We start from the raw sequence: 66,914 nt of genomic DNA, 5'->3' as shown, positions 1-66,914 counted from the left end.
GTTTTTTTTTTTTAGCCATTAGCCTTGCAGCTGCTGCACATTAAGCATTCTGACAATAAAATCACACTACAGCATATGACAATCAGGACATTCTATTCCCCCCCCACCCCCCACCCCCCCATCAGATCTGGGCTGCCAAAACCAACAGGACCAGCAGATAGCAGCAAAGTTTATAAACCATGTTACTCTGCTCCCACCTAGCGGGCTTCTAGATGTTTGCAGCCCAGATCTCATTTAGCTTCAAGGTGCCCAACATCTGTAAAAAAAAATATAGATGTTTTACACCAAATAACCATTTGACAGTGGTAACAGAAACACTGAAACTTAGCCTTGTTTCTACATATCGCAATAGCAGGAGTCATCCAGGCAGTGTCCGAATGCAGCAGTGTTGCTGTCAGTTGCTTGGTGTTCATATACCCAAGCGGCGTGTCATGATTTATCCTTTCTTCTGAAATGAATAAACAGCTGAGGCTGAAATTCTTTTTAAAGGAGCCTAATGCGAATTAGAATATTACTGCAGAAGAACCAGTGCTGTCAACAAGTGATGCTTATTAAAATATATTACATGCAAAGGAAAATAAAGTATTAAAATGTATTTTATTTAATATTTCTGTTTTCCTAAAAACAGAACAGCCATGTGTTCTGCATGACCAAATTGCTTGAATGTCCTGTTCCTTGCACTTTTCATGAAAAAAAAAATCCTAATTCAAATGTTTGCAAACAACACATATCAACAATCCCCGCCAAGATCAGGTGAGGATTTTTCCATTCAGTGTCATACAATAATTCTTTTGGCAGCTCCCATGATGAAAATGTCTACAATTCTTGATGAGCTGATATATTTTAGAAAGTGTGAAAAGGAATATAGCCAAGAGGAATACATGTATCTCTAATATACAACAGATTAAATCCATATTAATTATCCTGTTGATTTCAAATCCAGCCCAAAAGGTAGCATTAATAAGGCAAATCCAAACCATATGAATTAATATTCAACTTCCTGAATTGTGTCTCCATCAGGAAGGCAATTGCAACTAAACCTTATTCAATATTCGCTGAGACATGAAATATGCAAAGCACATTAACTTCATTTAGGATTTTAAAAAAATTAAGATCACGTTCTTCAAGCAACCATCCATTGTTTGACCAGGACAGGACACTGAAACTCATTATTCCAAATTTTGCAAAAAATAATTGATGTACCTAGCTTTCATCAACTTTCTTCAGCTTTTTAAAAAAATAGGATGCTGACTTGGGTGGTTCAATGGATTTTTCCACAATGTTGTCTACTGTTAGATAAGAAACTGGCAACAGGATTAAACAGTCCAAATAAGAAGTGTCTGGGTTGAATTAAACCGTGTGAAACAACACATTGAAGTAAGTGCAACTTGCTTTTTAGTTTTATAAAAGTTTCATCAGAACTGTGTAAATCCAAGTAATCATATTATGAGAGGCCAGTTTACATAGAAAATGGGTATTCAATATTTTTAAAGCTTTTCATAGGTAACAACTCAACATCATATCTGCAATCCAGTATTTTCCATATCTATCTATCTATCTATCTATCCATCCATCCATCCATCCATCCATCCATCCATCCATCGGCATTAAGTGCAGATGTTCAAGCAGATCATCACGCAAACAGGAACCCCAGTACTTGCCAGGATTTCTATGTGGGTCAGATAATATTTATCGAACTGAGTCCAAAGAGGAGCTGAATTTGGAAGTTCATCACTGCAGCCAATAATGAAAGCTACAAATAAATGCCCAATAAGTCTGAAAGTGTGGAAAATTAAAATAATATCTCCTAACAGGTGACTGTAATTTACATAATAAAAATCACACAGGATATTCTTACCAAACAAAATAATTTAATATCATAAAAATTCACTTAAAATACAGTAGTGTGATAAATACTGCAATGACAGGAAGATTTCTCAAAATGTAAATCAACCTAGCAGTTAAATGATCTTAATTACATCTATCTTATCTTACATACTGCAAAGAATTTCCAAACCATCTGCCTAGCTCTTCTTTCATTTATATCAAAATAGGAAATAAATTCTAATTTATCACTTGAGAAAACTTCCTAGGGATATTTATATCAAGATAAACAAAGAATATGACCTAAAACTTCAATCCCTATACTTGTGAAAATTATTGCTACAATCCACTCCCATTAGGTCTAATTTACTTCACTTAATACAACAATTAGAGAGAATAACAATTTCTTTTACCAATGGAACAGTTTAGGAACAGAAATTATTAGTCTGTCCATAAAATCATCAGCATACAGCATAAAATATCAGCATAAAATATTTCATATTTTCAGAATTTCTAATAATCTTAGCAAGAGATTGCAAAGCCAGATATAAGAAAAGGAGAAAGAAAATATCCTTGGCGTGGACCATGATATTAATGCAGTGTTGTCCAAACTTGGTCACTTTAAGATGAGTGGACTTCAACTCCCAGAATTCCCCAGCCAGCCATGCTGGCTAGGGAATTCTGGGAGTTGAAGTCCACTCATCTTAAAGTGGCTAAGTTTGGACAATACTGTATTAATGTAACAAACAGCAAACTCATCATTTGTAATGATTCATGACTGAAGGGTGAAATGAACCACCTCATTCCAAAATATACCACTTTGGGGAAATCCAAAATAAATCAAACTTTTTGCATCAAAGGCATTCTCAATAAGCATAGAAACTATCATTTATAGCTGGTACTGTTTATTTTGAATTAAGAACATTAATTAAAAAACTATTTTTGTCAAAATCTTGAGAACTCATACCAAGAAGCCCAGGAGAGGATGCATATAGTATACATCACACATCTTACAGACCAAAGTAGTTGTTACAATCTTTGTATCACTGTTCGTCAAAGAATTAGATCTCTAATTAGAACTTTGCCCAGCTTGAAAAAAATCTCAAAACTTGCCTTATTAAAACTAAAGGGTAGAAGTTCATCTGAAAAGGTTTCACTAAATGCTTCCAATAACATAGGAGGCTGATATGCCAAGAGGCTTTCCCAGTTTCAGAGATTTGTAGTGACAATTTATTGACGCAAAAGAGGTAAAATTAGTAATCTGGATCTGTGATATATCCAGAAACTGTACAGACTTTCCCATATGTATCCAAAACAGAAGATATAATATAATGTTGCTTCATTTGCTTAAATATAAAGACTGCCTAGATTTCTCTCACCTTTTCCAATATTGTTGCTTGGTGCAACATAATAAAATTCTATTAGAAAACTTGTTAAATTTCCTATTTGTTAGGGAACAAGGATCTATATCATTCAGGAGATAGATGGGATTAGTAAAGTTTTTTTAAAAAATTTTCTTCTCCAGAAACATAACTAATTATTTCTTTTAATAAGAAATATATGAAATAATTTGACCTTGAATACTTTGACAGTATCCCATAACCACAATGTAACCAGGTTATTGCCTATACCATCCAAAAAGGTAGAAACCTTCTCCTGTTAGAACTGCCTAATAAATGCTTTATCATTCAACAAAAATATATTCAACATCCATTTAAATAGAGGTATTTTAAATGTTGCTGAATAAGGTTATACATTTCAAAATGCTATGATCTGAAATGGTAACAGCATATGTGTCACGAGTTCTAACTTTACATAGCAAGAAACAAGGTAACAGGAAATAATTTAAATGAAAATAATTTCTGTTTATTCAAGAAAGGAAATACATCCACATTGGGAAAAGGTTTAACAGAATGACCAACAAATACTAAATTAGATTCATGTGAAATCTTGTAAACTAATACAAATCTGAGAATATAACTGGGTACAGGGTTCTTTCACTTCAAAACAAGATCTAAAATATAATTCAGATTGCATCATAGTAATTGTAGTAGTTTCAGTCCCCCAAAAAGTATTTTAAAAAATCAGTAAAGTGATAAAATGAAAAGAACTGTAATCCCTGATCTGAAGCAGTTCAAAATTACATAAAATACCCTATCAACCCTTACATAATTTCATAAGATAATAATAATAGTTACTGTTACTATTGTACAGAGCAATGAGGAAAGAAGGAAAAAAAGGTTCTGTTAATGAACTATTATAATATATGGCTCTTAAATGAAGACTACTGTAAATAGGAAGAGCGAGGGAAGGAAAAATAGGCAAAGCACACCTGCAAAAGGAACCATAGTTTGTCACCTCTCCTTCCAGTGAAGGACAGATTTGGCATTAAAAAGGACAGAGTTGGCATTTTTAAAAACTCCCCTCACCCCTATAGATGGTAGGTGTCTTCCTCAGTCTCGGGTCTGCTACCAGAGGCCTGGGAGTTTGAGGGTTCTTGCACAGTATCTTAGCTGTTCCTAGCACTGCACTCTTCTGGACAGAGAGCTCTGATGTTGCTCCTGGGATCTGTTGGATCCACTCTCCCAGCTTGGGAGTCACAGCCCCGAGTGCTCCTACCACCACTGGGACCACTTTGGCCTTTATTTTCCACATCCTCTCTAGCTCCTCCTTCAGGCCCTGGTACTTCTCAGCTTCTCATACTCCTTCTTCCTGATGTTGCTGTCACTTGGCAAACTATATCTATCACCAATGCTGTCTTTTGATCTTTGTCTACTACCACAATATCTGGTTGACTGGCCAGTACCTGCCTGTCCATCTGGATCTGGAAGTCCCACAGGATCTTATCCCTGTTATTCTCCACAACCTTCTGTGGAATCTTCCACCTGGACTTGGGAGGGTCTAGCCCATATACTGTGCAGATAATCCTGTACACGATGCCAGTTACTTGGTTGTGCTGTTCAGTGTATGCTGTTCCTGCCTGCATCTTCCACCCTGCCACTATGTGTTAGACTGTCTCTGAAGCCTCTCTGCACAGCCTGCACCTTGGTCCTGTCTAGTGTGGTAGATCCCTACTTCCGTGGATCTGGTGCTTAGAGCCTGTTCTCGTGCTGCTATGATCAGTGCCTCCATGCTGTCTTTTAGTCCAACCCTTTCCAGCTACTGGTAGGATTTCCCAATGTCAGCCACCTCATCTATCTGTCAATGGTACATCCCATGCAGAGGCTTATCTTGCCATGGCACTTCCTCTGCTTTAACTTCCTCCCATGCTTTCTGCTGCCTCAAGCATTCTCTCAACAGCTCATCTTTGGGTACCATCTTACTGAAATACTCCTGGATGCTCTGGGTTTCATCCAGAACAGTTGCTTTGACACTCACCAGACCCCACCCGCCCTTTTTCCAGCTGGTGTACAGTCTCTGGGTGTTGGACTTGGGGTGACAGCCTCTGCACTTTGTGAGGTGCTTCCAGGTCTTCGCATTGGCAGCCTCCATGTCTTCCTTTGGCCAGCTCATTATACTGGCAGGGTATCTGATGACAAGCAGGGCATATATGTTGATGGCATGGATCTTATTCTTCCCATCAAGCTGGCATATTGGTATATGCCACAGTTGTACAAGCTGTCTTAAATTGACTTCCAGTGTTGTCTTCCACAATCTCACTGAGTTCTTGAGGAAGGTCCTTAGCGTCCTGTTGACTTTGTATACTGCCAGGCATTCACAGATCCATGGGTCTGGCATTGAGTCATAAGCTTTCTTGTAGTCAGTCCAGGCTGTGCTCAGATTGGTCTTTCTAGACCTTGAGTCTTGGGCGACTGCTCTATTTATGAGCAACTGGTATTTTGAGCCTCTGTTGTTGTTCCCAATGCCCTTCTGAGCTGTGCTCATATACTGGCCCATATGGTCCTGTAGCTTGGTGGCTATGATGCCTGTTAGGACTTTCCATGTTGTGGCGAGGCAAGTTATTGGCTGATGCTGTTCCCTTTTGGGGGTCTTTCATGATCAGCACTGTCTTTTCTTGTGTTAGCCAGCCTGGGTGGGAGCCTGCTGGTAGCAGCTGGTTCATCTGTGCTGCTAGGCATTCATGCACTGCTGTTAGTTTCTTTAGCCAATAGGTGTGGATCATGTCCCGGCCATATGTAACTAGCTGTTTCTCAATTAGTGTGGATGTAGGTCTTCTACCTATCCATAGTTCCCTCATACATTTCATATATCCCCTCTCATTAGGTCTACTGTTGTAGTAGCATTCCATCAATTTCAGATTCCCTTGTCTTGTCCATGTATGGCTTGTATGTATGTATGTGTATGTACACATACATACACACACACACACACAATTTGTACACTGCCCAACTGCCAACAACTCTGGGTGGTTAATGCTTAATTAGGAACTAGATATTTAAAAAAAGAAGCTTCATAGCCTGGATTTTAAGATGCACTGTCTTGGAAGATATCTCTAGTTAGTTGTAATTATTCTGTCCTTCTATTTGCTCCTGAGTGGGCTTCAAAATCTTGATGTTGACTTAAGGTCCCTAAATGGCTGGAAGCCTCACTTGATCCTCCCTAAGGGCAGAACCTGGAATAGAGTAATGCAGAGCAATAAGCCCATTATTATGGAATTGTTTGCTTTAGATGTGAGATCTTTGATTAGGGTTCATTAGGGCTTAAATACTATTGCGGACAATAATTTTGATACTGCCATCACGTTAAATAATATTCATATTATTATTATTATTATCCAGGACCGCTTCAATGGAATTTCTATAATTAAAACTCGGATCACTCTGAAAGAAAGCTGGTTTGGTCTAGTGGTTAAGAGACTGGACTAGGATTAGGGAAATTTAAATTCGAATCCTGCTTTAGGCACAGGAGCCAACTGGATGATTTCAGGCTGGTCACTTTCTCTCAGCTCTAAGAAGGAGGCAGTGACAAACTACTTCTGAAATTGTTGCCTGGATAACTGCATAGACTGGCCCCTGTACTCACCAGGAGTCAAGTCTGACTCAAAGGCAGAAAAGAAAACAAACCAACCAACCTCTTAATAGTAAATGCTGTAGACTAGCTATAACTTTCACATGTAGTCTCATTTGGCTGACCACTTCTCATCTTCCTTGTTTAATGATGGATGACAATGTAGTACCAGCCCTATCAGTCCCAGCCCAGTCTGATTATTTCTAAACTCATTTCACAATCTTTGTTCTAAGGTTTCAAGCCCTAAACTGACTATTCTGAAAACAGCCTTTTTCAAAATGACCCTTGTTAATTATCAGAATCAGACAGTATAATTCCTAGTTAACTGCTTCCAAGGCACACATTAGAAAGGGCTTTCTATTCTGTAGGCTATTTCAATGGAAGCATGTATACGGCTTTTAGTAAAAATATGAAGATGTGTCTTTCTAATTTAGCTTTTCCCTGACTCTCTTTTCTTTTTAAAGTGGTTTAAGATAATATTTTTAATATTATTTGTTACACATTCGCCCAGATGGCATTTCAGTGGAAATGCTATGTAAAAGTATAAACATCACAAAACTAGGATTTTTTTTTAAAGGTGATAGCCAGATGCCTTCATAAGTGGAAAAATGTCCTTGGGTTCCAACATCTAACTAATAAACCATATTGCTGTTTCCATAGCTTGTGCATTTCTTTCATTTTTTGGAATGTGCATATATAACGGGTTACCTGAGGGACCATCTCACCCCCGTCACATCAACCCATTCCACCCAGTCAACCACAGAGGTATGCTCTGGACCCCGTCAATGAAAGAAGGTTGACTGGTGGGGCCCAGAAGGAGAGCCTTCTCTGCCATGGCCCCCACCCTATGGAATACTCTCCCCCGAGAGGTGAGGCAGTCCCCTACTCTCTCAACCTTCCGGAAAGCAGTTAAGACCTGGCTCTGCCAACTTGCATGGGGCAAGAAAAGGGGCAACCAACCCTGGGAGTGACTAGCACCTTGAAGATGCTCCCATATGTTAACATCCTTTCTACCAGCAGCACCTTGGAAGATATTATTATTTATGTATGAATATGGTTTTTACTGTATTTTTATTGTATTTTAATTTAATTTTTTTGTTTTTACTGAAAACTGCCCAGAGTCACTTCCTAGTGACCAAATTTGAAATATAAATAAATAAATAACTTATCTACTGTATGTAAACTAATTGATAAAATTCATCAGTTCTCTCTCTTTGTAGCTGTATCCAGCATTATGTCAAGTTCATCATTTCTGGTAAAAGGAATAGCCCAATTATTCCAAGATCTATAATAAGTACATGTTTTTAATGGTTGGCATTTTGGAATTTCCATTTGGTACACAGATGAGTAACCATTATATATTCTACTATCTGACAATATCAGTCAACAGGTGATGAGTAATTACAAATCACTGCCTCCTTGCCCTTCCAAAGCATGGCTCCACCAGGGACCCTCCAAAAATCCTTAAGGAATCACAGGGAGTAACCCATGATGATTCAGTGCAGGATGACTAACTATATCCTTTTTATATTTGTATGCTACAAAAGCTGGCTGGGAGCCTTCTTGCCACCCGTGATAAGAAAAATACATTAAGAACAATTCTTGGGGACTGCTTCAACAGGGGCAACTTTCTCCCAGCAGAAAACTTCACCAATTGTAGCTTTCACTAGCAGCTCTCAAAGATATAGGCACATTGCCAAATGCTTCCACCCTAACCAGCTACTCGATTTAAGGTTGCTATCTATCATCCTCCTGATGAAATAAAGGAAGTAGCCCACCAGATGCTGACTTATAATGCCCAGCTGCTCTACCCATTTCAGCCAAGGGTGAGGGATGCGATATTCAGGATTATCTGGCATGGGTTTGATTACGTGCCATGAAGTCAGTATTGATGCTTAGTGACCATACTGATAGATAGTGAGCCAGTTTGGTGTAGTGGTGAAGGTGCTGGGCTAGAAACCAGGAGACTGTGAGTTCTAGGCCTTCCTTAGGCATGAAAGCTGGCTGGGTGACTTTAGGCCAGTCACTCTCTCAGAGTTGTTGTTGCGGGGAAAAGAGGAGGCAGGAGTATTAGGTATGTTTGCTGCCTTGAGTTATATATATAAAAAGGCAGAATAAAAAAACCTACTCATGGTCACTCATGCCCTAGTCACCTCCTGCTTAGACTACTGCAATGCGCTCTACATGGGGCTGCCCTTGAAGAGTATCCGGAAACTTCAGCTGGTGCAAAATGCAGTGGCGCGAGCAGTTATGCATGTTTGTAGTAGAATACACGTTACACCTCTGCTTCACGAGCTGCATTGGTTATCAGTTTGTTTCTGGGTCCAACTCAAGGTGCTGGTGTTGACCTTTAAACCTTCATGGCATGGGGCCAGGCTATCTGAGGGAACGCCTCTCCCCGATTTCATCTGCCCGTCCTACCAGATCCAGCAGAGAGGGCATGTTATGGGTTCCATTGCCTAGGAAGCTACATTTGGCAGGCCCCAGGCAGTGGGCCTTTTCTGCTATGGTCCTTGCGCTGTGGAATCTTCTCCCCTCTGAGATGAGACTGGCCACGTCATTGTTGAGCTTCCGGAGGTCCCTTAAGTCATGCCAGCAGGCCTGGGGACCCCAAGGGACGGGGGAATTAGTGAGATGGCTCCATTATTTTTAACTTCCTTTTATTCTCTGTTTTATTTTGGTTTATATATTTTTAATGTATTTTACTGTTTTTAGCTTTGTTGTACGCTGCCCAGAGTCACCTGAGGTGAGATGGGTGGCTGAATAAATTGATTTAATAATAATAATAATAATAATACTCTAATAATAATAATAATAATAATAATAATCTTCTTCTTCTTCTTCTTCTTCTTCTTTCTTCTTCTCTAGGATGGGTTTGCACATCCTAATTCAAGACCAAGAAACCACATTCTAAGTTGGCCTGTTCTGTAACTGTAGCTTTTGGGATCTATAAATCCTGACTTATGGCATAGCACACCATGCTATTCCCTATAGACTGTGGCTTACTCAACACACCATAGTTAGGCAAACCAAGACTTATTACAGTGTGTGGGTCAGATTTTTCCACCCCCTGGTTCCCCATTTCGCCACCTTTCCCTCTCTCCCCACCCGCACCTCTCAAAACACCGCGCTTGCGTCAGTGGCAGACGCATGCGCCTTGGAAGCCGATCGGTGCTTATGATTGGATTTCCCACCCCCGCGCGCTCTCTCTCTCGCCCTTCCCCCTTCTTCCCAACGGCTGTTCCTGGGTCTGCATCCGGGGTCGCCTCTTTTCGCTTCCTGTTTGGAGGGGGAGGGGCGTAGGTGGGTGTTTTTGTTTGTTTGTAGGGTGGAGCGAAGGCGGAAGGAAGAAAAGAAGGAAAGGGGAGGGGAGGCGGGAGGAGGTGGAAAGAAAGGGGGGAAGAAAAGAAAGAAAGAAAAAGAAAGAAAGAAAGAAAAACCCCAATGGGAAACCCAACCACCTGCGCTGGTGCGCGCGCGGGGCCGCAGGGCTCAGTCCGCTGAAAAAAGAGAGGGAGCGCGAGCGGCGCGCCCGCGGGGCTGTCAAACGCCGAGGGCAGCGTGCGCGCGCGCGCGCGCCCACCGGCCCGCCTCCCCGCCGGCCCGCTGGAACCTTCGGAGGAGCGGGCGACCCCGGGCGGCGGCGGTGTCTGAGGGAAGCGGGGTGAGGAGCCCCGCCGCCCCCTCCGCGTTCTCGTCCCCGGACGCCTCAGCTGCGGTCCACCGAGGCTAGCCAAGGTGAGCGAGCCGGCGGGGTGGTGGTCCGCAGCCGGGAACCGAGAGGGGCGGGGGGAGACGTCCGCAGTCGCGGAAGGGGGCTTTGGGGCCAACCCACTTCCTGGAAAGGCTGCCGGATCCCCTCCGCCTTCGGCTTGGAGGACCTCGCCGGGAAACCAGCGCTTCTGTGGAGGAAGCAGCGGCGCTCATACCCCGGCGCTTTGGGCGACGAATGGCGGGGAAGGGGCGAGGGGAAGCCCACGCGGGGGTGGGAGGCCGAGAGCTCCGTTGGGCTCCCCAGGCAGGCATCCTTCGCCCGGTGGGTGCTGTCTCGCCGCCTCGGCCTTTCTAAGCTGCTATGATCTTCAACCTCCCTGGCTTATTCATCATGTGCGGGCTTAGGGCTTCGCCTGCCGGTTTTCCCTCTCCTTGCTTCATCTTATTGTCCTCCTTTCGCACCTGCTGAAATAGGAAAGCTATTTTCAGCCTTAAAAATCCACCTCCGGGCCCAAGGAGTTATTTAGCTGTGGTTGGGAAATCTCATTCCCACCCACCACAGACACACACAACCGCTGTCACCAGCTGATCCTTCGCTTATTTATTTCGTTTTCATTCCATCCTGATTTCAAGAGGCTTAAGGGTCTTGCTGGCATTCTCTGAAATAGGGGTCTCCCATGGTCTTACTTGGGGCTCGGGGAAGCCTGCAAAATGAATCTAGACTAAGGCTTTCCAAACTTTGTGATACACTACTGTGTCCCCTGAAAATGGCAAATAAGTTTGTGTGATATTCCTATGAATATTAATAATGATTTTATTGGCTTGCCGTTCAGCAAGAAATAAACATGCCATTTACTTTTAGGAATTATGTTTTATTTATTGCGTTTATTTATTTCAGTCAATTTATATGGCTGCCCATCGCACAACAGCAACTCTGGCTGGCTGACATAAATTTAAAATTCAATAGAAAAAGAATAATAAATATGCATAGAATAGTGGCTGAGGGCAACAACAGTCACTACAATAGCATCCATCTCACAGATCCCTATACTTCAATAAAAGTAGATACAGCAGCGCAGAGTTCTAAAATAAAAAGAATAAAAATATTGAACTTCATTACAGCCACTCCAGAGAATACAGCACTACTATGCTGTACTGAAAGAGCTGTCAAATATTTGTTAGAGTAGTTGATTCTGCTGTCGATGGCCAGTGACTATAGATCACCAAAATGTGAAAATTTGTAACCATATTACGTTGAAATTAGAGTTTTGGCCATTTCATTTACATTAATAATCCCTATCTGTGAAATACATTAAAACTCTTGTAACCCACAATTTGAGGACTCTTGAGTTATCTGGGTTTCCTTTTGGCAGTCTAGTGGTTGCCTGGTTTTTGCAGCCCCCATCTGATAACTCTGCATTTCTAGTAATAGTATCTATTTATCTCTCATCAACAGAAATTCATGCAGTCTTATTTTTTTCTTCTTCAGCTTTCTTTCCATCTCACTGTTTCCCTCCTTGCACAATATTAGAGATAACTCTGTTACAGGAAAGCCAAAAGGGCGTGGGAACTTTAAGGGGAATACATTTATAATGCAGTAAGTATTTTTCAGCCTTCCCTAAACTGATCCCTTCCAGAAGTGTTAAGCTTTCAACTCCCATAATTCCTGGGTAGTATGGCTGTAGACTGAAAATTATGGGAGTTGATCCAGCCGCATCCAGAGAGTATCACATTGGAGAAGACTGTCCTACTTGGCATTACAAGATGTCAGTAGAAGATTGTGGTCCAGTAAACATATTGAGGTCACATCTTAGACATACTATCTCAGGAGTACAACTTAGTTTTCTACAAGGCTGCTGCATATTGTGGATGTGCCTTCCTTTTGTTTATTCATCCAAGCTTTCTCATAAGGTTTCTGATATCCAATATGAATGTGTTTTCCTCCTCTCTAAATGAGGGCAGGGGTAGCGGGGTCGTCAGGTCCCTATTTCTTTATTTCCACTCTGCCATGTGATGACCTCCTTGTTTTCCTGTTTCCTGGATCTTCTATTTCTGTGGGCTGTCCTTCCCCAATCCTGTTTTTGCACGTTTACCCCTTCTCTCTTGATTCTCATATATCCTTTTACACTGTCTGTTCTTTTTACAAGAGCAGTTGTAGATGAATGAAAAAAAGGATACTATTCTCTTTCCAATTTTTTAGTTGTGTGGAATGTTTACCTGGCTGCCTAGGTAATGTGGTTGGGAAAAACAGTAAAAACTGGAGGGTTGCAAATATTGTTTATTTACCAGTATAATTTTCAACAACAAGAACCTGTCCCTTGCCATTTAGAGTGTTTCCATTTGCGTAAACAAACCTGAGTAATTTCAGTCAGACTAGTAGGACAAAAATGTAGTTGATTACACCTTGCTCCATTTATTATTGCAGCAGTCTGGAATTCGCTCTTGTGATTAACATAAGATGAGAGGAACATGGTTTCTATAAACACTGGAAGCTGCTTCTTATGTAAACATTGACTTGAAAAAACACATTTAGAAAGGCTTTAGAAACAGGATCATGATATCAAAGGCAAATCTTATCAATGAGGGTATTTATATATAGCTCAGAACCACATTCCTTCCCATTCTTAAATTATATCATCAAATATATCCATGATACCTGAAAAACAAATTGTACCTTTTTATTGTATTCTTGTGAACATTGATGCATAACTCAAAAACTGGCACTGTGGCACTACAATAGGAAAATCTCTTTAAAGTTGTTTTATAGACCTCCTTTATATTTTACAAAGCATGATTTGTATGTATACTGTATACATTATCAGTATACTATATGTATACTTATTTTCATCCTTAGGTGGAATACTGACCTGAATAATCTGTCCTTATTAATACTGCTGCTATTATCCACATAATACTGGATATAAAATACTGTGTTTCACGTAATATATAGACTGGCATTGTTTGGCTTTCTTTGGCTTGCTATCTTTTTAATGCATTGTTTGGCTTACTGTCTTTTTAATGCATATTAATTGTAGGTGATGCCAATACTATTTTAATTATTACAAAGAACATCAGAAATGACTTAATAGAGATAATTCATAGGTGTAAATATTTGAGTAACTATGATAATATTGTTATCTGTTGTAAAAACATAGGTGAAATGCTATGGTCAAAGCTAAATAGACAATAGCAAAGAATATACTGTGGTCGTCAAAGAGTGCAAATTCATATGACTAATTCCAGCCCTTCCACACAGCACTATTCCTACTCCATTTCTATCCCCAATCCATTTGGAAACCAGCCATGCAGTCATCTTCACTGCTGCCACTCTTGGAACACTGAGAACATACAGATACCTCTTTGAATCCATGCTCCCTCCAGCTGACCAGTAGAATGGCACAAAATTGTCATTTGGCCAGTGCCCTGCCGGTTGAGCTATTGCAGCCCTTCCCTTAATAATAATCCCCTTATCAGTGCTCCACGCTGAAAAGAAAATACATTGCAGATGTATTTTCCTTCAGCAAGACTTGTTCTTCTATGTGCTTTGTTTTTTAAAAAATAATGTTTCCACCAATGTGCTTGGAACCAATGTTAATGTGACCAGCTTATAATTTTTCAGATCTTCACTGGGTCCCCTTTTAAACAGTGGTGGCACACTGGTTGCCCTCTAATCCTCTGGAACTGAGCCCAGTTTGAGGACAAGTGGCATATTTTTGCTCTGATGCTAGTGAGTTCACATTTGAGTTCTTTTAAAAACTCTTGGGTGGTTCAGGAGTCTATGATTCATTATTACTGTTGATTGCCCCAAGACCTGAGTTGTTACTGCCCGACCATAAAAATGTCATTCCCTTTGCACTTAAAATCCAATTAAGAGCTGTGAAGGCTGCATGGTGAAATGATACCTTCTTGTATGTTTTTCTAACCAGGTGCTTGATAGAGAGAGTCAGGACAAGTGGCCTGGCAAGGAGGGGTTGTAAAGAGAACTTCTAAGGGAAGAATCCAAAGTCTCCAAGTCTGAGTTATCAGTGATATTAATGGGCACTCTCCTACTTTCACTAATACCAATATATTTAACTGAAAATTGTCATGGCACTATATTGTTCAAGTTACTCAAACATTATGTTTGTAAGTGACAGAGGAAAATGGCGGCATACTCCTGGAAACCTAGAGGGATTAATTTGGCACACTGCAAAGAACGAATACTGTAGTGAAATATCTATGGGTATCACTGAAGGAAATAGCCTGAGCACAACTATGATGTTCTAGCATATATCTTTCTTGGGTCTTCTCTAACACTGTGAGTGAGATCAATTGCAAGGTAGTAATGTCCTTTTTGAGCACTTATGCTAGTTTTGTGATACTCATAAATTTATTTCTTATGAGTTTGTAAATACTTAACAGAAATATTTTCTTCACTATATATTTCTTGAAACAAGGAGAATTCCAGTGTCAAAAACTTCATATTCATGTTCACTCTGATGTGTGAATAACCTGAAATCTTTAATACATAAGCTCTAAGTAAATATAAGTCCCTTTTGCATCTTAATGATATGTATATTCAATAAAATTTTCTCATTGTGTTAAAGGATCATAAACCTAAGTTTTATTGCATTGCCTCATTTGTACACAGTATTTTGTCTTATGTTGGGTACCAGATAGAAGTCTTTGAATTGTAGTTTGAACTTGGGCTTGACAGTACAGAATTTTGAGCAGGCCGGTGCAGAGACCAAAACAACATTACAGTGAATTGGTAATTGTATAGACATTTGTGCACAGCTAGGCACCTGCCCTCTGGAACATCACACTCCCTGAGATTTATTTGGCTCCAACCCTACCAGTATTTCAGAAGTTCTTAAAAACCTGGATGTTTCCTGTGGCCTTCTGTCTGAAGGTTGGGCAAGCCCCTCAGTGTATCTTGTTATGACTGTGGTCATATGGGTTGCATTTGATTGTCCTCAGATGCCATTGTGCTATTATAGTATTCTGTTAATTTATTCTACATTGTATTGTTGTCAGTTTTAATCCTAAATTCGCCACCCAGAGTCACAATTGCAAGATGAGCTTGGGGAATATCTTTGTTCCTTTTAGCAAATGTTAATTTGCTTATTTTAAGAACAGCTGTCCTTTTGTAAGAGAATCTGTAGACCAGTAAGAGATATAATAAGTAATATAGAGAGCTACAAATTAATATTCCTGATTACAAGAAGGTTCTACAGAGGGAAAATTATTTTCTGGAACTTAGCCTGAAGTATGGAATAAAAGGCTACAAGTTGAACACCCCAATTTCATAAATGGTACAGAGAAATTGAAGACAGAAGACTTAAGCACTGCATACCAAATCAAAATCAAACCTAGCATAAATTCCTAACTAAAACATCTTACCTATTTCTATGGAAATAGAAGACTCTTGAAACACTTATTTTCTAGTTTCAGTTACCTGGGCTTCCTTCAGCTTTTGGGGGAGATTCTCTTTTAGAGACTCCTGGGGAGATGGTAAATCCCACTTTCTTCCACCCTTGGTCCTGTAATTTATATATAATTTTATTCAAGATTATATAAAAAAGAAAAAAACTAATACAAACTAATATAAACATAGGAGAGAGAAAAGAGAAAGAAATCAAAGAAAGTTAAAAGTGCAAAAAAGAAAAAAAATAGAAAAGGAAGAAAAGAGAAAAAATAGGAAAGAAAGAAAAAAGATACGAAGAAGTTGCTTTCAATTTTCTTCATAGTAGTTATAGGTACAATTATAAATTTATATCTTACACCAAGGTTACAACACTCTCTTCTTTCTATAATCTGTCTAATCATCAAAATCAGAAATCATAAGTTCATTTTTTCCTGTTTCACGCAAAAAGTCTGTAAGGGGTTTCCAGTCAGCAATAAACATAGATGTTTTTTAATCCCACCTTTATTATTTTTGTAAGTAACTCAAGGCGGCAACCATACCTAATACTGTACTCCTTCCTCCTCCTATTTTACCCACAACAACAACCCTGTGAGGTGAGTTGGGCTGAGAGAGTTGCATGAAAGTCACCCAGCCAACTTTCATGCCTAAGGTGGGACTAAAACTCACAGTCTCCTGGTTTCTAGCCAGGTGCCTTAATCACTAGATGAAACTGGGTCTTAGTTGTAGAATTGTCAGTATTTTAAAATGCAGTTCATTTTATAGTTTGGAAAACCCAGATTCTAACAGTGCCACTGTTACTATGCAACAGATTAGCAAAGCCACAAAGTGAGCAGGCTAGCAATCCTGCCAGTTCTTGTACTGTGTTTTGGACTAAGATGCCTAACAAAAAGATGAAAACATTTTGTTCTTTTGCCTTTGGGATCTCTGGCAGAAATTTTGGCATATGGAACAGTTGTTTCACACAGGCAGGCATTTTTACTCCTGGGAAAGTGACTTGTGTTGTTGTCAGGCTGTTAATTTTTGAGAAATATTCTTGAATTCAGTAATCACTAACTGATGTTGAATATTGTATATATAGATGGCAATTGAAGAGGAAGGGAGGAAACAGAAAAGAACTTCCATTTGAACATTGCACAAGTTTTATTGTAATAAATTTTACCTGTGGGGAATTATTATTTCCTGAATGAGATATATTTGGTTCTAGAGCATGTTTTACTATTGTTACTATTAAAAATTGTTCTGTTATATTGTCGGATAGTTATAAAATATGTTGAGACTGGGATGTCTGTAGCTCCTACAGTAACACTGGTGGCAAGCCTTGGTGGGTTCCTCTCAGAGGTGGAGAATATGGTGTGTGAAACCAGTGAGGGTTTTGCAGATATATTTACCAAGCAGCTGTGACTGAATTGGTATATTGGGAGTGGTAGCTGTGGAAGTTTGTGGTGGTGTGCTGGCTTGGAGCAGTTTGGGCAGTAGGAGCAGGATTGGGGTGGGCAACATGTAGAATACCAGCTCAAGACTTGTAACTCTCCTGATGGTGGATGTCAGTTGATGTGGCCACCATGCTTTCTCCCTTGCAATCTGTTAGAGAAGAGGAGAAGACAGCCATTGGCCATCTGGAACATCAACCATGAAAGAGACCTGATTTTATGCTGCCTGCAAAAGTCACTTTTGACTGGTGTATGAAGACCATAAGACTAAGTACAATTTATTGGTAGAGTTGGATTGGATAGAGATGGCAGGGGAAATGGCCAGTTTCTTTCCAGGTGAGAGACAGGAAGCTATGCCCCTTCTCTTTGATATCAGTTAGTTTGTTGCCAGCTGGGGCAGATGTGACATAATCTGAGAATGGGGGATATTAAGATCTGTTCCTTGTTACGGTCAAGCCACTCTCTCATTGCTGTGGAGCCTCTCTTCAATCCCCCACCCTTCCAAAAGGATGGGCTTATCTGATCTGCTCATACTAAGCATCTGATAGATCTGCTTGATCCAGAGGGCACCTGGGGTGTTTCCTAAGCATCTGATGACAGTATGATCTGGGATTACAATTTTCCTAAGCACATTCCACAGCTTGACATGGTCAACACAATCAAGGGCCTTTCTATAATCAATGAAGCACATACTGACATTTTCTTAGTACTCTTTGGCTTTCTCAGTTATCCAGCATGCATCAGCAATAACATTGTTTATTCCAGGGCCAGTTTGGACACCCAGCATCTTCCTTTCCATATAAGGCTCTGATCTGCATTGGATGATCCTAAGCATTACTTTGCTAGCATGCAAAATTAAGGAGATTGTACAATAGTTTGCACACTCTGTTAAATCTCATTTCTTTGATATTGGTATATAAACTGACATCTTCCAATCTTTTGGCAAACTTCAGATTTACTGGCATAGTTTGGTTAGAACCTTTACTGATTCTTCTCCTGTTGCTTGTCATATTTCTGTAGATATTCCATGAATTCCTGTATCCTTCCAAATTGGTAATGACTAGAGTGCTACTCTAACTTCATATTCTAATACTAGAGGTTCTTATAAGTATGGAATATTTTTTCAGGTATCTTGGATGTTAACATTTCTACTGTACACAATTTTAGTATACTCTTACCATCTTTGTTTGATCTTCTTGGATTCAGATAATATCTGTCCATTAATATCCTTTAGCAGAGCCAGTTTGATGTAGTGGTTAAGGTATCAGGCTAGAAACCAAGACACCGTGAGTTCTAGTCCTGCCTTTAACATGAAGCCAGCTTGGGCTAGTCACTTTCTCTCAGCCCTAGGAAGGAGGCAATGGCAAAACACTTCTGAAATCTTGCCAAGAAAACTGCAGGGACTTGTCCAGGCAGTCACCAGGAGTCAACACTGACTTGAATGCATATACACACACACACAGACACACACATAGAGCGTCCTTTAGTTTATTAATTCAAGGTTGGAACCTCCTTCTGAGTTTGGAGATCTTTTGGAAGACTTTCCTTGTTTTCCTGTGTCTGTTTCCCTCTTTGATGTCTTTATAGATGTCATTGTAATGCTGCTTCTTGTCTCTCCTAACAGTTTTGTGAAATTTTTAAAGTTCCTCTCAGAAGTCTTCATCTTTCTTGGCTTTTGCTTCTCTTTACAATTTCTGCCATTTGATCTGAAATCCATTTTGCTTTCTTTTGTTTCTAGATCTCTGGCAATCTCTTTTCACATTCATCCCTAACAATTTACTTCATTTCATTCCATAGTTCTCTGGTTGCCTGTCAGTAAGGTTCAGGACTTCAAAGCAATTCATTCATATATACACACACACACGTGTATGTGTGTGTGTAAATTTCTACTGAAGTTTAAAAATACAATTAAGAAAAATTAAAGAAAAGGTGCAGAGAGAAGAAGAAAAAAAGAGGGAAGGGGAAAAAGTATTAAGGAAAAAGATAAAGAAATGACTTCCCCCTTCATCAAGACAAGTACAATTTCAGTAACTTACCACTTTCTCTAACATTTCATCCAAAAATCTTTTCATCGCCTATCTCACTTTTATATAAACTTTATTGCTTTTTAATTAATGACAAAAAAAGAAAAACAAAACACAAAAATAATAACACTATCAAGAAGGAAAAAAACATTAAAGTGCTGTTACAAAAAAGTGACAAAAATACAACAAAAGAAATAAAAACTTAGCATAGTATACTATTATAACAGTAAATAGTTACAAATCATATATATTTATCTAATGCAAATATTATTCAGATGCATATATACAGTGGTACCTCTACTTACGAACTTAATCTGTTCCGTGACTCTGATCGCAAGTCGAGTTGGTCACAAGTCGAAGTAAATTTTCCCATAAGGTTCAATGTAATTACCGTTAATCCATTCCAGCGTCCGCGGACCACGCATCAGGGGCGGAAAAACGGCCACTGACCACGCGTCAGGGCGGAAAAATGGCTGCGGACCACGTGGAACGGGCGGAAAAATGGCCGCGGACCACGTGGAACGGGCGGAAAATGGCTGCGGACCACGTGGCACGGGCGGGAAAATGGCCGCAGACCTTGTGGAACGGGGGGAAAATGGCCGCGGATCCGGTTCGTAAGTCGAGGCGAGTTCGTAAGTAGAGGTAAATTTTTGGGGCCAGAGCTGATCGTATCTCAAAATTTTCGTAAGTAGGGGTGTTCATAAGTAGAGGTACCACTGTATTTCCAATATATTTATGTGCCGATCATTTTTTTAACCTACTTTTTTTTATAAATGAGTCTCATATTTCATTATACTTGTCCATACAAAGTCTGCGTCTATAGGCAATCTGCTCATAAGTGGCAGGTGCAATCAGGTCTTCAATCCATTGAGTGAATGGGGCCATACATTTATCTTTCCAGTGCTGCATTATCAGTCTTAATACTACTTAGAATTTACTGGACTCCACTACGTTTGTATAGAAAAGGATTGTCAAAAACACCATTTGGTTGGAGATGTAATAAGGACAGTGCCTCTTTAAAGCATATGTTTTTACCATGTCCTATACTTACTAAATTCATATCATGGAAACTGGTTGGCTTTCTTCTTCTACTTTAGCTTGACTTGGAATTTACACATGGGCAGTTCATGAACTGTGCACTATCAAATCCTGGTAACCTTTTTGCTGTTAAAACCAAACTCTTCTATTTCATTGAACTAATAGTATAGCCAATCTGATTTCTGTATATCCATCTGATGATATCCATGTATATAAATGTTGTGGAAGACTATATTAGCAACGAAGAAATAATTGGATTGGCAGAAATTAAGCCATTCACCTGCTTCATTTGCAAAGCCATGCAAATCCAACTATATTTTCCTTCTTAATATTTCCAACTTTGGCATCCCGGTCTCCAACCACAAGCAGCACAACCTGCTTACATGTTCTGCTCAACATGATTGAACTTGAAAATCATCAGCCTACTCTTCTTCTGCATCAGTGATTGGAGCATAAACTTGGATAATCATCATATTAAAGGGTTTTCCATGAGGTTAACTGATATTATGCACACATTGACTGCATTGTACCGAAATACTGTCTTGCTGTATCCTTCCTGACTGTGAAAGCAATCTTGTTCCTTCTTTGTTTTTTGTGTTCTAGTAAACAGTATGATCTTCTAACTGAAAGTGTCCAATACTAGTCTGTTTCAATTTGCTGATGCCGGTCAATCTGTAGTTGATTAATTTCATCTTTCACTTTGTTGACCTTTCCCATGTTCGTGTTTCTTATGTTCCATGTTTCCACTGTACTTCTATTTTTGCAGCTTTGGATTTTTTTTTTTTCCTGCATGGCAACATCAGCAACCAGAAGCCCTGAAGGCTTTAATCTAACAACTCTGAAAGATCCTCAGCTCTTCCTCAATAGCATGTTGAATGCCATCCAACCTGTGGGGCCCATCATCCGCTATATCATCAATCACTTTATGTTGTATATCCATATGGTTTTCTTGGTAAAATACAGAAGAGTATTTTTAAAACAGGTAGTCCTTGTTTAGTGACCATAATTGGGGCTGGCAACTCACTCATTAAGTGAAGCTGTCATTGAGTGAAACCACAACTGTGCTTATGACCTTACTTCAGCTTTCCTTTGCTTTACAGACCTACAAAGGTTGTAAATGTGAGGATTGGTTGTAAAGTTACTTTTCCATCACCGTCGTAACTTGAACAGTCGCTAAATGAGGCGGTCACTAAACAAGGACTACCTGTGCCATTTCCTCCCACAGATCATGAAACAATGCCTTTGCTTTTCTCACTAAAATGATCTTCCATCTCCAACTTCTTCCTATATAGTTCCTTGCATGTTTTAACTGGGCAACTGGGGTGACCTTCATACCTTGGGTGACCCTGCTGGGATTATAAACTCTTGGTATACACTCCCAGCATTTTTCACTCATCCCTCTCAGGAATTTCTCCTCACCCCACCTCCACCCTCACAATAAGGCAGGACAATGGGATTTGAAGGGATGTTCTCATGTAGAAAACCTTAAAGACCAGTTTTTTTCAGCACATCCTAGAACAGACCAATTGTGTTCCCATTTGTGATATCTGTTCTGTATGTTGCATGATTTGTGTTGCTGTTTCTACTAATGTGGGTTGTTAATTTGTTTTTCATTATATTTGAACTGTTTTTTTCTTGCCGCTTCTAGTTGTTTAGTTGTTTCTGTTATATTGTTGTATGTTCTGTAGAGTTGCTGTTGTGATTAAGGCACCTAGAAGTTGGTAAAATAGAAATAAGCAAGCCACCATATTTATTCCATTGATTGGATGATATTCATGCAGGATGATAAGATGTAAATCACTGTATTTATACACATTGGAGCACAACTTGATTTCATTTTTTTTTTTTTAATATTTAATGTATAGGTAGTCCTTGGTTAGTGACAGCAATTTCAGCCCCAATTGCTGTCACTAAGCAATGTGGTTGTAAAGTGCAACATCATGTGACTATGCTGCTTAGCGATAGCAATTTCAGCACTCTTGGTTGCCATCATTAAGTGAATCACTGCAGGTTGTTAAGTGAGGATGTCACATGGTCACCATTTGCAACTTCCTGCTGGCTTCCCCATTGACTTTGTTTGTTGGAAGCTGGCAAAGAAAATCACAAATGGCAGCCTTGTGACCATGGGGATGCTGCGACAGCTGGAACTCTGAGGACCAGTTTTAAGTACCATTCATTCAGTGCCATTGCAAGTTTGAATGGTTGCTGAAAGAGTGCTCGTTAAGTGAGGACCACCTGTATATTCTACTTTGTACAGGTATAAACAATCAAGTCTAAAGAAACAAAATATAAAACATAACAGCAAAATCACTACACTCAAAATTAAAATCAGTATCACTAAAGTTGCATTGTTTCCTATCTAATATTCCATCTGTGTCAAATATTTTTGGGCACAGCACTACTGTTTATGTGTTTAGCAATATATCATTTCAAAAGTTAAGAGAAAACCTTGGTTACCATTTGCTTGGCTCAGTTAATACTGAAAGAAAGATGTTGATTTAACCTTTTTTTGTAAATAGACATATTCTAGACTGGATAGTTAGGGATTTGTGACTTCATTTGGCAAAGCTTGCCAAATCACTGCAAAATTTCCAGCAAGTCTAGACAATACTTTCCTATTTCTTTAAGAGTTCTGACTTGGATAAATGTTTGTGAGATGTACCTTTTGTTTTGCTTCTGGAGCAGACAACTTACTTTGTCTTTTCCCATCCACTGGAGCAGTGTCTCTGCACTCAGATTAACAACAGTTTGGTTTTTTGAGTATCTCTTCATTCGGGACATTTTAAAATTACAGTAGTTTCCAAGGGTAGCATAGAAGCCTCTGTAGCTTTCTAGTCAGGTAATATGTAGTAACATCTTTCTCCCAGAATCTGAATGACTTGCAGGGAATGTTAGATTATATTATGTACTGAGTGATATGAATATCAAAAATTAATGTATCAAATAACAAATTGGTTATGCTAGATGAGAAAATGAAATGAACATTTACAAATTATGCATAAATGGTGAACTAGAGCAAGTAAATGAATTTGTACAAATGAGTGTACAAAGGATATTCTACTATGATAGAATGTTTACTAAAGATGAAAAGTGGATAGAGAAAATTTTAGATATGAAAATGTTGGTAGAAAGTAGATAGCATGTGGTCTGTTTTGAGGAATGAATGCTTGTCAAAATAAGCAAAAATGATTGCATATAAGAGCATTCATCTACCCACTTTGTTATATGGAATTGAGGGCTAGGCATGTCAGGAAAACCTAAAAGTAAGTCAAATGCTGTGGGAATGAGGTACTTAAGAAGATGAGATAGAGTCATGAAGAAATGGTTGCTGAATGAATATGGTTTGAATATAAAAATGAATAACCAGTAGAAAAGTACATTAAGGTTGTTTGGTCATATAAAGTAAATAAGTGATCATCAAACTGCAGAACAATATATGGGTTGAGAGGAATGAATGGATTGAGAGGAAGGGGAAGATAAAGTCATGGTTTATTAGAGGTAAGAAGTTCTTTTTAAAAAAGTAATGTATGGATGTGGTGGAAGAAAGGATGGTTTGCAATGATGGACAAGTATTAAGAGGTATAAGTGAATGGAATTGACAGAAGCTAGATTTAGCCAAATTTTGTTTTCTTATTATATATTTAATTTCTTTACAATCTTTAACTCCCTGAGTTTCACATATCACTTAATGGAAATGATAATAGTATGATGGTTTATATGTGTGTATAGTTTATATTTTGTAACTCGGTGGTATTTTATTAAGTAATTTAATGTAAAAATAGGTATGAATTAATTCTTACATATCAAGTTAGTCATATGTGCCATTATAGAAAAGGCAGTGAGGAAGGGATTCAAAGTTTGCAAAAAAATGTTTTCTTTCAAAAATTGCAAAGGTGGCTCCATTGCTGATCGAATCTCTTGTGTGTACTTTTGTTTTGTTTTGTTAATATGACTGCATTTGACATGTTTTTTGTTTTATACCTTTTTTTTTTTTTTTTTGCTGTATGCCACCCAGAATCACTTCTTGTGAGGTGGGTGGCCATAAATAAATAAATAAATGTTAGGGAGATATGAAAGAAAGATGAAAGTCAACTCAATCTCTGAAGTATTTTTTAAACTGAGAAACAGAAGTGGCAAGTTACTAAGTATCTTGTAAATGTATAATAGATGATTGATTGATTGATTGATTGATTGATTGATTGATTGGATTTATTAAGGTCAACCAACTCCAAGAAGACTCTATATTTAGAGTATGAGCTTTAATCTATAACTAATAAATTGGAGCAAATATTAATTGGTAATGCTTTGATTCTGGGGCAAGTATTTTTAGCTTTTTTTAGTCAACTCTTATGCATATCTATAATAAATGAGGGGGAAATAGGACTGTTTACTATTACAAGTACTTTACTCACAAGTCATAAAACAGTTATTTACAGTAACCATCCTTGGAAACACATCTTTATGAAGACTTACATGTGAATTCACTTTTGACTCAGTAAGCTTTTAAGTTAATATGTGGGCAAACTCAAGTTTATGGCTTTCATTTCATATATGGCTTTTTAAAGGCTTTTGTCATCTTTCCAGTCTTGTTCTATCACAGACAGTAAGAGAACTGATGTTTGGGAATATACTGAGTCCTTTAGGTTGATTCCAACTGCAGTTCTGTGAGACATGGTAAAACAGGCTTAATCTAGTGTTACAAGGAAAAAAAATGCTATAATCTCTGTGTATCCCTCACACAATCTACAGTATATAATATTTGGGTCTTTCTGTGAGCGTAGCTTTCCATGATATAACTTAAGATAATTCTTTTTTTTTCTTTCTCTCTCTCTCTCTCTTTCTTTTCTAGGATAGTCACATGATTGGACATTTGCCCTCCAGCTAACTTTACTTATGTGGAAACAGCTATGTTGAATTTGGTTATAAATTTAGTGTTTTACAGTAAAAATTCAAGCAGTATGATGTCCAAGAGTTGAGAAACGGTTCATATAAAGACTGTAGAATGTTTCTGTATATTATGAAAAATCCATTCCTATTTTACAACATGTGGATAACAGAGAATTTCCCAATAATGTAACCATCATGTGAAGTAGGGAGCTGTGTGGGATCTCCCTGATCCAAAAAATAAGACATTGCAGGTATGTTTTTGTTTTATTTGCTTGTTTATTTGTCTTGTCATTTCTTTTTCAAGTCCACTGATCTGCAGGTACTATGATTTAGTTTAGGGACAATGAGAAGGTTATATCATATACTCTGTATTGCAAAAACACAAATATGATATGTTACGAACATTCAAATGATGCTCTGTCTTAATTTCAGGCATAAAAAAAGAAAAGCTTCAAGCTTTTAAAATCTGTTTCCAAGGAATCCTTTGAAGAGTTGATGCCCTGATAGCTTGTTATAATTAACTATTAACAAAAGAAACATGAAGGGTGAAGCTGAAGTTTGTATTTGGCTCTATTGGAGTAAACATCATTCTTTTAATTGGGCTATATTAATTGGGCACAGTCCAAGAATACATTAGATTTCTGCCATTGTTGAATTCAAAATATTTGAAATCCTTTACATTATTTAAAGAACATTCACTTTCAGTTTCCATTGATCTTAAATATTTTTATTAGCAAAGATGTTCTCAAACCTGGGGATTGTGAGCAACTTAGAGGGAGATCACAAAGCTTTTTTTTTTACAAAGCTCATGGTTTTGTGGCAAAACATATTTTGCTTGCCCAGGCAAAGCAGGGAGCAAAGCACAAAGCAAGTTTTGAGAGAGAGCTAAACCTATATTCTAACCATCTGCCAAAATCATTCTCTAATCACAGTTGCAGTGGTGACTTCCGTCATGGTGTGTAGTAATATATTTCTAGCCTGGGGTAGGAATATGCAAAACTTTTTTTCCCCAAAATGTTTCAAGCATAAAATTTCATGAGGTATGCAAAACAGCTGTATCAAATGCAAAGTGGGATATTTTTGGCATTCTAGGGATGTTTCAAGCTCAAAAGACTTCTATTTCAAGCTTGGTGTCCTTCCAAAATGCTTGAAACAGCCAATTTCACATTTGAAAAACAGCTTCACAACTCAGATGGGATATTTCATGAAAATTCACATTCAAAATATATTAGAGGGTCACAGTATTGCAAAATTTGAGAACAAAGTGCTAGTGAAATATTTTATGCTTAGACTACAGCATAAATTGTTGTAACATTTGCTACTGCTTCTTAATCTTGGTAAAGATTTATCTTTGTAGTTTTGGGAGGATTCTCTTTTATAGTAATTTTATTAAAAGTTACAATTAAAAAGATAAGAACTAATACAAACTAAAAAAAGAAAAAATAGTGCAGAAAGGAAAAAATAGAAAAGAAAGAAAAAAGAAGAAAGAAGAAGAAAAGAAATATATTAAAAAATTACTTCCCCCTTCATCATAACAAGAATAAACAATTTTAGTAACTTATCACCTTCTCTTTAAATACAACAAATGTTATCTTCTGTCCATATCCCATCTCTTATCTAACAAATCCTTAAAGCCTTATTGTTCAGTCCTGATCAGCAAAAGTCCATTAAGGGTTATCAGAGGTAATATATTTATTTTAATCATATAAACCAACTTTATATTCCTTCCTTTTACTTTTAACGATCTTTAGTCCCTTCAAATAATATCCTAAAAATGTCTTTCCTGTCCTGTCCTGTCCTGTCCTGTCCTGTCCTGTCCTGTCCCTTCTCACAAAATTCTTCAAAGCTTTAACAGGTCTCTTTTGTAAATGGAATATAGGAAAGTTATCCAAGTTGTCAGAGGATTCTCCACTTGATAAAATTATATTGTCTTTACCGACTCACTGTTCTCCTTCTTTAATTGGGAAAGATGACAGTTACTGTTATGAATAGTTCTATGGTGGCAAAAAATCAGGAGGAGTCTGGTAGCATCTTTTCCAACTAACAAGTTATATTAAAAGACAGAAGCTTTCATGAGCTGCATCTCATTTCTTCAGATGTATCTTATGTTGCCAGACTCCTTTTGTTATGAATAGTGTACACTTTTCAGATTATTGAAATTTCAAACTGAATTTGTGTAGAGGAACAAGTTAAACATTATGTCCAGTTTTTTAATTGCCCCAGAAAATGTTTTATATAAGATATAGTTATACCCATAAGCCTTAACCTAGTGATGCTTTGTTTTACTATGAATTTTCATACTAATGTTAAACTGTGAATTTGATGGTGAAAGTAGTTTATAGCTGGCAAAGGCTAATTATGACTTATTTGTGAACTTTTATGTATTATTCCTTTCTAAATAGTTTGTCAGCTATGAGAGATAGTGAGATAAAATTTAGAACAGTTTGAAGGATCTCTATTCTATTAATATCTCTAAAAATGTCTAATTTTTAAAATTAGTTTACCAAAGGTACAATCTGTTCTGTTTCACCTATCTTTCTGACTATTGTATTTTAAAAGAACTCTGTTTTATAGTCCCTCTTTCTAAGAGTCTAGCTTCCACGAGTTAGCAAAGTAAACATATTTACATTCTAAGTATGGACTATCCTTTTCCACGTCCTGAGGAAGAAAGGTATAAATGCCTGGTGCTATTTTGATCAAAATGTTCCAAAATAAGATGCTTACTTTCATCTTCAAATAAAAGGAAGTTTAAAGTACTCTCTAAATTTAACTGCACTGCTATTTTAAATTGTGGAGAAAATTTATGTTTTTGCAACTGGAACTTTTGAAAAAGGCATATCTTAAGGCCAAATTGTACACAGTGTCAAGAGACTATAATTACTCTCCCAGAAACAAATGCATTTTTGAGGCGCATTAACAGACTAAAATAGAGACACACATAGACCCATAACAGATAAGCAAAAAGAGGAATAAATCTACATTACATAGATCACTTCTTCCCATATCCAACCCTTTTCAGCTCGTAAATCCAAAAATCATTAACTCTGTTCCATTTTCAGGAAAAAGTCCATAAAGAATTTCCAGTATTTTGTAAAAGTACTTATTATCTTATCCCTGATCAAATAAGTCAATTTTGTATTTCTTTCTCTTATGTAGTATTCTGGCATTATTAATCCTTAACTTGACATTAAGATATTGTCATAGAACCTGATCTCCATCCATATCTTCTTCCTTCCATCCTAAAATTATTTTAAGGCTTCAAGAAGCCTTCTCCTTACTATTTTCACCAAGTTGTTCTATAAGTACTCTTGGTCTCAAACAGGATTCTTTTTCTTATAATCCGGTAGTAATCCATTATCTGTATCATTTTTCATCTCTTGACTTAATATTTGTATTTCCTCTCTGTTTATTATTTCTATTTTATTTTCCAAAATTTCCACCTTCACTTTAATTTGCTTCATCTCTCCACTCACTTGTCCTGCACATTCTTCAAAGTTATTTTTCATCTCTTCTTTTATCTTTTCTTTCAGATCTTTTTAAACAATGCATTCACGTAGGCAGTTATTGATGCTGTTATTGTAGTTGTAACACTCTTTCCCAATTCCTCAAAGATCCTTTGGAATGCCTCAAGAGTAATATGTTTTTCTCTAAGTTTTGCTACTTTTCTAATAACAGCTGTTTCAATCCAGAAAGGGGAAATAAAAGTAAAAGAGGAACTTTTTCCCCTTTTCTCTAAATCATTAAGTCTTTAGTCCCATTCAGCTCACCGTAGTTCTGTAGTCAGATGGTCTTTAGCAATTTTTCCTTATCTTTTGTTTTGCAAAGGTGTCCAGTTGTTGTCCCCAATTAGCCCAAATAAACGCTTTCCCATGAGATAATATATTAATTGTTTACTTGTTTTAAAAATACTTTAAAATCAGTAAATCCAAATTGTCCCCTTAGTCCATTTTAAACTTCCTTACTTTAAACTCTTGGCAAGCTTTTTGCCTTTAATTATTTTTAAATCATTTAAATTGTTCCTTTGCTCTTATCTTTAACCTGGGATGAAGGATCACTCACTGGGTGGCTTGATTGCTCTGCTGCATTGAAGATCTCTCTTTAACTTTGAAATAATTATCTTCCAATTATTTTGGGGAACTTTTGCAAACCCAATGTCCTTTTGCTGGCTCCACTGCAGCTGTGAGCTTGCTTTCTGTCTGTGGTGCTGTGGTGCTTAGACTCATGGCCTGTGGTGCTTAGACTCATGAGAAGCCCTGCAAAACCTCTTTGGATCTTGGGGGTCTTGTCACAAGGAACAGCCTTTCGGAGCACAAGTGGGCAGTCTCCCAGCCTCTCCTCATCTGGAGAGGCATTGTTGACCTGGGCTTAGCCCTTGGCCGCCAGTCTTCACCACAGCATCATCTCCGTTCGCAAAGATGCATCAGTCTGCCATTTTCCCCCCACCTGGAAGTCATACTTGCAAGCAGGGATGCTCTAGTGATGGTCCACATTTTTTTAGCTCAGATCTGGTAGCCTTAGCTGACAAAATCCTGTTCCTGCTCATTTAAAAGAAAAAGGAAAAAAATATTTCAGAACTATGTATGTGGTTCTGCCAGGCATCGATGATGCACTATATTTAGTTTGATGATTAGGCTACCATTCTTTTCTGTTAGAGAAAAGTGTGCCAAACTAGGCATTTTCTGAAAAATATAGCCATCTCAAAGAACCAATAAGGGCAGTACAAAAAGAATGCTTTGTATGTAAAACAGTTGGCCACTTTTCTAAATATCTATTGCTGTTGCTTGGGGTTCTGAAAATGTAGCAGAACAGAGAGATAATATAGACTTCTTGCTATAGTGATAGTGAAAGAACTGTGTATGTCACTGAGAAGAGTTGCCTCGAGACCTGCTCCCCAAAGTGCACTAGCATGATCAAGGTTTTAACTTAAGAGAATTAAATTTAAAAAATCCATGAACGGAGGTCAATGAAGTATGTATATATATATATATGCAGTATAGACTTATCACATGTGCATATAGCACAACAGGAGGCTTTCTCAGATAGCAGAAAACTATATGATCTTAAGAACATATGTGTTTTAATACATGCAAATCAAGCAAAGTTTCCTTGTCACTTTATTAAAAAGTAATTCAGAGAAACAACTAAGAACTGCATTTACTCCTGCATTTTGAACGGCTTTTTGAATAAAGTAAGGGATTTACTTTATTCAAATGTGGATGTTCTTATAATTATAGCAAAAGAATTAGAAACTGAAACATAACGTCTTTCTACCCAGTGAGTCAGGTTGCTGATTAGGCTATTATTGGAGGAGGAACTGGATAGGGAGGGGAGAATCTTAGCCACTGCTACCAAAGGCATGTCATGGTAAACTGGGTGGACCCTAGCTTTTGTTCCAGAATCTGTTTATGGCCAGAACTGTGTTGCTTCTCACCTCTGGCAAAATACCTGTATACCTGGCCACTCTACTTTTCTGTTCTTTTAAACTCTATCTGGCACATCTGTCAACAATCGATTGCTGCCACTTCTGTATCCTATCTTCTTACTGCAGATATTGGGTAGGTATGTTTTTAGGCCTCTGTTAGACATAGCGCAATACTTTGTCACTGCAAATGTGCTCCTGGTCAAACTTGGTTTGGAGTATTGTTAACTTTCTGATGAGCCATAGGTGGCACAGTTAATTATGAAAGCTGGAAGGAAATTTGTTAAGAAATCTTGCATTCATTGTTTTAATGCATAGTTCTGAAAGTATGATATCAGATAAAATGTAATTGTGAAACACACATAAAAGTTATTTAAATACACTTTTTTCTTTACTTAGTCTTTCCTACAGGAATCTTCAGTCATAGTTTTTTGATAACGTTAAAAGAAGAGGGGTAACAAAATGCCTCCACGACCATCATCCGGTGAATTATGGGGCATGCACTTGATGCCACCAAGAATCCTAGTAGAATGTCTTCTACCTAATGGTATGATAGTGACTTTAGAATGCCTCCGTGAGGCCACCTTGTTAAATATTAAACACGAACTCTTTAAAGAAGCTAGAAAATACCCTCTCTACCAGCTCCTTCAAGACGAGTCATCTTACATTTTTGTAAGTGTTACACAAGAAGCAGAAAGAGAAGAATTCTTCGATGAAACACGTCGATTATGTGACCTGCGGCTCTTCCAGCCTTTTTTAAAAGTTATAGAACCAGTGGGCAACAGAGAAGAAAAAATTCTGAATCGAGAAATCGGTGAGGCTTGCTCTCTTAATTTATTGCAACTATATATGAATTACTACTTAATCTGAAGATACTCAAAATAGCATACAATTTAAAATACTTGTAAAGAAAGGTGTCTCACTTCCCTCCAACTGCAGGGAGAGAGGATTCATGCAATTATCACAAGATAGACACTGTTAGATTTATGGAAATGTAATTGAATGACCTTTCACCTGTTTTTGGTTGTGTGAGACAACCAATACATTGTCTGCATTATCATGTACACAAAATAATAATTTAATACAACATGTTCTAATGCTACATCAACTCTTCTAGCACAATCCAAGGTAGTGGTGCTAATCTTTAATTTGCTTGGGACAAGAATATATCAAGGAAGATTTCCTTTCATATGGAGCTATTTGGGCATTTACTTGAAGTGTTTGCACTCCAACAAGATGGGCACTTTTATTATTTATGTATTTGCTGTTGTTTTTAGTATTTTAAATGATTTTGTAATCTGCCCAGAAACTTATTTGAGTAGGTTAAAAATATAAGAAAATTAAAAAGATGGGTGATTTAAATCCAGTGTTTTGTTTAGAAGTGTACCCACTGGCCAGCAAAGAAGAAAAAAAATCATTGAATAATAAAAAAATATCATAGAGGTTAGGGAACAAATAATCCAATAGTCATTTTATGAATATGCAGTTCCCCCCACCATCAGTTGCTGTAATTTTATGGCAATACCCACAGTTCCAAAAGTGATATGCTCAGTAGCTCTAAAATATTGTTTTACTCTTGTAGTAATGAAACAATCTTACAACAGGCAGCCAAAACTGAATTTGTCATGCACCACTCCTTGCTTTTACCCTTCCCTTCGTATGTCATGACTCCAGTGAACCAACTTTTAGAACAACTCAGTGAAATGGTTATTTCTTCCATTCTACTAAGGTAAATAAAGGGTTAACTGGAGAGGAAAAAGCAACAAACAGAGGGAGAAAAACATTGTTGTCTCTTGTGACAAAGACGACTATAATTCTGTAAATAAGCGCAATGTCCTGTATCTCTAAACAGAAACTATTTACACCCATGTTTTCTGTGCACATAGTATCAGGGTCCATATACTACTAGATCCTCTGAGTAAATGGGAGACAGAAGAAGTCAGTTCCCTCTCTGCCAATTCTAAGCTCCTATGTTAGGTAAAAAAAATTGCTGAAAAGTGAGAAGATAAAATCACTGTAAGAACTCCAAATGTATCATTTTGGAGTGGTGGCATCAAGACTTTAAACTACTTCTTTATCCCAAAATAGAGGAAATTGTATCACTTCTGACTAAATGAACTTGTCACCACAGTCCTGGAGCCATCCCTTATTGAAGGGCCATGTGGTGTGCTTTTGGCTTTTAACAAGATGTGTTGTTGCATTCTAAGCCATGTTTATGGCTTAATATTTTGTTTCAGCTAGGCTTCTGTGGTTTGTTGAACACATCTTGCTTAAAACAAACTGGATTAGCATGACGAGGGAACACATTTCACATATAGCTTGAACTGAAGAACCACTGGTTACCAGTAGTCCTCATTTAGCTACTGCCTTCTACAGTGACTGTTTGCAGTTATGACAGTGATGAAAAAGTAACTTGGCAACCAGTGCCTCCATTTATGACCTTTACAGGTCTGTAAAGCAAAGGAAAGCTGAAGTAAAACCGTAAAATTGTGAAGTTTTACTTAGTGCCCACTTCATGTAATGACCAAATTGCTGGTCTCAGTTGTGGTCACTAAAAGAGGACTACCTGCATTGTTAAGTTCAGTTCCATGAGACCACTATAACAGCCCCTGGGGTCACCCTCTGGGGATAGTTACAGCAGGCTTGGTACTCAATCCAAGAGCAGATTTTGAGATGGGATGGTGGAGCCTTGCACTCTGACATGGTATCAAAGGAGGTGTCATTCTTTTTTAGGTTTTGCTATTGGTATGCCTGTTTGTGAATTTGACTTGGTGAAGGATCCAGAAGTTCAGGATTTCAGAAGAAACATTCTTAATGTTTGTAAAGAAGCAGTAGAACTACGAGACGCTAATGCGCCCCATAGCAGAGCATTGTATGTCTGTCCCCCAAATATAGAATCATCTGATCTACCAAAGCATATATACAATAAACTTGATAAAGGTAAAAAAAAATGCATTAATAATTCATTGTTTCAGCATTCAGGGAAATGGGATCATATTTGAACAATGAAATCAGTCAATATATACTGTAAATTTTAAAGGAAACTTTGATGTGCACACTATAATGGTCTATGACCATAATAAAGATTTGATTTGATTTGATTTAATGTGCATGCTTTTCAAATCAGAGTAATCTATTCAGTACAAATAGTTTATTTTGAAGATATACCTTAAATTGCTTGGTGTAACCATTTCTTTTCTATATAAACAATAGTTAGCAAGTTTTAGGAAGCTTTTGTTATTTATTACATAGTAAATCACCAGTGAATGCAGCTTTTGTATCCTGAGTGGAATTCATATGTTGTAGCATGACTGTAAAAAAAGGGGGGGGAGCATTGGGTGTAGCCTTTGAAGCCATCTTTCCACTGTAATTTGCCCCTTTGCTTCTCTCTCCCCCCACCCCCTCCAGGTTTGCTTTTAGTTTTCTTTATATTTTGCTAGTAATTTTAAATGAAAGGGAAAACTTGACATGATGCAATCAGTTCACCTTCCCACCAGTCATTCCCAGTCCGAAGCAGCCTCTGTTTCTGTTCTGCAGTTGCAGTTCTCTCTCTTTCTCTCTCCCCTCCTTCCTGTGCTGCCTTCAGTTTGTCCCAGAATCAGAAAAGGTACAGCATCTCTGGGTCCTAGGATTCTCCATCTCATTTGCCTCCTGCTGATACTTCCACTGCAGCCTGAATCTATCCAAGCTTGTTCACTGATCCAAGCTTGTTCACTGTTCGCCTCTCACCCTGCTATATCAGTGTGTCACTTTATGATCCTGTTGCATTCTAGCCTTTTGGCTCATGTTTCTAAAACCTAGTTGTTACCTTTTTCTGTAGTTATAAAGATGCATAGCATTTAACTAGTAATTTGGTTCTATTCATTTTTTATTTTATTTTCTTTTGATATCGAAACATGTTGAAGTAGGGTAGCATAAACAAGGGGTGAGGCTGTGCCTTTCTGCTTTCTGTTGCATGGCATGATCCCTGATGCAATCTGAGCAATCTTTCTTCCATTTCAGGACAAATAATAGTAGTGATTTGGGTTATAGTCTCCCCCAATAATGACAAACAGAAGTACACCTTAAAAATCAATCACGATTATGTGCCAGAACAAGTAATTGCTGAAGCAATCAGGAAAAAAACACGCAGTATGTTGCTATCATCGGAACAGCTGAAACTCTGTGTGTTAGAATACCAGGGGAAGTATATTTTAAAAGTCTGTGGCTGTGATGAGTATTTGTTAGAAAAGCACCCACTGAGTCAGTATAAGGTGAGTGAATATCATGTATATTTTCAGAATTTAATGTCACTTGTCCAAATTAGATGTAGTGGAAGTAGAAGGAAACAGACATATGTAAATATAAAAATGCAACTGATATAGCAATGTACAAAAGATGAAGTTCCGAAGCTGTTTTTATGTGTGTATGATTTGGTAGGTTTTACTGGGAAATGTTTCAGTTTTGAATATTTTACTTCATATAATGTATTGTTATATAGTGGAAATCAGTCTTACTGACTCCAGCAACAATTTGAAATAAAATGGTAACACTTTATTCAAGTTTAGCATGAGTCTTGCCTGAAAAAAAAAGAGAGAGACCTACCAGAAAGATTTTTATACTCTTAGACACTGTTAAGTGAATAGCTTTCACCCCAAAAGTTCATTCCTCTCCTCCCGCCTTGATACTTCTTTTTCCTTACTAGAAAAAATAAGAAATGTGAATGTATTACTTTCAGAAAACAGTCTGAAGATCTGGTTTTACATTATCTTACACTCTAATACAAACATCATCTTTGCAAGGAATTCCCTATAGCTATCAGTTACTAGAATAACTTTTCTCTTACTCCACATCTTACATGCTGGCTTCATTAGATGCTGATGCTGTGTTGGCTCCTTAGCCCTGAATAGCAAAATCTTAACAGTGCTGACATTGTAAACTTTCTAGCTAATTAATGATGCTTCAGGAGAGCTCTGTCCAGGACAATCATTGTGCTTTTCTTGTCTTTTCTTTTGTTTTGCTTACCTATTTCAGTATATTCGGAGCTGTATCATGCTTGGCCGAATGCCCAATTTGATGCTGATGACTAAAGAGAGTCTTTATGCCCAACTGCCATTGGATACATTTGCAATGCCATCTTATTCTAGGCGTATTTCTACAGCTACTCCGTACATGAATGGGGAAGCTTCTGCCAAATCTCTCTGGGTTATTAACAGTCATCTGAGAATTAAGATTCTCTGTGCTACTTACGTAAATGTAAATATTCGGGACATTGACAAGGTAGGAGAGGAATTATGGATGTGTAAGTGTGATAGTTGTGTTCCTGATTAGCAACATCCAAATATATCTGATTCTGAACTCTGTGTGGACAATCTAACAAAAAGAATCCAGTCAGAAATGGAAGTCGATTAGTAAATGTTCTGATCAGGGTGGCATGGATACCTCTTACTGAGGTTTACTTATGTGTTGTGGTTCACCACTTGGATCATCTTAAAATATAATGCCTTGGTTAGACATTTTTCTTCCTTTAGATACTCATCAAAGTTTGAACTATATCAGATACTCCGTAAAACCTTTATAAAGGGGCCTTTATTATATTCTGCACAGTTTTAATACTGCTTTTACTCTCAAATGGGGTGGATTTCCAATATAAATGAAAAGTAATTTTGGTAAGTTAGCCTGTGCTTACTAATTCTATTTCATTTGATAGATGTCCTTAATCAGCCGACAGATTCATTTTCTGTATATATTTTGCTTTTCTTAAATTGATGCTTATCTTCTAATTCCAATTTTTAGTACTTATATGGTTATGTTTATCCTTTTTTCAGATTTATGTCCGAACTGGTATCTACCATGGAGGAGAGCCTTTATGTGATAATGTGAATACTCAAAGAGTACCTTGCTCCAATCCTAGGTAAATAATACAGTTGAAATAAAGAAAAGCAAATTAGCACTTTGTATTAACAGAGCAAATCACATAGATGAAATTGTAGGATGTGTTCACTTGTATCCTATTGTAGAAGGATGGATGGCATTCCATGGTATGCTACTGTTTGTTTTAATGAAGAGTAGTGCCTCAACTAACATTGCTTGCTGCTAGTTTGATATTTTTATATGAGCAAATTAAAATGATTAGATTCAGATTTTCTCTGTTAGAGTTTGCTTAGGTAATTAGTTCTCTTGCTGATAAGAAAGAATTAATTTGTACAAGGTGTATAGTTATTCACCATCTCTGAAGGATATTTTGCACTTTAAAAGATTAAAAGCATGCCCCTGTTTTCCCAGCAGTTTTTAGGTCAGGGATGAAGACCATATGGCTCTTCAAATGAGCCACAAATTCGTCATCCCTGCATCCCTACTGCAGAATTATTTCTGTTACTCTCTCCACCTGCCTACTTCCAGAATTGGCTTGATTATTTAGAATAGTGAGAAGTTAAGTGTTCCACATTAGAACATTTTGTTGATAATAGATTTGATTGTAGACCAGTGAAACTGTCTTTGTATTCAAAATAGAAAGTGGGAAAAATCAGGCTGTTAATATCACATTCATTACGTACATAGAACACTTTTCTCTTTCAGATTAAACAGTGCATGCATAGCACAAAAAAGGAGTAAAAAATAGTGAGCCAAATAAATTAAGGCAGATAAGAAAAAGAACTCTAGCTAAAATTTAGCTTATACTAACCCCACTATACCTTTCCATATCTCACAGTCCTTGAAAACATCTTTTCTTGCATCATGTCCATATGTTGCTCCATGTGTTGCATTTCACTCTTTATATTTTTCACCATTCTTTTTGAACATTATATTTAGTCTAGCCAATGACAACTGCTTTGTTCTTTCTCTTCTACTTGACCCATTCACTCTTCCTACATATATTTGTTTCACAATTTGAACTTCATTCAGTAGTTAAGCCAGTTCACTTTATTATCTGCTTTCTCTAAATGAAATACAACTTTTCTTTCTTTCATATATTTCTCAGAAATCAGCTAAGGAAAACTATGTTTTTCTCTATATACATACTGCACAGCACTTTTCTCTAATCCTCATTTGCTGATGTGCATTTTATAGACTGCCTCTGTTGTAGTCTGTAACATTTTAACTTAGTTTCAAGTGATTTCCACACTTCCTTCTTGCTTGACATTCACTTTCTATTAATTATTTGGGGAGATTAATCTGTCTTCTAATACTTGTTCATAAAAAGACTTGAACTTTCTCTTCATTCTACTTTCAGTTTTGTTCCTTTCACTTCTTTTCTTCTTTTCCCCATGTATATTTTTCTTATGGCCAGTTCTGGACATAAATAATGGTATCTCCCACATTCAGAACCTCTCATTATCCACGTACCCTTTATGAATTCTCTCAGTATTTCATCATAAACAATAAAGTCAATCATGTTTTTTTTAATTTAGTCATTTTCCATATATATGTATGTCTAGGTTTATGCTTAACTATATATTTAAAACAGACCTTTCTCTAAGCACATGGTCATCAAATAATCTTTCTCATTGATTCTTGCATCAATGAGTGGCCCATTACTTTCTCTGTATTTTCTCATCTTGTTCCCACCCATCCATTCAAGTCAGGTAGCAGAAATATCCACAAACACACCCAAAGCTGCATTCATTCAGAATATTGCAGTTTCTCCAAAAACTCATCTCTGGCTCTTTCATTATTCGCATTCACTGAAACATAACATGAACCTATCACCAAACTATGGATTTCAGTTTTCATATGTACCATCAACAATCTAGTTTATACCAATTCATCCTTCTGACATACACTTTAAGCTTTTCATTCATAACTAAACCTTAAGCAATCACAAAATTTGTAGTATTCAAATAAGATACTAGGTAGTCCTCAGGTTATAACCACTTGTTTAGCAACCGTTCAAAGTTATGACTTTGGTGGTACTTACAATTGGTCCTCAAAGTTCCACCATTGCAGCACCCCTACACTCATGTGATCGCGATTTAGGCACTTGGCAACCAGCTCGCACTAACAATGGTTGCAGCATCCCATGGTCACATGATTACCATTTGTGACCTTCCCTGCCAGCTTCCCACAAAGTCAACGGGGAAGCTGGCAGGGAAGGTCACAAGTCACTCCTGTAAGTCACTTCGCCATATTTTCTCCCGAGCAGCCATACTACGGAGTATGAGATCCCAGGGATCTTGTACTCCGTAGCACCCCCTCCAGCCACTGGCCTGCCCATGCTCCCTAAGCACCCATCTGTAGCGCTCACTGGCTTGCCCGCATCCCCCACCAGCCCTCCCTAGTGCCCACCCGCCAGCCTGCCCACACTCCCTAGTGCCCACCCATGATCCTTGCCAGCCTGCCCGTGCTCTGTAGTGCCTGCCGGTGGCACCACCCCACGGCACCCGTGCACCTCCCTACACTCCTTGCCTGGAACTCTTCTCACTTAACACCCCACGCAGTCCCAGGGTTATGACAGGAACTGAGACTGCTGGGATTGCTGTTACTAAATGATGCAATCATGACATTGTGCTTTACAATCGCATTACTTAGTAATGGAAATTCCAGTCCTGATTGCAGTCATAACCTGAGGACTACATGTACTGCCCATGGCCATTATCCAGATAGTTTGTTTTTATGTAGATAATTTCTTTGGACAAGCAGTAGATTACCCCTTCCTGAAACTATGCAATCACTATGTTGTGCTTTTTGCAGGTACACCACGTTTTATATACATACTCTAAAACTGAAATCTGTCTCCTATGCTTTTTCTAGTAGACATAAATAGGGAAAAACTGTTCAGTGCCTACTACACTCAGTTTTTATAATGGCACAGAATATTCTGGCTAGCACTAGCAGAGCTGCATTCAAAATAGAAAGTTCAGAATAGCCTTTCCTGCAAATCTTAAAATTTACATAGGTTTTTAATAAGAGTTAGCTCTTTAGGGCTTTCTAGATGAACGTTGATTGTGCTGTACCTACCCCACGTCCGTCAGCATAAATAAATACATAAGTTGCTTAAATTGTACCCAGAAAGTAATTGGTAACCACTGAAAATCTTTGTTACCAGTTTATGATTTACCGTATTATTCAAAAATATTTGGGCGTAAACATATATCTTTCAGATGGAATGAATGGCTGCAGTATGAGATGCTCATTCTTGATCTTCCACGTGCTGCTCGGCTTTGCCTTTCCATCTGCTCTGTTAAAGGCAGAAAGGGTGCAAAAGAGGTAAATTTCCTGTAATTAACAATTACAAGTGAAGTAAGGAAAGCAGATGTTTTAAAAATATTCTCAACATTTATACTGTCTTGATTGATAAAAGTAATACTGTAACTTACTTTGTTAACTATGTTTCCTCATTTATTTCCTTTAAATCTGAGTTTGTAATATTGTACTAATAGAGGAGACTAAACACTGATTATTTGCTCTTTTGAAGGAGCACTGCCCATTGGCGTGGGGAAATATTAACATGTTTGATTACACAGACACTCTTGTTTCTGGCAAAATGGCTCTGAATCTGTGGCCTGTACCTCATGGGTTAGAAGACCTTCTTAATCCCATTGGAGTCACTGGATCCAACCCAAATAAGGTAAATAATAATAATAAACTTTAACACCATCAAATAACAACATCTGCCAATCCCAGGTCCTTGGGAAGGACTTGATAGGTGGATAAAAATGCCAAATCCAGTCTAAACATCTGGCTGACTGTGCAACCAACCATAATAACAATAATAATATATTTCAAGCCAATTTCTGGCTTATTTACAAAGTTCATTGTCCTAAATCAGGAGTTTTAATTGTAAATCCTAATGATTGTCTGTAAAATATCCCATCATATATGCAAGGCCCTTGAAAGTTGGTTGGCCCCATTCTTCTTCAAAAGTTCAGTGAACCATAGTTTGTAATGTTACAGAAGGGAGAAATTGTTAACCACATGGGGAATAATATTAATTGCATTTAGTTTTAATTAATTTTAAATTTTGTTTAAACTGAATTTCATTTTTGTCCTTGCTTCATTCACTTTTTTGCCAGTTCTGTCACTCAAAGGCCAAATGTGGCTCTGAGCCAGAAAAGTTGCATACCATTCTGTTTTTACAGTAATAACATTGTAAAATATTATTTTGGGCTGTAGTTAGGGTTCACATGGCTGTATGCTCCTCCATGTAACATACATGCAAAAAAAACAACGCATGAAAAGTATTGGGGAGAAATTCATGCTTGAAATCTCAGCTGATATGTTCATTTTCTATGTGCAAGAACCAGCACTTGTGATCTAAGACAGTTAAACTTTTTAGCTCTTTTAGGTTTTTGCATGTTCATGCTATTTCTACCTATAAGTGAAAGCACATTTTTTTCTCTTTAGGAAACTCCATGTTTGGAACTGGAATTTGATTGGTTTAGCAGTCCTGTCAAGTTTCCTGACATGTCAGTAATAGAAGAACATGCCAACTGGACTATATCTCGAGAACAAGGATTTAACTACAGCCATGCAGGGCTGGTGAGGACTTTTTTTTCTTCCCTGGTTTTCTGGGGCTAAGAACATGAACTATGAGCCAGATCAGACTTTAATATTGGCAAGTCCTCTGTGTATAGAGGATTAGTTATCAACCTACTGTTCAGTACTGAAATAAAAAAGCAATAGCTTTGCGTTGGCTGGTGTGAGTCTTCCAGGCTGTGTGGGTGTGTTCTGGAAGTTTTGTTTCCTAACGTTTCGCCAGCATCTGTGACCGGCATCTTCAGAGGGCACAGATGCTGGCGAAACGTTAGGAAACAAAACTTCCAGAACATGGCCACACAGCCCGGAAGACCCACACCAGCCATCGTATTCCGGCCGTGAAACCCTTCGAAAATAGCTTTACGTCTTCAAAAAGTGTTATACAGTAGTAATAGTATGAGTTCAGGGCTGTGACCTGACCTAACAATAAAAACATCTACCATCTGTATCCATTTGTTGGATATTTTAAGAAACCAAGTAAACTGCTGCCCCAGGAGCAGATTTCATTACAATTGAAGTAATAAAAAATAAACTGGATTGGTGGATTCCTGTGTTAGCTTCACTTTTCACAGCAATAGATCATCTGGATGTGATACCAGAGGACTGGGGTCTGGCTGTTATAATACCAATATATAAGAAGGGTAAAAGGGATGATCCAGCCAACTATCGCCCAATCAGTTTGTTAAGCCAGATTAGTAAAATGTATGCCAAATGTTTACAGGAGAAATTACTAGATTGGCTTGAATCTGAAAATATTATAAAGGATGAACAGGCTGGGTTTAGAACAGGACGATCAACATTAGACCATGCCTTGGTCCTGCAACATTTAGTTGAGAAGTACACTCATAAATCGCGACAATCTCTTTACGCAGCATTTATTGATTTTAGGTCAGCTTTTGATACTGTTTCTAGAACTAAACTGTGGCTTAAATTAAAAAATTCCACAATAGATAAACACCTATTATTGCTGCTTATTAAAATCCATGAGAACACCAGATTGAAGGTTAGATGCAGCACTCAAGGCCATGGCACAAAAGAAATACCTGTAAAGAGGGAAGTTAGACAGGGATGTGTACTGGCCCCAGTTTTATTTAATTATTATATAAACTCTTTAGTATCTTATTTAAGTAATTCTACGTTTCACCCCCCTGAATTAGCCCAAAGACATATTATTATTGTATGCTGATGATGCAGTAATTCTATCATTAACCTCTATTGGCCTTAAGAGAGCTTTGAATTCACTTATAGATTACTGTATCGAGGAGGAATTAATAATAAATTATACCAAGATTAAGATCCTTATTTTTTCTAAACGCCCTAAACAAAGAAGTTGGAATTTAGGCGGGCAGTCCATTGAGCAGGTTAAAATCTTTAAATATCTAGGGATAGTTTTTCAAGCCTCAGGAAATAGAAATGCCCATTTGGACTATGTAACCCATAATGCACAGAGGTGTGCCTTAGCCATCCAAACCTATTACTTTTCCAGAGGAGTGCAGTTTATTCCCACTGCAATTAAGTTGTTTGCAGCCAAAGCTCGACCACAACTGTTATATGGAGCCCAATTAGGACCATACAACAACATGATTACCTTGGAAAGAGTTCAAACAAAATTTCTAAGAAACATCTTCCAGGTACCCAGCTGTGTTCCAAATGGAGTACTCCGATGGGAAGCAGGAGTCAGTACACTTGAAACCAATCTTTGGATTAACATCTTTACCTACTGGCTAAAATTACACCATAACCCCAGTGGACTGACCCATCTAATACTGGCAGATAACTTTGAGACGACCTGGAAAACAGCTATCCAAAAGAAACTGAGTCTCTATGGGTTTTCCAGCGATGCCATTTTGACTTTAGAGTTTGATCAAGGCAGGTCACTATTAAGGCAAAGGATCTTAGATATAGAAGGCCAAGCAGAAACTGCTGTTTTTACCCATAATATAATTGCAAATAACCAAATTCTAGTGAACAAACCAGTCTCATACTTGTACCACATTACAGTTCCAAAATTCAGGAGAGCTTTATCCTTAGCTCGATTTAATGGTCTCCCTACAGCCGTTCTAGAAGGAAGATACAGGAAAATCCCTTATGATATTCGATACTACCCCTGTGGTACGGGTGCCATTGAAACCACAGTCCATGTTCCCTTGTATTGTCAGTATTATAGGGACATTCGCTTTCAGCTGATTACCCCTCTTTTATTTAAATTCCCCGGGCATTCCGATAATTTTTATTCGCACTATTTGTTAAATAATCAGGATAAATCTATTTCTTTAAAAGTTGCAAAACTTTGCTACATAATGTGTAAGCTTCGCCCACAAATGGTTGCTAATAGTTATTGATGAAAGGGGTAATATTGTTGTCCGTTTTATTGTATGTATTTTTATTGGTCAATGACTGAAATAAATATGATGATGAAGTAAACTGCTGTTTGTTTATGTTCTGTCCTGACTGAAAACTCCAAATACCCTCATAAGACTGTCTCCAGGCTCATTAATATTATTGCTTTCCTTTGGGCATATTCCATATTAAGTCACTGAATAGCTTTCATTTAAATATTATCATTAAAATTTAAAAAAAAAGTACATGAAAGGTTATTGAATCATGGAAAAAAACACAAAGCAGAGTGTACTTCGTAAACTGTTACAGTAGTAGAAAAAATTATTAAATCATGATTATAATGTGTATTTTTAAACCACTTGAGGAGGCATCAAAACCTGTTTGAAATCTTCTGAACTTAACGTGCTCCCTTTACTGCTGAACAGAGAAGCACTTTTTCCATTACAAAACTTTAAGATACATGACAGAAATATTCCCATGCACAGTTTTCCGTCAGCTGGTTCAGAAGATAAATCCTTCCCAGCAGTTTTTGTAGCAACTAATAAGCGTTTGAACAAGGTGCTCATTATATGAATCATGCTATGTATTCCTTTCTTCAACAGAGTAACAGAATAGCTAGAGATAATGAGTTAAGAGAGAATGACAAAGAGCAGCTCCGGGCAATTTGTACTAGAGACCCCTTATCTGAAATAACTGAACAAGAAAAAGACTTCCTTTGGAGCCACAGGTATGACAACCAGGGTTTCCGTATAAGTGACATTACAGAGCATAGGTATGCCTGTGAGCCTTAGACATGATGTAGCCTGCCCCAAACTCCCTAGTCTGAACTTTAGGTGGGAATAGAAAACCTACCAAGGAGTAGCTTATGCCATCTGTGCACTTGTCTAAGCTACAAAATATTAGATAGTTGTGAAGTCTTCTAAATGTATACGGTTCAGATCCAGTTCAAGGCACTGGTGATTATTCCTAAAGCACTAAATGTGTTAGGTGATCTAAACCTGCCTTACTTAAAGCCACCAAGGTTTTTTGAGATATATTGGTGACACTGATTGTATCTTTTCTGGGGTATGGGCCCGTATCCTGACTCAAGACTTACTGGGTATTCTTTTCATTGGCATTCTGACATTTAAGAATGTTCTCTTCAAGCAAACTGTAAATGTTGTAATGAAATGACCCCTAGAGGTTTTTTTTTAAAAAAAAATACTGCCTTTAGCTTAATATATTATTACATACTTCATATGCATTTCATACAGAAGTAATACATAGAATTATGTGTGCAATATACTTCTTTTTGTCTGTTTTTTTCAGGCACTACTGTGTAACTATGCCAGAAATCCTACCTAAACTTCTTTTGTCTGTTAAATGGAATTCTAGGGATGAAGTAGCCCAGGTAACAAATCCGTTGCTGAACAAATGTCTAAAAAAAATCTTATATATTAAGCAGGACCTTTAATGTTTCATTATAATAGGATACTATAATATTATACTTGATGTAATATGAGGTAATATGATAAGCTTATCTGGGACTAGTGGGCATACTTAATAGATGGAGCATCCATATTCAGAGCATCCATATTCAGAGATGGAGTACCACTAGATACCAAGTACTGGGAGCTAAAAGGCAGTTATTATCTTATGTCCTTCTCAAAGTATCTGCTTGTCCACTATTGGAAGCAAGATACTGACCTGGGAAGAATTTGGTCTGACTCAGATGGTTGTTTTCATGACTGTAATCATGATATAACTCTGTTATTGTAACTCACACAGATGTACTGCTTGATAAAAGACTGGCCTTTTATCAGGCCTGAGCAAGCAATGGAGCTTTTGGACTGCAATTATCCAGATCCGATGGTGCGAGCCTTTGCAATTCGGTGTTTGGAAAAATACTTGACAGATGACAAACTCTCTCAGTATTTGATTCAGCTGGTGCAGGTACTGTGTTCTGTTTTAATTAACTGTGCCTCTGTCATATGAACAGGCATTCAAAAATTACATCTTTAAATGAAATTTCCCAAGGATGGTATGATAGAGCTTTTCTCAAAACATCCATGAAATATTAAAATTGACTCAAAACTACAACTGAGAGGAGAACAAGTAAAGAGTATAATTGAGAAAAACTGTTTTACTGACAGCCATATGAAAAATTACTACTACAGAAGATACAGGCATCTACAGTTCACAATTAAGCATCATATAAAACATCATATAAAATGCTAAATCATCAGCCCACCCAGAAACCAAACCAAACCAAACTCTCAAACCAAAACATCAGTAAACTTCAAAAATAAGGTGGCAGGTCAGCATCACCATTAAAAAGAATATAACATCCAAAATGAACTCAAAAGCCTGTCTATATAAAATAATCTTGCAGAACCTCAAAGAAGGAGTGCGAAGTAAACATCTGGAACAGTTCATTCCACAAGAGAGAGCCTACCCTTAGCCTCTCCTCCCTCAAATACTCTGGAATCAAGCCATGAAGGGCTTTACTGGTTAAAACCAGCACTTTGAAACTGGAAACCTATTGGTAACTAATGCAACAACTGCAAGACCAGCATTTTATTACTGTAGAGGATGTCACCCACTCTTAATCCAGCCACCACATTTTGTGCCAAGTATGGTTTCTGGATCATCTTAAAAGGCAGCCCAATATTGCTGTGTGATCTGGATGTGGAGCATATTATCAACAATTATTTGCTGTGGTCAGATCACTTTCTGGTCCAGATGTGATTGACTGCCACCCAAGATCTCCATAGAGTTAGGCCTGTTCAGATTTTCTGCCCCAGGCATCTCATGGATTCAGATGGTTTCCAGCTGGCACTTGGGGAATTTCCTGACGAACTACTTGGTGAATGTGTTGAGAGCCCGATTTGCTGTTGACAATGTAAGGCAGTCTGAGCCCTTCATGAAATTACCCTTGAGCTTCTTTGTCAAGTGATCCCAAATGGCTCCTTGGTTTACTGAGAGCCTTTGAGAGATGAAATGGTAGAAGTAATACCTGGAGCCTGGTGGAGAAGGCAAGAACTGAATCTGACCAAGCATGAATATGTGCTTATATTCAGGCCTATTCCATGGCAATAAAAGAGGCGAAGCACTATTTGTTCTCCTCTTTATCGCATCAGCAGGTTATCATCCAACAGCTGTTTTTTGGGTGGCCAATTCCCTGCTAGGGAAGAGCCAATATCAAGAGCTCCCATCTGGCACTGTGATGAATTAGCACATTTATCTTGCAACGTTGCCCAGATTTGCTCAAGACTTGACTCCATATACTTTCTTTTACCCATGTACTCCTTTTCAGTTAGGGTTACTTCAGGCACTATTCCTGAAGGAACAAATATGCAACTTTGCAGCTTCTCTTAGAACAGCAGGTGGAGGCCACAGCAAGGGAGGCCTTTGCCGAGCTTCAGTTGGTGCACTATTTATGGCCCTACTTGGAGCAGAAGGACCTTGCTACAGTGACTCATGCCCTTGTCACCATCTTTTAGACTATGCATTCTTATCTGGGGCTGCCTTTGAAGTCCACTAGGAGGCTGCAGCTGGTTCAGAGTGCAGTAACCCATGTGCTTATCAGTGTTGACCAGTAAGAGCACATAACACTAGTGCTATGAGCCTCTCACTGGTTACTAACAGACTTCTGGGTGCAATTTGTAGTGCTGGTACTAACCTATAAAGCTTGGCACCAAGGTATCTATGGGACCACACTCTCCCGTTGGAATTATCCCAGGAAAAACTGCTAATGGTTCCTTGCTTTAGGGAGCTGAGGGGGACTGAGGCTTGGCAGCTGCTTTTTGGTGGTAGCACGAGTCCTTTGCAATGGCTTCCCAATGGACATCCAGTGGTTCCCACTCTACGTACCTAATGGAAGCAGCTCAAAACTGAGCTCTTCTGAAGGATGTTTGGCTTTTGTCTTGGTTGGCTTACAATTTGGCTTTGTTATTTTATTAAATTTAATCTTTCAATGGTTTCTAGACATTTTATTTGTGTATTTTTATTGTATATTGTTTATTACATGTATTTTTATTTCATATACTTAAGAAGTAGGTAGTATGAAGTCCTCTGGGCCTCTATAGTTATGAAAGGGTAAGAGAAGGAAGGAAGGAAGGAAGGAAGGAAGGAAGGAAGGAAGGAAGGAAGGAAGGAAGGAAGGAAGGAAGGAAGGAAGGAAGGAAGGAAGGAAGGAAGGAAATTTAATATTCTGTGCTAGTTAATGACTACAATAAAGATTGATTTGAAAATACTTACAATTCCTTTTTGAAGTAGAAGAAATAAAGTAGCACTCCTTTCTTCTCTAAGAAAGACCCAAAAAATAGTTCTTCGAAAAAATCAAACTGATGTTTGTAGTCAAGTCTTTGCATGTTTATTTGGAAATGAATGCATAATTCTAGTAAAAAGTACTAAAAGAAGTCAGTTTTCATTTTCTTTGACTGGAAGTCTTCATAAGTGAAAATGGATGAGTTATCATTCACTTAGAAATAAACACATGCAGCTATTACTCTATTCAGGATTTTATACTGCTGCTTTGCCACAACAGTAGTGTATGTTTTAAAAAGTCATTTTTCTGTCACTGCTTAAGAGTTATTAGTCAGAAAACATAGTACAGGTAGTCCTCATTGAATGACCACTTGTTCAGTGACCTTTCAAAGTTATGACTGCACTGAGAGGGACTTACGACAGGTCCTCATAATTGCAGCTGTCACAACGTCCCATGATCACATGATCACAATTTAGATGCTTGACAACTGGTTTATACTGTATATGTCGCAGCTGGTTCCAATTACCATCATTAAATGAAGACTACCTATACACAAATAGCTATGCTGTTTGATTATTGATGTCATGAACAGTGTTCAAGCCTTGTCAGAGGTACAGGTTAATGCCAGTTACAATTCAATTTCATCATTATGTCTAGGTTCTGAAGTATGAGCAATACTTGGATAATCTCTTGGTGAGATTTTTACTCAAAAAGGCACTGACTAATCAAAGAATAGGACACTTCTTCTTTTGGCATCTAAAGTAAGTTTGATTTCTATTTTAAACTGCACTATAGTATAAAAACAAGGAATCTAAGCTTAACTATCTTATGCCTAAGAAGCTTTTAAATACTTTTAATTTTTACTGTTTTATATAGTTGAAAATACACTATTTTTTCTTTTACCTTCAGAAAAATACTTGATAAATAAGACCTTTCAGTAATTTTTTTGCCTCTAAAATAAATGCAAAAAACTTGATACAGAATATTGGTTTCTCTTTAAATTATGGAATTAAAGCATTATTATAATCTAAAATTGAATATGTTTGCAAAACATCATTAGCAGTCTACATCATTACTCAAGCTAAAATATTTTTATATTAGGTCTGAAATGCTCAATAAAAATGTGAGCCAGAGGTTTGGTCTGCTCTTGGAGTCCTACTGCCGAGCTTGTGGGATGTACCTAAAACATCTGAGCCGGCAAGTGGAAGCTATGGAAAAATTGATTAACCTCACAGATATCCTTAAACAGGAGAAAAAGGATGAAACACAAAAGGTAAAATTATGCATGAGTTCAATAAGGTTTAAAATTGTGGTATGTTATATATATATGAATTTAGAAAGCAACATTTGTAGAATTTGCTGTATTTTTCTCTTCTTCCCATTGAACTGCTCCAAATGCCATGCTGCTATTCATGCTAAAAATAAAACTAATCAGAAAAAGATATTGACTACCATTAAGTACTCAAAGCTGTCATTAAACAGGTACAGATGAAATTCCTTGTGGAGCAAATGAGGCGGCCAGACTTCATGGATGCTCTGCAGGGCTTCATATCTCCTCTCAATCCTGCTCATCAGCTTGGAAACCTGAGGTATTGTTTCCTTCCCAGTTTATTAGAGCTATGAACATATATAGAACATGAACAATGGATGTTGAAAATGGCATCGAAGTAAACCTCTTAAAGTATGGATTCACTTTGTCCTCTTCATTCTGATTAGACTGTTGAACTAAGATGGCCCAAAAGGAATTTAAATTTATTGGCATAAAGAAGCCCATGAGAAACCATAGAAAAATAATGATAACATGATACAAATTCATTGTTACATTTTGTAATAATCAGAGCATAAATAATTGTGTAATAAAACAATTAAATAAAGCAATTGAAATATCTTGAATAAAATCGTAAAAAATTACCCAAAGCAGAATCAATCCGAAAAATCATATTTCGTTCAAATTGGGAATAGTATGTTAAATTCCAACCCTAGCTCACTCCATTTCTAGTATAAGAATAATTCAGCATTCTACATTTTAAATGAAAAGAAAAATACAGGATGTGCCAAAAGTCTTAGTGCAGTTTTAACTTTAACTTTAACACTGCATTAAGACTTTCGGCACACCCTGTATTGTGTCTATGACTCCAATAAAAACTTAAAATTCTTAGATGGTTTTCAGATTCAGGTGAAGGTGTCAAGAAGACAGAAAAGGTAGGAAAGTTAAGAAAAGAAAAGTTTTCTCCTCCAAACATTTTTTTCTGTCAGGTAGGGAAATTCAAATAATAGAATGATACCTTGGGAGAGATGGTAAAAATAAGATTTCTCCTACAGTTAGAAAAAAGTAATCAGTGTGCTCCTTAGCACCCAGAAAGTAGTTTCCCTTTTTGGGGTCAGCATAGATGTCTTAGTGACTTAGGAAAGACATCTCATGATCTGGTTGGCCACCTTGTTTCTGATATCACACCCAGATTTCACTTTTGACTCCTTGACTGGAGTTCGTTGGCTGTAGGCTGTAGTTAAATCCTAGGGCCTACCAATTAGAACTGAAACTATACTGATAGATTGTTAAACCAATATTTACTAATTTCTTTGAACCTATGCTTTTTAATTAGCTTTCTCGCATCTTTCCTATTACTAACCAACTTATACATTTGTCCATTCCAATTGCTTTTTTTTAGTAGAAATAGAAGTATGCACAATATTTCAAATTTGAAATGTTTCCAGCTTGGAAAAATAAAGTCAGAAGAACCTGTTGCAAGCTCAGAACATTTTGCACACATATACTATACCTAAACAACCTTATTGCCTTATTGGATTATCTAGATTGGATTACATTTTTCACTTTGAGTCCCAAAAAAACTTTATTTAGGAGTGAACATTCAAAATAAAAATAATTCTTATTAGTACACCAATAAAGTAAATGGAAAACTAATTTCAGTTGATACATATTGTCATTGATACATGCAAAATTGATCAAAGCTGAGGCTGGATCAAATCAGACTTGTGTTTTATGTTCCATAAAACTATTTCACTAAAGCAGAGTACTACATTGCAAGTGTTGTTATAACTCCCAATAAATGCAGTTATATAAAATTAAATTTATCAAAGCATTAGCAATGTATAATACTTTATTATAACTGTTTTATTCTGTTCAGTTCTAGTAAGTTCTGACTTGTTCCATGATCAAATGGGATTAATCAAAGGTCAATCTCATGATTTTATTTGTTTATTTTAATGAAGAAGAACCTACTCCTTCAAAGTAGCATCTCTGTGAATTATTGTCCAGCAAATTTTTCCATAAACTTCAATTCAGTATGGCTTCTTCAGTGCAGTCTTTGGTTCATGCCATGAGCAGTGATACTGTTGCTTTAGACTGGATATGTTTTATGGCTAAAATTAGTTCACAGTGATATATTTTCAGTTCTTCATGTTTATATTATAATTAGAGAATGCTTATTAGAAGTGAAAAGTTAGTCTACATCTAAGAAAAGTAATAATTTATGTCCATTGGAACACACACTTGCTTAAACAGTTATCTGTTCCTTTGTAGGCTTGAGGAATGCAGGATTATGTCTTCTGCCAAAAGGCCATTATGGCTTAATTGGGAAAACCCAGATATTATGTCTGAGCTGCTATTTCAGAACAATGAGATCATCTTTAAAAATGGGGATGGTAAAGAAAAATATTTTGTTGTAATTTCTGCATTGTTGTTTTCATTCTCCCTCCTGCCTTAAACATTCTAGTTCAGAGTTTATACCCCACTATAAATATTTATTTCAGATGAATTTCTGTCCTGTGCACATCCACACAGTTGTAGTTCCTATGCATCCCAGCATGTATATCTATGACTATCTTCTGAAGGTATTTCATGACCTCCTAAAATCTAAATGGACTCATACTTGTTGAGCATAATGGTATCAAATGAAGATTTCACACAGAGTAGGAGGGTATTCTTTTCCATCAAACAGCCATATGTATTGCATTCTGTATGAGAGAGTTCTTTTCATTTTGAAAAATAACATCTTAGCAGAGTTCATCTGATTTTTCCTGGGCAAGATTTTTTTTTAAAAGAAGGAATTTGTGCTTCGTTTCTATATGAGATCTTCAGACAAGAACTCACATTCAGATGGACAGAGTTAGCCCACTCCTCTTGGGCAATTTTTTTACAGAAGCATTGGAGACAGGGTGAGAAATAGGTGGAGAGGGGAACTTCCAGCCTAGGGAACAATGTTGCCATCACAGTTGGACTGCCTCCTAAATATTTGGGGATTTTGCCATGTTCTTGAAGAAGCACTGGGTGAAATAGATTCTTTGTACAACATTGCAGGGGCCGTGCTGCCTGTCCCTGTTCTCTCTTAGCCTGACCTGATAGCTAGTCCAGTATCTCAAAAGAAACATTTTACCTGTCTAGTTGTATAAAGGGAGATGCAGTGACTGCTGTAGGTACATTCTTTTTTGTCCAAGTAGATGAAGCTGAAGGGAAGTTGTGAACTGAACATAGCACTTGGTCATCTCTGCTTTTGTCACCCACAGTGCCTATTACAAAGTTGATAAATGTTATTCCTAAACTCAAAAGCCCTGGATTAAAAACTAGATTTTACCGTCAGCTGGTTTAACATTTTTGAAAATAATTTTAATAAAAATGCAGTAAGCTTGTTTTATTATATCAGAAGAAAAGTTTTAAAAACCATATTCAGTTTTCCAAAATTCACCCTTACATAGTACAATTTTTATGCAGATCTACGCCAGGATATGCTTACACTTCAAATAATTCGAATTATGGAGAACATCTGGCAAAATCAAGGCCTTGATCTCAGGCAAGTATTCCTAATGTGCTTTCTCTTTCTGCTTCTGCCTAATAAAGAATAAGTTTTGATCAAGCATTTCCAGCAAATTTTACATTACATCATCACCATCATCATGGCTTTATCACTTTTACAGATGTTTTAGATTTTTTTTTGCAGCCTCTTTCTATGCGCAGGGAAATTTTGCATTGTTTTCATTCAAGCAGCTCAGGAAAGTGCCAGTGTGCGCCAATGTTTGTGTGGATATCCACTGTACACATTTGCCAAGATTCAGAAAGCCCCTTCAGACATACACAGTGGAATATTTCACATAAAAGAACAGATTTCATCCCATACCACAAAATGTGTTTGAAACTCCTCTATTTCAAACATGACATAGGTGGCTCAGGGAACTGGAGAAATCTGTCCAGTGCGCCAGTGGGCACTTGGAACTAGTTGCTTAATTCTTTAAAACCTCTTCTTGATAGTAATGTAGTCCAACAATGGGGCTTGGGTGGGGTTAATTAGGATTCCACTAGAAAAGCCAAACCTAGTTGCTGTTGTCTGAGGTTCTATACCTGTGCATTTTGTTCAATGGACATATTCATATATTAATGTTTTGACAATTGTATTGGAAAACCAAAGCAAAAACTGTCGTGTTCCTTTTCTAGGATGCTGCCTTATGGTTGCTTATCCATTGGTGACTGTGTGGGGCTTATTGAGGTTGTGAGAAATTCACATACAATCATGCAGATCCAGTGCAAAGGTGGCCTAAAAGGTGCACTGCAGTTCAACAGCCACACATTACACCAGTGGCTTAAAGACAAGAACAAAGGGGAAATGTGAGTTGAATTTCATTCTCCCTTCCTTTTTTTAAATTTTATCATCACTTCTTGATGGAAGCTAATGATGTTGGCTTTTCCTCTGCTAAACAATGCTGTGGTCACAGCCCCAAGGACATTAAGCTCGCTGAATAAGTATAGAGTCCGGTGGGTGATTGACTCTTGTCACCCGATTTTCTTGATTGTGGCTGAGATGTGTGGTTAAGGTGATGTAACAACATGCACAACCTTGTAACTTCTGCAAAATTCTCCAGTAAACATTACTGAACCTTGGTTGCATTTATGTGATGAACAATATATTAATGGTGGGTATTGGCAGCTGGGAAATGCCAACATAAAAGTTGCAGTTTTGGAGAACACCTAAAAACAGCTGGCACTGGAATCTACCATAGATTGCGATGATCTTCAGCATAGATATAAAAAGGTTTGTTATATTGTCAGTAGTCAACAGCCTGCAAGCTACTGGATAGCAGGGCCTCCTTTGAAGTTTATAAGTGTTGGGAGGTTGCTGGACAAGTATAACTGCAAAGTGTTATTTTTGTCAGTCTCTAAGGGATTTGTGTGATATCTTCTTGGTTGTGTTTTCATAAGCAGAGCAAATCTTCCTTAGATTGTTGATTCATAGATCTACACATGATTTTGGACTGTCTGTATTTTGTTAACCTAAAAATCACACTACTAATATTTTAATAGAAAATCTTGAAAATGTTTAAGATAAAGAACTTTCTCCTTAGTCCAGAAAATATTTGTAAGATTATTACAAGATGGTTACAACAATTAATAACTGTTCCACATTACCCTTTTGACATGTCCAAAATAATGAAGAATTTTTAACTGTTTTTCCTAGGTATGATCCAGCTATTGATTTGTTTACTCGCTCATGTGCTGGCTATTGTGTAGCTACTTTTATATTGGGAATTGGAGATCGTCACAACAGCAATATCATGGTAAAAGATGATGGGCAGGTAAAAATATTTAAAATATATTCTCTTTCTATATCTTTACTTGACATTATTTTATTATATTTTAATTTTTATTATATAATTTTAAATATTATTTTCATATTTTCTATCTTGAAGATATATTTTCTGCATCCATGAGGATCCTATGAACATCTGTCCTATGTTTTTTGTTCATTGTAGAAGCATTTAGCTAGAGTAATATTCACATGGGACACAAGCAAAGAACCTTGGATCTCAGCACCACAAATATGATCTGAGAATGTTCTTTAGAATTCACCCAACACTTTCCATTTCATTGGAAACTTTATTGTTTTGTGGAAACCTTTCCCCCCACCCCATAGCGATCTGTTTGTTAAGGTTCTCTTAACAAGCTTCTAATAAACCCCAGAGTTCTCTAGAACATTTTAAAGATCACTAATGTGTATAGAATTGTCTTGTACCCTGACATATGGATTGAAACACCAGAGCAAATTTGTAAATTAACTTTTGTCCTTCCTTCATATTAATAATAATCTGAAATATATTCTCCAAAGCTGTTTCACATTGATTTTGGACACTTTTTGGATCACAAAAAAAAGAAGTTTGGCTACAAACGGGAGCGTGTGCCATTTGTCTTAACACAAGATTTCTTGATAGTGATTAGTAAAGGAGCACAAGAATGTACCAAAACAAGAGAATTTGAAAGGTAAGCAATCTGTAATAGAAATGCTGTTTTGTCTGACCAAATTTCTACTGCAGGGCAGTGCAAAAATATGAAGTTATGTCTTACAGAGAAAATTGTATTTGGGTTGCCTTGAGCTTTCTTGAATAAAACCTTGTGCATTAGGTAACATCAACAATATGGGCCATAATTTTCAATTACATGTTCTAGAAAACAAATAATTACATATGCCTGTGAGGCATTGTTGTTGCTGTAATAGAAAAAACAGAATCCAAAGGACTATAGGGTAGTAATAGAAAAAACAGGGTTAGAATCCAAACAAGTCTGCTATATGAACACACGGAAGGTTCTGCAAAAATCTGTTACCAAATACTGAAGATGATTACTCACACCCTTCTTATCTTTCAGTTAGACTACTGTATTTTGCCTTACACATGGCTGCTCTTGAAGGGGACTCAAAAGCTGCAGCTGACACAAGAATGTTTGGCAGAATAGCACCTATTTTGAGGGAGATGCACGTAATTGACGATCCTGGTGATTGCCTATAAAGCCATTTATGGTTTAGACCATTCATACTTTTGGGACCATCTTCTCCAAGTAGAACCTGCCCACTCTAAATAGTCACGTATATAATATCACTTATATAAACAGGGTTTGCTCCCTGTTTATATAAGCTATTGTATACAAACAGGGTTTATACTGTTTATATAAGCTGTTTATATATTATACTGTTTATATATACTTATGCTTATATATGCTTATACTTACAATATACTTATATAGCATATTATACTTATACTGTTTATATAAGCTACTGCATATAAACAGGGAGCAAACTCCACACTCATTAGCACTGATAACGTTGCCTAGTTGGGTAATGAAACATCTGCAATCAAACAACCAAACTCAGAGAGCACCAAAGACTCCACAACTGAGATATTTACATTTAATATCTTTTACATGTTGTTTTACTATTATAAGCCACCTAGACAGCATACAAAGTACAGAAATAATGATGGTGGTGGAGATGGACCAATCCTGCATCAGCATTTTATGAATCATAGTTGGATGCTTGGTGGTTATCTGCCATCTTGTGTATCCTCAGATCTCTTTGGATCTTCATTTGAATGTTTCACTGCATGTACAGTTTGGAGTCCTCTAGTGATATAAGCCTTCCTTTATGAAGCTTACAACAATTTGCAGGTGGAAAACTTGAGAAGACACATCTTGGCCGCATTATTAGACTGTCTGTACCACTGCAAGTTGCAAATTAATTTGGCCCCTCCTGTAAGCCTCATATAAACAAAGCTGCACTTTCTTTAGCCTTCCTGTATGTATTTACATGATAACCATACTTCCTAATGCTGAATGAGGAGGTTGCTGATTGTGGACATTGTCAAAGGGTACGAAGTTGAATAATTTAAAGCACGTTTGTGTTGTATCTCCAGAGACACATACAGTATGTTTAAAGTAACTCCATTTCTCAAAAGATATGTCTTGGAAGAGAAACATGTATCTATGACTGGCAATAAAGGTCAGCAATATTCAATCATTTTTCCCATTTTGACAGCCGATATGTCTCCAGATGTGTTGGACTACAGCTCCTACCATTTTCAGCTCACATGGCCCAAACACATGATGGCTGAGAATTTGGGGAGTTGTGACCTAAAACATATGCAGGGCCCCAGGTTGTGTGAGTCTATTCTGTAGGATTGTTTTCCTTAATACTCAAAACAAAAATTTGCAGCCACGTAGTCTTTTTAGACACAAAGATACTAATGTTTTTGTTGCACTGAACTCAAGTGTGTTGTTAATCTGACTGGATTTTGTTGGGGTGCTTTTTCTTTCTCTTTTCAAGGTTCCAAGAGATGTGTTACAAGGCGTATCTGGCAATTCGACAGCATGCCAACCTCTTCATAAACCTCTTTTCCATGATGCTTGGTTCAGGGATGCCGGAACTGCAGTCTTTTGATGACATTGCATACATACGCAAGACTCTTGCACTAGACAAAACTGAGCAGGAAGCACTTGAGTATTTCATGAAGCAGATGAATGATGCTCATCATGGTGGCTGGACAACAAAAATGGACTGGATCTTCCACACAATCAAACAGCATGCCTTGAACTAAAGTCAAGATAATGAAAAACTGATGGCCCTATTTTTGGCTGTTCCACTGCACTGTTGTCTGTTGGCAGTAAAAAAAAAAAAAAAAACTTGTTGCATCACAGTTGCACTAACCAAGAACAGCGTTTGAACTTCCAGCAAGGTTAAAAATGCAAAGCTATTTAAATAAATAAAACATTTGTAGTGTTTTGAACACTATAATTCATGCATTTCAATATGTAACTTTCCTATATGTGTAGTTGTGTTATGCCTTAAGTGTAAGAAGGTAAACTTGGAGATTTGTTCATCTTGGTTTATTTAATTGAGAATTTGTGCCAGCATAATAACCCAGTCTTTCGCATGTCCAGTCTTTCACATGGTGAAAAAAGGATTCAGATGGGTTACAGAAGGAAAGTTTAGCAATTTTTTTCATTGCTTCTAAAAGAGTATTCTTCTCCCATGAACTGTACTCAGTAAAAATTAGAGGGGATGGTGCCTTTATAATGTCAGATACAATTTGTGGATTTAAGAGTGGTGGTTTTTCTTAGGTTTTGGAGTTTGGATTTCATTTTTTTCTAACCTAAGCCTCAAAACATTTTTCATGCATGCTTTCCAGAGCCTAAAAAAGAGGTGAGTTATTAGAATTAAAGATTATTTTTATAAAGGTTATTTATATAACAGAAACTTATTAATATATATTTCTTTATGTTGATTTTCTGTCATGTTAATTCCACAGACGACTACTTTGTCTAACAGCCAGATTTATATAAACCACTAGACTGATGCAGTGACTTGTAGGATCAGGTTTAAAGATTCCCGTGCCAGTCCAGGCATGGCTTCTCTGTATGTACTGAGACTCCACGACTCTAGAACCAGCTCAGATGCAGCCATTCCATAGGCCCTACATGGCATACGTTTACTGCATACTAAAATCCATTATTACTCAGCACTCGCTGAGATGGATTTGGGGAGCTTTCTATGATAAGTTGAGGAGAGCTGGATATGTAAGCCTACAGTTCACATGTTCAGAAGGCTGCTGAGCTACAGCAGCTGCACAGAGTTTTGCACTTGCAGTTGGCCTCTGAGATCAGGCTAGGGCCTGCAAGTCCTTGTCTGTGTCATCACAAAGCGGAGGGGGAGTTCTTTTGAAACTGGTAACACTTGCTTCCAAATAAATATGACTTGTGATCAGGATGCTCAGTTTCCATTGTCTACAACTGCCTTTTCCACCCTCCCATCTGCCAAATCTATCAGGCTATAACTCCCATCATCTCTATCCGGTATAGCTAACTGCTGTGTGGTGGGAGTTATACTCTTAACATATCTGGAGGGTGCCAGGATGGTCAGTTATAAACATTTTTAAATGTTGGAGTTGAATCAGAAGTTAAGCACAATTGCTGAAGTTCAGGTGGTAAAATTAAGCTAAGTGTAACTTAGAAATCTAAAGGCTTTTGACTTATGTTAAGCTTTGCCAAAGGGGAACATAAGTTATTTATAGCATTCTTATGAAAACTAGGGAGCTCTGTGAATAAATCTTAGTACCGCTGGTTAACACAGTCAGGAAAGAGTCTTGAATAGACTGGGAAACAATTAGATGAAATAAGGAGAACCTGTGTCTTCAGCTTCCTGACCAAAATAGTACCCACAAAGGTTCTCAGAAAACCTTATGTTTTCATTGGTAACTATTTGAACATCCCATAAGAAAATCTATCTGTGCAGGTAGAACCTAATTCTTGTTTATGCTAGTTCTGGTGCATTAGAATGAAATGAGATCTTTCAGGTCTTCCTAAAAATAATCTCAGGCAATGCTCTTTAAAGGATATTTGGGGTATCTTGATAATTTTTAACTTGCCTTCCACCTCTCTCTTGGCTTTCTTTCCTAGACTGCTAGAAAAGAACTGCTTAATTAGAATAACCAACAAACCGGAAATAATATTATAAATCTGATCACTAAGCAGTTTTCAGACTGCTACACAATTTCCAGCATGCAGAGCTAACCAACAAATATTTTATAGATGTTTGCGCCTGTGTGTGCTGTATGTGTTTATTGCAATATGAAACTGATAAAAATTGGCATCAACTAGCATAGTAGCTGGTACAAATTGTTCCAGAAATGTTTTTTATAATATCTTCTATCTTGAGCCCAAAAACATAAGGTGCCATTTCTTTTACACTAATGTTGTCTCAGTGAGTTCATACAATTTTAAAATGTTCTGGAAATCTGGATATTTGAGCGCACTTGCCTTTCTTTCTCAAATAGGTATTACTCAGAGTGCAATATAATTTGAATATGGTGTGCTGACAGTAGCTAGTAGAATATAACATTATAAATAAATTTGTATAGAATGTAAATGGTTAAGAGGCTATATTTCTTGAGCAAGCTAAACATTTGTTGTGCTGTTAGTAATTGCATCTGAATTTATTTTTATGGGTACAGAAAATATATATTTAAAAAAAAGCCATGACAATTATGCATAGCTCTTTGCAAAAATCATAAATCCACTGATCTTGAAAGATAATATTGGTACAGATGATACCATAGGGCAGGAATGGGAAACATACAGCCTTCCTAATGTTGATGAACTACAGTACCAACATTTATTTATTTATTTATTTATTTATTTATTTATTTATTTATTTATTTATTTATTTAAACAATTTACATGTTTGTTTAAAACATCCCTTATCATTGACCATTTAGGGTGGGGTTGCTTAGGAATCATAATTCTACAATACCTGCACAGGCCATTGGATCCCCACACCTGCATATGGAAACCTGGAAGTTGAGTAAAAATAGTTCTTGGGTTATCTGGAACTAGTTTTTTAGTATTTTGATCTTTGTCTGAGGTGTAATCTATCTATACACAATCAGGATCTCCCCTCACAAAAAAAAATGCCACTAATTCTATGCCTTTGATTAGTTTTTTCCCAAAAGAATCCTTTCATGCCACATGGTAAACTGAATGTGAAAACAAATGGACTTTCAAAACCAAATTTTAATACGGTGTTCTGGAATAGGAAGGTTGTTGATCAATCTGTTTTTAGATACCTAAAGTCACAACTTTGAATCTTAACCAATGTTTCCAATGGTTGCCTTTAAAGGTCTTTGTTTTGCATTACAGTCCTGTTGTGATTAAGTTTGTTTCTTTAATACTGTTCATAGGGAACAGATATTTGCAAAGTGTCTTTAGGAATTGTTAATTCAAATGCCGTGCGGTGTCTATACCTACAAAGATCAGAATGGTATGGTATTCCCTGTGATACTCTATGGAAGAAAAAGTTGGACTTTGAAGAAGCAGGATAGGAAGAGTATTGATGTCTTTGAACTTTGGTGTTGGAGAAGACTGCTGGGAATACTGTGGACAGCCAAGAAAACAAACCAAGGAATCATCAAACAAATCAACCCAGAGTTCTGTCTAGAGAAATTAATGACAAGGCTCAAATTATCCTACTTTCGACACATTAGGCGAAGACCTAGCTCACCAGGCAAGGTGGAAGGAAAGAAGAGGACAACCAGCAGCACAGTGGAAAGACTCAGTTATATTAGCAATGAATGCACCGTTGGAAGAGCTGAAGGGCCAGGTTAGGAGGAATCATGGAGAAAATATATGTGGTCACTAAAAGCTGACAAAGACTTGATGGCGCATAATCCTCATAAATCTAATGTGTGTGTTTGTTTACTTATTTATTTTGTAGGCATAATGGAAATCACCTTATACTAAATCAGATATTTGGTATGCTTAATTCAGTGTTTTCTGTATTGACAAACCAGATCTCTCCAGGATTCTTTCCAGCCTCTATCTGGAAACACCAGGAATTGAACCTATGAATTATGTGCAGATCATGTCCAGATTATGCTGAACTAGCGCTCCTGGTCATGATATATTTTTATCTAACATAGCAGTTGTGTTCTATTTTTCTACAAAGATTGCTAGCATCTTTACTTAGGAACTAGTACTTCATAAGTACTTTGAAAATATAGTTCTCCAATACTTAAAGATCAATTATAATTTGCAACTTCCCTTCTTGTAAAGGATTACATTGGATAAAATATAATATCTACTGAAAATCATTGTAAGCCTGGTCAGACCTCCAGTTTTTCTATCTGTTGTACCAGCAAATAGAAGTATTTACAGGTGCTATATTTTAAGTGCAGCTTAAAAATTGACATCATGTTCATATTATTGTGTCTACAGTTCTCAGGTATTGCAGTTATAATGGTTCAAAAATTCAAGTTCAGAGTTTAATAAGCACAACGTCAACAAGTTTTAGTCTTTAAACTACTTGCCAGCAACTACCTTTTCTGCCTGGATACTTGGAAAAGTAAGGAACTTTGCTCCCCTATTTAAGGTTTTTGCTTCTCTTTTGCTCTCTCAGACAAGTTTTCTAGAGTTGTGCTTGCTAGATCTTCAACTTCCATCCTCTAAGGTGCTTATAACCCAATATTGTTGCTGTGGATATGACTTGCCAAACCACATATCTGCACCGGCAACGAGATAGACAAGTAGCATTCCACAGGTCTTTGTTTTGGTCCAGAGTCCTTCAGTAGTTCACAGTTCTGCATGTTTCTGTCTGTCTCTGGTATACTTTATTGCATGAATGCTTATATTCAGAACAGAATTTGAAAACCATTTTAGCAACATTAAATCCTATTGATTTGGAATTCCGTGAGAAAACTAGAACCCAAGTACAAAAGAAATGAGATGGTTTGCCCATCTCTTAGCTTGTATTCTTTAAAAAAAAAAAAAACTTATGGTCATTGCATGCTTCCTAATGTTCAGTCTTACTTTCACTTTATTTTATAATATGTATATTAATTCCTCATCTTCTGCGTAGCTTTCCCCTTACAGGGTGCAGACCAGGGCTGGATCCTTTTAGGGAAAAACAAAAACACCTGTGCGTATATCCATACCTAAAATACTTTTGTGTTAAACAAAATAGTTGCTGGCTTTAAAAGACTTTCCATATTTTAAGTTTCCATTTAAAAGATAAAGAAACACACAAATTCTGAAGGCATTCGCTTGTTTGCTTTCTGCATCACAAGTTGCCATGCGCTTTATGTGTATTTATAGTAAGACTAGCAATTGATGGTTCATTTTTTGGTGTGGATCTAGGTATGTGTAGTTAAACGGGCTGTTGTCTTCAGAGACCCTGCTCTGCGTTCCAGGGCCAGGAGGTACAGAATGGAACGGCATCCAAATTTAGTTTGTAGCAGGCCTAGTAAAAATCCTTCAGTTTGCCCAAGTGGTTGGAGTAAATAACAAGACATAGACTAGTATGTTTAACTAAATAAAATTCTGAACCTTGATGTTGCTAAGCTTTTAGGCGTTTTTTAGAAAGACCACAGTCTTGGGAAACTGATATCTATGAAGAATTTTGTCATATTAGGAATTTCTCCACATCTATAAAGGTGATACTGAAGAATTGCTACTTAAATCTTAGTCACACATTTTGTTTGCAGACGTGTAATGTCTCTCAGCAAAAATGTCTAAGATTAATATTGTACATGCAACATAAAAACAATACTTTGCATTGTAAGTGGGAACTTGCTTGTATCAAGATATTTGGGCTACTGCTCATGGTTGAACCTGGCTGTCATCTTTGCCTTCAGTGATTCAGGTGTGCATCCTAATGCTAAGAGAGCATTGTAGGGGATGCAAGACAGCTTTTTGGTGGCCATATCCTGAAGGTAGAATTCTCAGCCATCAAGCATTTAGTGCACTGTAACCTTTCTCTGTGCGTACCTTCAAGTCAGTCTTGATTCCTGGCAACTACCTGGACAAGTCCCTGTAGCTTTCTTGGCAACGTTTTTTTCAGAAGTGGTTTGCCATTGCCTTCTTCCTAGAGCTGAGAGAGAGAGTGACTGGCCCAAAATCACCCAGCTGGCTTTGTCCCTAAGGAAGGACTAGAACTCAGTCTCCTGGTTTCCAGCCTGATGCCTTAACCACTACACCAAACTGGCTCTCATTGTAACCTTACCTATGGTAGATTTGGATTTGTTTTGCCCTCCTTTGGTTTTTCCATTGTATTTTTTTAATTGTAATGATACTTTAATTGTTTAGTGCTGTCATGGTGCCCCTTTGTAGGACCAAAAGGTAGTATATAGATGTTTGTAGGCATAGTAAACAATAGTAAATATTATCCTGGCTGCACTTTAATTTTGAAACAGCAGCTACTCTCACATGGGAAATGTTTTAGACCAGTATTCTTGTCTGCATTTGAATATTCATTTGATATTTTAATGCTTTCTAGAAAAATAATCCCATAATGAGATTTACACTTCACATCTTTCAAAACCATAGGTATTACAGCTGCATCATGTACAGTAGTATTGATAGTAACAACATTCCTAGAAAAGGTTCTGTGAATTACTTTGAATAATGGATGAGGACAGAAACAACTAGGTGGCCTTAGAGCTCCCTAAGTTCAAAATCAATACTTCAAATTGTATTTGGATATCAACTGATAAGATAGTTTTATAAATTTTGTATACTAAGAATTTAGTGTGAAATCCCTTTACCTGCTTTTTATAAGGTATGATACTGAGCCCATCTTGATGTTTTTAGATGTTCTTGTCTTAGAGTATAGAAAATACAATTCTTCCTACAGAAGAGGAGCACAATATCTATGAGTATAAATGCTTTCAGCACTATTTTCCATCTTTATTTGAAGGATGGGTTTTCAATCATAAATGTGACCTAATCAAAACCCAGCAGATACTCATTTTATCTATATTGTGTATGCCACGTTATGTCCTCTGTTTTATACATTAGTCTTTATCTTGAAGGATTTTCTACCTAGAAATGAAAGGGAGACAAAGAACTATAAAAGCATGCTTTTATATGGCTATAAGCCAATATTATGATACTATTGATTTTAAAAATGATCCAAAAGTGCAGACACCAGTATTTTGGCAGTAGAAAGACAAAGCACTTTTTGGTAGTAAACAAAACTTTGGAAAGAAAATAAACATTGACATATTTATAATGCTGTACCTTTTCATTTAAAAACTACATACAATATACACCCAAAAATGTTTTAGCCATTAATTAAAATATGTATTTTCTAGGGGAAAAATTATAAATAGGGGGGCATTGTAGGTTCCATATACAGCAGCCATTACACTCACTAATACAGACATAATATGTGCACATAACCTGCAGTAATACCAATAATGTGGAAAGCAATTCCATTTGTGGGAACAAGAGGACCATGATTTGCTTGCTATAGACCAGTATTTCTCAGCCTTGGCAACTTTAAGATGTGTGGACTTCAACTCCCAGAATTCCCCAGCCAGCCATGCTGGCTGGGGAATTCTGGGAGTCGAAGTCCACACATCTTAAAGTTGCCAAGATTGAGAAACACTGCTGTAGCAAAGCCATAGAAATAGTGACCCCATAGCAGTTTGAGATGGCAGAGTGTAATCCTCTGATTTATGTACTGCAATAAAGATAACACAAATGATTGAATTCCAGTTCAATACATCAAGGTAATTTTTTTTAGACAACCTTGCTATATTTGTGTACATTTAAAAGCTGGACTGGTACACATCTTTTAAGCCTAAACCTAACTCTGTATTGTTTGGAGAAAATGATCACTGTTATCCACAAAACTAGATATTGGCAAAAAGTTGTTTGTATTTGCATCATTCTAAAACTGTCAGGTACTGACAGTTTGAAAACATTTCACATGGCAAGAGGCATGTGTTAAAAAATACTACAGTCTGTGGGTTGATGCTGTAAAATGAGTATCTTTTTCCTCTTTTTTTTTACTAAAGTCCTGGGTCCTCTGCAGTTAAATCAACTTCCGTTTAAAAAAAAAGTTAGATTTTCCTGTATTATGATATTGCATCACATTTTGAACAATTTGGGAAATGGATGTATGTAGTGAAAAAGTAAACTTTATTATGGTTAGTAATTTTTTAAATTTTGGAATATATGCACTCTTCATCCTATCGTAATACTCCAGGCATAAAGTTTAATCAAGATGCGGCAGGAGGTAGACTGTGGCTCAGTGATGGATCTATTTAATTATTTAAGTTTCATTTCTTTTTTAATGGAGTGGTCATTTCATAAATGAAATCAGGTTATTGACTTTTTTTGCTCAGTAGTGTTGCCTCTAGCAACAGCTTTTGAAGGATTTAGGTAGAGTTTTTCCCAATCCTTTTAGGTGGAAGGATGGAGAATTGAACCCAGAATGTTTTATGGGCATAGATGGTGGTGTTATCAATGAACTGCCACCCCCCCCTCACATGCCTCATGCCCACAGCTGGTTACATGTTATCGGATGCTGGTAAAAAGTGAAAATACTGTAGGAAAAAGCATTGCCATCTTTTATGGCATCATTTTTGTGATGAAATGGTGTTATGAAGGCCACGCTCAAGGAGATAAGCATTTCCTTAGCCCTCAACAGGAGCGTGAGAAGTTTAAGAAGCTTCTTAAACTTCCCACGCTCCTGTTGAGAGCTAAGGAAACGTTTATCTCCCTGAGCGTGGCCTTCATAACACCATTCCATCACAATTTTATATCCAAGATGTATGCTTGTGAAAACAATTTGAAAACTGAAGTTGGAAACTACAGAGAAACCTTTACAGACTGTTTGCTCCTCCCTCCCTAGGCATTTTTTCCCATTCTCTAAATCCTTCAGTTGCATTCATGGAGACATATGGGTGGCACCACCATCTGTTGCCTGTGGCTTCTACCTCTTGATTCTAAAAGGAACCAACTACTGAAGACTGACCCTGATAGCCGGGTCTTTTGACAGAGGTAACGTTCTGCAGCGCCATAGCTATATATACCCTTCAGAATCTTGGGTTGACCTCCCAAGGCTCCTCCAACAGTCATTCTTAACATGGTATATACAGAAGAGGATAAATTGGTTAATGAATAGGGAGTAATTCTAATCCTAAACAAGCTGGGTTAAACTTGTGATTCCAATCCACTTGCTGGAGTGTAACTACACAGCATGTCATTCAACTGCCAGGTGCAACCCTCATCCTCAAAAGGATTATGCATCCCAGCCCGGGTACTACTTCCTCAGGTTAGAGAATGGCATATTGAAACCTGGTTGTTTAGTTATGCCAACTTGGGTAAAAGAGAGCACCTTACCAATACAATAGGATGTACTGAGCCATCCAGCATCAATATGAAACATTTTGACTACACACAAATAGCGTCTGGAGAGATGCAAGGGAAGCCATTCTCCTCAGGAAACTAGAACCAGGGCCTTCTTCCTAACTCCACAGTCTTAATCTGAGATGAGAATGGGTATGTAGCTGCTTTTTCCATATTTCTTCTTCTGCCTCGGTTTTGTATTTAAATCTTAACTGACAGTAATTTATCAAATAGGTCTACTGCCTAGACCTTAAATTTCCTCCATGACTGGGGTGACAAGAGCTAGGCTTTTTCGTACTAGAAGTAAAGGCTTTTTCAAGTCAAACTTGATGCCAAGTGAAGTTCCATGAAGTTTTCCTGGCAGCAACACAGAAATAGTTTGCTACTGTTTTCTTCCTGGATGGATGGATGGATGGACGGACAGACAGACAGACAGACACACACATACACACGCTTCCCAAACTAGCCTCCAGCCTTGGAATCCCAACAGCCTGACCCTGCTTTGCAATGCCAGCTGAGAACAGCCTGGTGCTGCCACCTGTTAAGACCTTTTCATGCTTGTGTAAACAATTCCAAAATTAAAGCACACACTGAGAAAATTTGGAGGGAATAATCTGAATTTTAAATGATGTTCCAGGGATGGTGAGATCTTGCACATTACTGGAGATCTGTAAAGAAAAGCAACAGAAAAACATGAATCTT

The 66,914-nt window shown here is 37.4% G+C and overlaps 2 protein-coding genes across 3 annotated transcripts in view; one reads left to right on the top strand and one right to left on the bottom strand.

Moving 5' to 3' along the window:
* The first annotated feature begins 10,111 nt into the window (after window positions 1-10,111).
* PIK3CA (phosphatidylinositol-4,5-bisphosphate 3-kinase catalytic subunit alpha) lies at window positions 10,112-57,870 on the top strand. Of its 2 annotated transcripts, XM_088132698.1 has the most exons (22): window positions 10,112-10,530; window positions 25,255-25,543; window positions 31,111-31,525; window positions 33,445-33,651; window positions 34,714-34,964; window positions 35,725-35,970; window positions 36,519-36,604; window positions 39,792-39,897; window positions 40,106-40,258; window positions 41,035-41,169; window positions 44,109-44,233; window positions 44,815-44,896; window positions 45,274-45,438; window positions 48,413-48,516; window positions 48,857-49,028; window positions 49,238-49,344; window positions 51,297-51,418; window positions 52,485-52,563; window positions 53,202-53,372; window positions 54,220-54,337; window positions 54,868-55,019; window positions 56,854-57,870. In XM_088132698.1, the coding sequence occupies exons 3-22, from the start codon at window positions 31,174-31,176 to the stop codon at window positions 57,122-57,124; spliced, it is 3,204 nt and encodes a 1,067-aa protein (XP_087988824.1). In that variant the 5' UTR covers window positions 10,112-10,530; window positions 25,255-25,543; window positions 31,111-31,173; the 3' UTR covers window positions 57,125-57,870. The 2 variants fall into 2 exon arrangements, with proteins under 2 accessions (XP_087988824.1, XP_087988825.1); XM_088132699.1 differs by lacking the exon at window positions 25,255-25,543.
* Window positions 57,871-65,564: 7,694 nt separating this feature from the next.
* The window catches only part of LOC112540044 (uncharacterized), a 10,750-nt gene continuing 9,400 nt past the window's right edge, over window positions 65,565-66,914 (bottom strand). The window contains exon 2 of the mRNA XM_025163098.2: window positions 65,565-66,880. The gene's annotated coding sequence lies outside the window, so the exon portion shown is untranslated. The remainder of the gene's footprint in view (window positions 66,881-66,914) is intronic.

The sequence above is a fragment of the Python bivittatus genome, unplaced genomic scaffold (assembly GCF_059951505.1).
Source record: "Python bivittatus isolate LINGU-HERP-01145 unplaced genomic scaffold, Pbiv_v1 ctg000980_np1212, whole genome shotgun sequence".
Lineage (NCBI taxonomy): Eukaryota > Metazoa > Chordata > Lepidosauria > Squamata > Pythonidae > Python > Python bivittatus.
Note: the sequence above shows the minus strand (reverse complement) of the source record. Positions and strands in the feature narration are given on the sequence as shown.

What these genes read in the sequence shown, in the direction of transcription:
- PIK3CA (XM_088132699.1), top strand. Translation starts at nt 31,174, where the DNA reads ATGCCTCCACGACCATCATCCGGTGAATTATGGGGCATGCACTTGATG. An exon ending in ATATTCGGGACATTGACAAG is followed by an intron (nt 35,971 to 36,518) that starts GTAGGAGAGGAA and finishes TCCTTTTTTCAG; the next exon opens with ATTTATGTCCGAACTGGTAT. An exon ending in CTGGATCCAACCCAAATAAG is followed by an intron (nt 40,259 to 41,034) that starts GTAAATAATAAT and finishes TTTTCTCTTTAG; the next exon opens with GAAACTCCATGTTTGGAACT.